At 34.4% G+C, this 60,972-nt stretch overlaps 1 protein-coding gene across 2 annotated transcripts; it reads right to left on the bottom strand.

Moving 5' to 3' along the window:
* Window positions 1–654: 654 nt before the first annotated feature.
* Window positions 655–29,475, bottom strand: ATP2A1 (ATPase sarcoplasmic/endoplasmic reticulum Ca2+ transporting 1). Of its 2 annotated transcripts, XM_053695028.1 has the most exons (23): window positions 29,116–29,475; window positions 25,110–25,127; window positions 24,711–24,793; window positions 19,582–19,686; window positions 18,524–18,662; window positions 16,528–16,608; window positions 16,340–16,425; window positions 15,192–15,489; window positions 14,348–14,514; window positions 13,322–13,410; window positions 12,613–12,715; window positions 10,506–10,637; window positions 8,302–8,427; window positions 7,966–8,184; window positions 7,330–7,665; window positions 6,359–6,579; window positions 5,761–5,963; window positions 5,557–5,642; window positions 5,196–5,329; window positions 4,881–4,998; window positions 4,504–4,621; window positions 3,081–3,121; window positions 655–1,175 (listed from the first exon to the last, which is right to left on the bottom strand). In XM_053695028.1, the coding sequence occupies exons 1-22, from the start codon at window positions 29,231–29,233 to the stop codon at window positions 3,117–3,119; spliced, it is 2,985 nt and encodes a 994-aa protein (XP_053551003.1). In that variant the 5' UTR covers window positions 29,234–29,475; the 3' UTR covers window positions 655–1,175; window positions 3,081–3,116. The 2 variants fall into 2 exon arrangements, with proteins under 2 accessions (XP_053551003.1, XP_053551002.1); XM_053695027.1 differs by lacking the exon at window positions 3,081–3,121.
* Window positions 29,476–60,972: the final 31,497 nt, after the last annotated feature.

Genomic DNA, 60,972 nt, shown 5'->3' with positions numbered 1-60,972 from the left:
TATCTACCCAAGCCTGTAAATACCTTGCAGGGGCTAAACACATAGAAAGTAGGGGTCTCATAATGACACGTTCTAACTAAGTACAGCATACCATTTTTACATTAGCTTCTAGACTGTATAGAACTTTTTTATGTTAATTATGTTCTGTAAATTGCAATTCTAAAACATAATTACAATTAAACAAATAGTGCTGTAATTTGAACCCAATGTTTGTCTTTAAAGGGACATGAAACACAAAATTGTTCTTTCATTATTTAGGTAGAACGTACAATTTTAAACAACTTTGCAATTTAACTTCTTTTATCAATTTTGCTTCATTCTCTTGGTATCCTTTATTGAAGGAGGAGTAATACACTACTGTATCTGCAAGCCAGTGATTAGAGGTACATATGTGCAGCCACCAATCAGCAGCTATTTCCCCGTTCCTGTGCATACCTAGGTATGATTTGTAACAAAGAATAACAAGAGAACTAAGCAAATTAGATCAAACAAATACATTGGAATGTTGCTTAAAATTGTATAATCTATCTGAGTCATGAAAGAAAATTTTGGGGTTTCATTTCACTTTATCATTTACTGATTTATTTATTTTTCCTTAACACGGGCTCAACCCAATGTACAATATCACTGCGCAGTAAATCAAACACATGAAGCTTTAGAGTTTAACTTAATGTTTAATTTTAATAAATAACTAGAACAGTTTTCATTTGGTTTTCTCGCTTCCGTATTTTTGCTACAAGCTGCAACTCCCTCTGAAGACTGACAGCAGGTTAATGTGACTCTGCATTTTACAAAACACAGACTATGTTTTTCCTCTTATGCAGGAGAGAGAGAGACTCGTCCATCGTTAGAATGCTCCAGGTTGAATGATGAATACTTGGCTTGTTAAAGGGAGGGGAGCGCTATAAAAAGAGACAATAATGGAAGCACGACTTAAAAAGGCATAGATAAACAGCCCAAAAAAATCCTGTAGCGCCTTTGCTGCAACTTTTGAACCCCAGGGCCTGAAGGCTTTGTTGAAAAAAAGTGGGTAGCTTTGGCACTGATAGTGATGAGGGTGGAAGGAGGAAGAAAAAATGAAACAAAAAAAAGGAAGAAATAGGAAAGGGGTTTTGGGCTGAGATCTTATCTTTTCAGTAAAAAGTTGAAATCCTTTTACTTTGCAATTTCTTTTTCTGTGGAAAGAGATCATAAAAAACATAATTATACAAAGGAAATTTTAAATGCAATTAAAGAATTTGTGATTTTTTTTGTACAAAAAGAGTCAGCTCCTCTGTTGTATTGTCTAAATTTAATTTAAATTCCAAATTGGCTGCCAGACACAAAACAATTCTTTGTATCTGGCACTAAGTTAAAAAAAAGTAGCACTGCTAACATTTTTAATTCATCTTCATTCACTCAAGTTGATAAATGGAATTACTCTTGGCAATCTATGTAATGTTATTAGTTTATTTATGTATTTAACTTTTATACTCAACTGCTCATTTTTTTGTTTTTAATAACGGCCCTTTTAATTTGACCCAGGAATTTGTTTCTTTATTTTTTCATTGTTTTCATAATGCCATATTTTATTTAAAAGGGGTGGTTAGTGATAAAAATAATAATTAAAGGAACATGAAAACCAAAAATTTTTTTTTACAATTCAGACAGGAAATACAATTTTAAACAGCATTCAAATTTGCTTCTATTATTTAATATGCTTAATTCTCATGTTATCCTTTGTTGAAGAAGCAGCAGCAGCAATGCATTGCTTGGAGCTAGTGAACACACTGGGTGAGCCAATAAGGTGAGGCATATATGTGCAGCCACCAATCAGCAGCTCCTGAGCCTCAGGAGCGTGCATGTTCCTGCAGCAATATATGGTAGCAATTTTCCAAGAATGTTATCCATATGCAAGAGTACTAGATGGCACTAGATGCCTACCTAGGTATCTCTTCAACACAGAATACTATGGGAATTTATCATAGAAGTAAATTGGAAACTTTTATTAAATTGTATGCTTTGTCTGAATCACAAAATAAAATGTTTGGGTTCCCTTTAAGGAGACAGATATTTTTAAATAATAAACAGTTATCATATATTTTGTTTCACATAGTTGCTATATATCCTTGCGTTATATGGTGATATAACATTTAAAAACAATAGATTTTGCTCTAATGGTTTATAACAATCTATCTCACCATATAAATAACTAAATCTTTCTGTTCTACGTCTAAAGCGTTCTAAGCAGGAGCTGGCTACGCAGACATACTAGGTTCAAAAAAGGAGGATAGAGGAACCTAAAGATACAACGCAATCTTGCTGTGGCTCTGATTAACTGATTAAACTGGAAACATTAATTGTTGTACGCAGACATACTGCACAAACAAAAACAAAGATAAACAGACCTCTTAACTGTGTCTATGGCAGACATTTAAATACACGTTCTTATATGACAACAGATACGTTCTTCTGAAGTTACCAAAAAACACTGACAGAACGGAAGTAAACCACAGTGAACAGTTATGGAAGTGAAGGGATGGACCATTTAGTCATTCAGTAAATTTCAGATTTGAGTATGGAGTTATATATATATATATATATATATATATATATATATATATATATATATATATATATATATATATATATATATATATATATATATATATATATATAAAAAACATATATTATAATGAGTAATATACTGTAACAGTGTAATCAAGTTGTAGTTGTGTATATAAAATCATCACGATGTTAGGGATATAAATATTGAAAGTACAATGGTGTAAATATAAGGAATTTTGATTTGAACGAATGTGCTAAAGTGAGTTTGACCCTATAGTTTAATAAAACAACATAGTGATGAATACATTGTTAGTTTTTAAGGATTTGATGCGCATAATGGAAATGTAAGAAATAAAAGGGATGGAAATGGTAAATAATTAGGGAATGCATGATGATGAAAACAGGAAAAGTTGGACTGATAATGTCTAAAATATTGGAAATATTTGAAGAATTATAGTGAGAACATTGGGCAAGAGGTTGTGAGGCACAAAGACAAATGGTGTACACGTCACATGCAATGAATTACGGGATACCTGTTAGACAGGAACGGGGAGGTGGAGAGGAAAGGATTATGCTATAGGAAAGGATAAAAAAATGAATTTATTATGGATTAATTAAAGTGATAAAATGATAATGATTTATTAATATAACTCATCCAGACCTTAAGGATAAAATCTTATGAGTTTTGAATCAAAATTTATAAATAATTTCTCAAATTTTAAGAATGTGAAAAAATATATTTAAAATTGCTATCATATTTTCCATTAAAGGGACATGAAACCCCCCAAAAAATATTTCATGATTCAGAAAGGGAATTCAATAAAAAAATAAAATAATCCAATTTACTTCTATTATCTAATTTGCTTCATTTTTAGGTATCCTTTGTTAAAGAAATAACAATGCACATGGGTGAGCCAATTGCATGAGGCAGTTATGTGAAGCCACCAATTAGCAGCTTCTGAGACTATTTCGATATGCTTTTCAAAAAGGATATCAAGAGAATGTAGCAAATGAGATAATATAAGTAAATTGGAAAGTTATTTAAAATTGCATGCTCTTTCTGAATTATAAATTGGGTTTCATGTCCCTTTAATTACAAAATGTACTACTGGTGATTTAACATTGAAAATTACTTTCTTAGAATGCTTCTTATGTTTCTAAATATATTGATACGTAATTAGAGGAGCACAATTTGTATTCAAGTGTTTTCATTGTTCTAAACACCAGGATGGTAATGGTATGTACTTCTCCATAGGATGTATTTAAAGGGACATGTTGGCATTTAAAATACTGTGGTTGCTTACAGAAGCCATTCTGTTATTCAATATAATACATCTGTGGTAGCTGGCATTGCTGTTTATTTAGTATTGTAACTAACACCTTTGAGGATGCAGATATAATTTCATTATGGAGATATAGTCAAGGCTCTACGTTCCATATCAGGGAGCGTAGATGGTTTCTGATCTAGAACAACCACAGCCATCTATCTCTATGTTATTCTATGCAACTGTTCACTAATGAATGAGTGGATCTCATTAGGTTTTTGTAGCTTATTAAATACCTAGCGTCCTAAATACTCAGGTCTCTTCTAAAGGAGGAATAATAAACTACCTTTTAGAAACAGTATGGCCTTTTCTATTAACACCATCAAATTTTTAATCATTGACTATCCTCTAAGATTTATATCATAAAGTTTGGATGAGTTGTTTTTTTTAAAAAAAAATAAATAAATAAATTGTTACAATGGAAATAAAGGAATACGAAGAGTAAGGGAGAGATGAGAGGAAAATTAGTTGATTAAGAATTTTGTTAACCAAAGAAATTAATCAAATTTCTTTTTAACAAAATCATATGGCTTGTGTTTTTTTTTTAATAAACACTGCTGTTTTCCATGTATAATTATGTAAAATAACTTGGAATAAAGAATTATTATAACAAAAAAGTGGGGGTACTTACGTTCCAAGTAGTTACGAGCGACGAATTTCAAAACTTCGTCCAATAGGATGACAGGGAAGGAAATTTTAAGGACAACGAGCCACTTAGAAACATCAAGTGGGGTCAACTTGAAGATCATCTGGTGGCGGAAAAAACAAATATATTAAATATATAACAAATACAATTACAAAGCCAAATATGTCCATAATAGATTCTAAAAAGCTGCAGACATGCTAATTATGGTATGTCCAATAGTTTGTATCAACATTCATACTGTTATTTCTTTAGTTTGGCCACATTTTAAGTTTATAATTAGTAAATTATTAGTCTAGTTATTAATCATAAGTCTGGTTAATTCATATTCTGAGTTGAGGTTGTATGTTGTGTGTTTTACTTACAGGGAGTGGGTCAACATAGAGGATAAGGAAGTGGAGGGACATGGAGAGGCAGATGGAGCCCAACAGCCAGATATTCACCCATGGGGGCATCCTGATCAGTGACTGGTTTTCTGACAGACTGCAAGAAAAGGACAGAGTGTGTGAGAATGCAAAGTGAGAGCAAAATGGTAGACTGTAGAGGGGTGGTTGAGTCTTTTGATTACAAAGAGATAAGAATACAAGTCTTGTAAAGCTAAAGATAGGATGAGTGGACCAAACAAAATAAATAAATAAATACAAGTAATAGAATTGCAAAGGATCAAAATATGTGCTCACCTGTTGAGAGCATTGCACATTTCAATGGTGACAAGTACTGACAAGGCCATTGTCATGGGCACTGGAGATTCAAAGACGTGACATTCCAGACCCTCAAAGTCAGGGTTATCTTCTGTGCACTGCATGAAGTGGCTCTAAAGAGTAAAGTGGAACATGTCGTTATTAGAAATATATATATACTGTATATTTATATATACATAACTATTTATATATAGAAAACAAGAGAGTAAAAAAGAGTGAGTAAGTGAGAGGAAGTAAATAAGAGAGAAAAAATAAGAATGCACATGAGAGTTAGAGAGAAATAGTGAGAGTGTAGGAAAGAGAGAGAGGTTAAATGAATAAGTAAATTAATTAGTCTCACCAGCTGGTAGAAGGATACTTCAGGTCCATCATCAGAATACATGAACCACCAAGCAGCTGCTCCCACTGTGGCAGCGCCCACATAACCTACGTAGGAGGGAAAGACCGTGAGTTACTCCTGGTTGATACAGCTCATTGAACAAGTTTGCGGAGTCAAAATAAGAGAAAAAGACTTGGTATTTATTAACACTAGGTTTATCCTTACCTCCAATGGCCATGTAACGGAAAAACAGCCATCCACTAATAAGGGGCTCTTTGGGGCTACGGGGTGGTCTGTCCATGATGTCAAGATCAGGGGGATTGAAGCCCAGGGCTGTGGCTGGCAGACCATCTGTAACCAGGTTTACCCAGAGCAGCTGTACAGGGATCAGAGCCTCAGGAAGTCCAAGAGCAGCAGTCAGGAAGATACTGTACGAGAAAGGCAGAAGATGATGAATACGTATTGGCAAATAGGACAGATGACAGACAAAAGCAAAGAAATGTGATGTTTGAACATGATGGAGTGGATAGAATGAGTGGACACACACATTTAAAAGATGGACTTAATGATGGAGAATTTACTGCATTTAAGGATGGGGAAATTACTGCATTTACAATTATACTAAAAAGTAATAAGAATGGAAAATATGAATCAGAAAAAGCAAAAATTAGTTGAAGTAAAAGAAAAATGATTGTAAAGAAAAAAATAGTTGGGAAATAAATGTAGGTTGAAATTCATCCATGGGATTTAGCTGTGCTAGATTATATGTAAAGCTATATTGAAGGGAGGGGACAGTAAGCATGGAAAGCAACACTGCACTCACCAGACAACCTCTCCTACGTTGGAGGAGATGAGGTAGCGGATAAATTGTTTCATGTTGTTGTAGATAGCACGACCCTCTTCTACTGCGGCCACAATGGTGGAGAAGTTATCATCAGCCAACACCATCTCAGAGGCTGTCTTAGCCACAGCAGTACCAGAGCCCATAGCAATACCAATCTCAGCCTTCTTCAGAGCAGGGGCATCATTGACACCATCACCAGTCTGCAGAAGCAAAGTGGCAAATAATGGTTCAGAAATGTGTGGAAACCTGAAACAGTGACTACACAAACCTCAGGCAAAGCAATGAAAATGGTCCCTAGACACGTTACTGATAAAGAATATTGGCACAATTAGCAGTTGCTTTTCGATGACTGTCTTGGCACATCCATTACTTGCATATTAAGCAATTTTGTGCTGGCACATTCATCAGTTGCTTATCAACTGGGATTATAGAGATTACCCTGGATTTTAGCTAAATAAAATGAATGGTCAAGATTAGCCTAATGGTTATCTTTCACCATTTCTATGTTTGTACAACATTTATTGCATTGAGCTTATCTATTAAAGTGTGGGGAGACAACAGCTAATTTTCCCATTAGGTCCCACAAATTATTGGTATTGTAACCTATAGAATAAAATATTTACCCTAGTAAACGGCTTTAGGGTTTTTGGTAAACAAAAAAGAATAGGCTATATATCCTAATGGATTTAGCTAAATAAAATTGATAAACTATATTGGCCTAATGTTTCTGTTCCATTTATGTGATTGCATGAAAGATATTGTTTACATCTTACACAATAAAGTGTGAGGCGATAGCGCAACATTTTAACAATAGGTCCTACAGAATTATAAAGGAACTGTAAGTCATGGGGTGCAACATATAAACTAGTAAAGGTTTCTTCAAATGAATAAGGTTATGTACATTGTTACAAAATACAATACTCATCATTATTGCCTTTTGAAAGACCTACCATAGCTGTGATTTCATCAAAGGACTGCAGGAACTCTACAATCTTGGATTTGTGTGTTGGCTCAACTCTGGCAAAGCAGGAAGCACGTTTGACAGCTTCTCTCTGTTCTGCAGGGGGCAGGTCATCAAACTCACGTCCAGTGTAGGCACGTCCAGACACATCGTCATTTTCACCAAAGATACCAATACGGCGGCAGATGGCAATAGCTGTGCCCTTGTTGTCACCAGTGATCATTATGACACGGATTCCAGCTTCACGGCACAGTTGGATTGAGCCCACAACTTCTTTACGAGGGGGGTCCAACATACCCACGCAGCCAACAAAGGTCAAATCAGCCTATGATCAGATAAAATAGTGTTATGTCTAAGTCTGCATATTTCAAGTTCAGACGTAATGCATAGTACAACAAATTCTGGAGTATATTCTTATCATTTAAAAAAATATAGCAAATAATTTATCTACAAAAGTGGGGAGTTTGGAGGAATAAGTCTTGATAACTTTTTCCAAATAATTCAAATATATCCTCTAGTTAGAAAAAGATTGAGGATGCCAAGCATAGCAATTCTCTGGTTTATTTCATTTCAAAAGAGTACTCTAGCCTTTTCTGTAGACCTTATTAAACAGGATCTAGCCTACCTCATATTCAGCGAATTTGGTGGAGTCTTCCAGCAACATATCTTCTCTCTTTGGTGGAGTGTCTCTTGTGGCTAGAGCCAGACAACGTAGGGTGTCTCTGCCTGTGCCCCACTCCTTGATCACAGAAAGGATCTTTTCCTTGATAGCAGGGGTGAAGGGAACGCGGGTTGTGCCAACACGAACATAGTTACACCTGTCAATCACACCCTCTGGGGCACCCTATAAGTAGATAAAATAATTTGTTAAAATTAGCAATATTACAGGGACAGAAGAACAAATTGTATAGCTGACTCCACCATTCCTTGCTTGTATCTTCTCAGTAATCTCTAAACATACCTTGACAAACATCTTATTTCCAACAGCAGCACGAGATGATTTGGCAGGGGAGCAGAAGACAGACATAGACTTTCTGTCTCGGGAGAATTCAAGGGTGAATTCTTTCTTCATCAGCTGTTTGATTACCTGTGAAAAAGGAAGCAAACATTTGTGGGTAATTAGGACATTTATTATACTTTTTTTGGTCCGGACAGATTAAATAGACAGATATATATATAGAGAGATAGATAGATAGACAGATATATATATATATAGATAGATAGATAGATAGATAGATAGACAGATAGATATATATATGATATATAGACAGACAGACAGAGAGACAGATAGATAGATAGATAGACCCAGTAGATATAGAGAGGTAGTCACATATTAAAATAACATGGAACCTTTATTGTTTGTTCAAACAATTAAATTATACATTATAAAGTAGCTTTAACATATACAGAAATGTTAAGTGCCATTAATAGTGTTGTACTTTAATACAGTGATTTCTGATCATGGCGTTTGGGCAAATCAGAGTGTTTTAAAATTGAGCTAAGGGTGTCATGATAATAAGAGTTAATGTTGAGGAAGAAAAGATTACACATTTCTCCTTGTATCTTTTTTGAGCACAGTCTATTAATCTTCTTTAGTGTCATACATTAATAGACATTATCAGATGTTGTCTATAGATCTCAACTGAGGGTAGTTTTTACATTTTATTACCCTGGGGTGTCATGGACATATATAAAATAAATTTTCCAGTTAAAAACTGGAAAGTATGACAGAGATTTCCAAAAGCTAAAAAAAGAATATACGCCATTGATTTTAAATATCTATTTCTGCATATCTTATCTATCTATCTATCTATCTATCTATCTATCTATCTATCTATCTATCTGTCTATCTAGTTATTTTTTTATATATGTCTGTCTCTAATGCATTTGGTTTTGATAATATATCTATATAGTTCAGGTCATATTTATCTATTCATTATCTATAAGTCTATTTATCTATTCTATCCTTTTAAAGATACTAATGTCTTGGACAATGAGCCATAGTTGTTCATAGCACCACTTAAATTATAGGCTACAGCATAGCTGTATATAATACAGTAACAGCAGGTGCTAAGGATAGTATGTTACATGTTGTGCTGAACTGGAGTTTGGTTTCTAGTATATGACAAACAGAAGGCAGGTGTCTGGTATAGGGCATTTCTTGACACATTGCAGGCAGTCAGTGGTGTGTTACATAATGAGTTATCTATGGAAGCAAGCACTTGGCATTTCTGGGTATTTCTGGGAATGTGAAGGTTATAAGCACTGACAATAATAAGCAAAGACATAAAAAGTGTGTCAATTGGTACTCTATACGATAAAGTAATATAATGATAGGTGTTTTAGCTATAAGGTTATTAAATTGCTGTATACAAAGGGTTTATGGGAAATTAAAAGGCATTCTGTTGGCGCTCTACAAATAACCAATAATAATAATACATTCAACATTTATTCTCCCTGCAAAATGTTTAATTAAAGTGACAGGAAACCTCAAAAATGTAATTCATGATTCGGATAGAATTTACAATTTTAAACAACTTTCAAATGCACTTTTATTACCAAATATGCTTCATTCTCTTGTTATCCTTTGCTGAAGGAACAGCATTGCACTAATGGCAGCTAGCTGAACACATATAGTTAGCCAAACACAAGAGACAAATGTGTGCAGGCACCAATCTCCAGCTAGCTCCCACCAATGTGTAGTGTAGGATATGTGCATATTCATTTTCAATAATGGATACCATGGGAACCAAGTACATTGGAAAATAGAAGTGATTGTAAAAGTGTCTTAAAACTGCATGCTCTTTCTGATTCTTGCAAGTTAAATTATCTATTTTGCCTGCTTTTGCTTTACAATTCCTCTGAAAAGTGTCTATCATGGTAAATTTCAACAGAACCCTCTAAAAAAGTGATCTGTTAGATTCAGAGTCCAAACTTCATTGCATTTGTCCCTAACTTACCACAGCAAAAGAGACCAAACACATGGATTCCACCAGGATTTTAAAGGGTGTATCCCTGAGCTGCTCTTTATTTGCAAAATGTAGTAATGAAAATATAAAATTATTTTACAGCATGTCTTTTGCAATGCAGTGCTAAATTGGTGATATATGTGAATAATGTAATGCCCCTTTAAATACTGGTTATTTAAGGGTTTCCAGTACTTACAGAGTTGCAAGCATTGGCACGCTCTACTTTAGTCAGACTTCTAACTTCGGTGTTAAACACGTTCATCTTCTCAACCAAAGTTGTCAGGGCAGTTTCTGTGGCTTCTCCGACCTTTTCAAATACTCCTTTGGACTATAAACAAAAAAGATATTAATAATACTCATTTCAGATAGTTTTACTTCTTTACTAAGCTTTTCATTGTCATTCTCTAAACTCAAGCCATACCAGAATCATTAGTGTTTTTCACAGGGATTTCACTAAAAAACATATTTGTAAATCAATTGTGGAAGTGTAGAAAATATTGTGTTAAAGGGACATTAAACACTTTGACTTGGTAATATAAAATGATACAGTATATATATATATATATATATATATATATATATATATATATATATATATATATATATATATTTGTAATATAAAAGAAATAACATCAAAGCTTTTTAGAAAACTTGATAGCGTTTTTAAACTATTGCTGTTTTTTGCAATTTATTGGGTAACCAGCAGAGGGCGAATATCAGTCAGTTAAAGGGACATGATACTTAAATGTTGAAGCACTTGAAAGTGATGCAGCATAGCTGTAAAAAGCTAACTAGAAAATATCACCTGAACATCTCTATGTAAAAAAAGGAAGATATTTTACCTAGAAATTCCCTTAGTAGCCACATCCCATTGAAAAGGGTTTTTTAAGTAGCCAATCAGGATGCTAGTCCCAGGACTTGTTAGGGAACATGCATCTAGTATGTGCAGCAGTCATGTTATTGTCCTACTCAGTGTAACTAAGTTTACTATCGTGAGATTTTAGTGAAATTTCATGAGATCACAGTAAAATGTGACCTGAGCACTGAAAAAGCTGATTGGCTCTTGATTTTGTTTTTTTCAAGATGCAGCTGACAGTAGCTTAAAGGGAGATGAACCCCACATTTTTTTCTTTCATGATTATACAATTTTAATTTTTTTCCAATTTATTGCATGGACACATTTCAATTTGAATTATAAGCATTTTTGCAATATACTTCCATGAGCAAAAATGCTTCTAGTAGAAATTATTACTGTTTTTCTGCAGCATACGCACATATCCTGTGAGGGCCGTGCACCAGCATTCAAACAAGACACCTTCTCAGACAGTCAGCAGTAGCTTGTATGACACAAATTTTGTTTTCAGAAGCAATACACACAACTGCCAGCTCTCTGAGGTGTCTTGTTTGAATGCTGGTTCACGGGCCCTCACAGGATATATGCGTATGCTGCAGAAAAAAGTAATAACCTTTTCCTTGAAGCATTTTTGCTAGTATATTACTCATTTCAATTTTGACCTTTCTATTCCTTTAATTCTCTTGGTCTCCTTTGTTGAAGGAGCAGAAATGCACTACTGGGAGCTATCTGATCTCATCCGTTGAGCCAATCACAAGAGACAAATGTGCATAACCACCAATCACAAGCTAGCTCTTACTAGTTTAGTATATGTGCATATTCTTTTTAAACTAAGAATACAGTTCATTTAAAAATGGAAGTGAATTTAAAAGTGTCTTAAAATGATCTGCTCTATCAGAATCATGCAAGTATAATTCTGTCTTCCCTATCCCTTTAAGGATAGCTATTCACAGAGCACTTACTGTTTAGAGCTGAAGAAAAATATTTTCCTTTTTTTATATAGAGATGTTTAGGGGATATTTCCTTGGCAGCTTTTTTCAGTTGTGCTGCATTACTTTCAAGTGATTTAACATATGGGTATTATGTCCCTTTAAAAAAAAAATGTATACCAATAATGAATAGTATAAAAATTAGTAAATAAAACACTTCTCAGTATGCTCTCCTTGATAGCAACAACAAAGGAGACCAATAGAAAGAGGGTTTTTTGGTAGTAGAATTAAATTTGATTATTTTTTAAAAAAAAAAAGTAAGATAGCTGGACCATTACAGTTTAATTTTGTTTTACATGTTCCTTTAAATCCAACATAATCTAAATTTAGCAACATTAATGTATGTAGTTTTGTATGAGATATTTAACTTGTTGACATTTCCAGTATATTTAGTGCATGCAGTCAGGCAAGGAGTTAGGTGAAAACTGTAAACTGGTAGAGGTGGATTTAGTTTTCTTTACCTCATTGAAGTCAAGAGAAGAGTCATTGCAAAGTGCACAGATTGTAGCCAACTCGACTAGACCATCATACTGGCCGGCCTTCACAGGCTTATCATTCTTCAAACTGACAGAGGCACCACGGAAATAGGTGAAAGATGGAAAAGGGGGGTGATGGAATGACAAAAAGAAAGATGGAAAAAAAAAAGAATTGAGGCATAAGGGAGAATATGGATGATGTAGAGGAAGCTGCCACATTTGTAAAAAGATTAAAAACATTATAGAAAAGCAAAAGCATTCACAAAAAGAAAGGTTAAATTAACAGAGTGAGGCAGACCACGTGGAAATGATGATTAGGTGAGAATATTGCAAGCAAGATTTAGATAAAATACTAAATGTGATGGGAAAAATAAATAGAGAGAAAATATGATTTGTTCAAAAATATCAAATGAGATTAGGAGATGGTGTTGCATTATTGGGGTGAATGAGGCAAAATGTCCCCAGCACACACAGACAGGGCTGGATTTATTGTTATGTACCATAGATAACCTCGTTCACTCAGATTATCTCCTGTCTGCCTTTAGAGTGATGCAAATTTAGAATCCATTAATTATTGCTACTACTATTAATTGTGCTGTAGTAGTGACTGAGTAATCTATCCCTATAGGTGCCTTGCATATGGGTCATGAGTAGAGTAACCAATCAAAATAATACAAAACCATTGACTACTCACACTTCTCCCTCTGGGGCATAGGTGGAACCAGTGATGGAAAATTCGTTCAGAGAGCAGGCATCTCCATCAACTTTATCGATAACGAACATCTGAGGAACACAAAAGGCACAAATATGAGACAAAGGATTTTTATTTGGGGTTTATAGAATCTTGCAGTGATTTTTGATTACATTGCAGCTGTAAAAATGCTATAATTTAGAGGATATTCTTTATAAATGATCAGTTATTTGGATATGCTTCTATCACTGAAGCGTATACTTTTACATTATTTGCTAAAGAGAAAATTATTATTTAAATTATTTTATTTTGCAGGATTGTTTCTATTTGGTACCAGCAAACTATACCATGAACAGATGTGGCAGAATGTATAACTCTCATATAAATAGACAGGAGATTATGTGTACAAAAATGTGATGTTGTTACTACATATCTTGATGCTTTCTAGACATAATAAATAAAGCATCAAAATTCACAGAGATGTTTATTATCAGAGCAAAATAAGACAATCCACCAGGCTAGGATTTTAATAGTTACCCCCCAAAAAAATCAAATTAGGATGGTATTTAATGGTACAGACTATTTGTCTTTATTTAAAATAATTAATTTGCTGTTTAAGATTTTTAGCTTAATACTTTTTAAATATTGATTTTGTGTAAGTCACTGGACGTTTATGCACAAACTACACAATATTTAATTTATTAAATTCTCCCGTTAACAAGTTCATCATCTATGAACCTCATAGCAGCACAGTGCTCAGATCTGGCTATAAAGCTATAACCTATATACACTCCATTAAGGATATTATGTTGAGTATTAAAACTATTTAGATATTATAATTATTCCAACAAATTAAAGTAAAATTAAGTAAAAGTTTTGGAAAATACAAAAGAAAAACCCAAAAGTTTTTTGTCCCTGCCATTTTTTACATGATTTTTGAAATGTCCAGATTCAATTTAATATAGTATTACTAAAAGAATGATAGAGTTTTTGATAGGTACCATAGAATGGATGTATGAGTAGACTTACCTTGCAGACGGACATCTGGTTGGTGGTCAGGGTGCCAGTCTTGTCGGAGCAGATGACAGAGGTACAACCCAGAGTTTCTACAGAGGGCAAGCTCCTTACAATGGCATTCTTTTTGGCCATACGTCTTGTACCCAGGGCCAGACAAGTTGTAATTACAGCGGGGAGACCTATAATTAAAGGGAGAACAATATGTAGTGCTTGATAATTCTGCAATCTAAGAATTTAAATGGACACTAAAGTGAAAATTAAACTTTCATGATTCAGAAATAGCATACGATTTAAAAAAACAAACAATAACTTTCCAATTTACTTCTTTTATCAAAATGTGCACAATCTTTTATATGCCCACTTTCTGAGCTGCCAGCTCCCACTGAGCATGTGCAAGAGTGCACAGTATATAAGTATATGTGTTTTGTGATTGGCTGATAGCTGTCACATGATACAGAGGAGATAAAACTTTACTTTTAAAAAATAAAATCTACTTATTTAAAGTAATACAAGTAAATCTTTTTATTATGCATTTGCATTGATTATGCAGTTCTACTGTATTTAATGGTCTTTTAAGGATTTCTTGTAAAACCTAGGATTATGGGGAATTTCAATGTTTAGAGGTTTGTTTTGTAAGAGCCGACCCCGAACTGCAATCACATCCATGTTAGTGAAGCATTGTTTGAAGATGCTTCATTGATAGTGATCTTAAGCCTTAGTGTAACTTTAGAAATCTCTGAGCTTGGGGTTATTGGGAAGATGATAAAAGTGTTGTGCAGTTCAGATATTTCATGACATTTAATATCTTATGTGGCTGTAATAAGAGGTGAGAAGGAAAACAATGATATAGACAAACCTTCGGGGATAGCAGCTACAGCCAGAGCCACTGCAATCTTGAAGTAGTAAACAGCGCCTTTGATCCAAGAGCCACCATGGATGGGGTCATTAAAGTGTCCAATATTAATCAGCCAGACAGCAACGCAAATGAGAGAGATAACCTTGGACAGCTGTTCTCCAAACTCATCCAGTTTCTGTTGAAGTGGGGTCTTGTCCTGTTCTGTGGCTGCCATCTCATCACGGATCTTACCAATTTCAGTGTTGGCTCCAGTGGCAATGACCACACCAATAGCCTTACCAGAACCTACGTTGGTACCCTGAACAATAAAATAAAGGTAATTAAACATAGACATAAAGAGAAGACAAGGAGATTGATATATGATGAAATAAATTACACTAAAAAGAACTGGAAAGAGTTGGAGAGATCTACACCAGGGGTTTTCAAACCTGTTCTCAGGCCTCCCTAACAGATCAGATATTCAGGATATCTGAACTGGAGCATAGGTGAAATAATCACCTGAATAGTAAATGTGGTTATTAACCTGCTCTCTCCCAAGGTAATCCTAAAAATCTGTCCTGTTAGGGTGGCCGGAGGGCAAGTTTGAAAACCCTTGAACTACACTAAAGAGAAGAACAAAAAGAGATAAATAAAAAGAGGCGATTGGATGAAAAAAGACTCCACCACCAATTTTTCTCTTCATGTTCCACTATCTAAAATTTCAATCCTTTAATAGCTTTGTGACCTATATGTTTTAGATATGTAAAAAAGAAAAGAGAATAACAGATAACAAAGTTAAACCGGCATGGAAGTCACAATTAAATTTTGTTGATGAAGCGTATAGTTTTACATTTTTTAATTTACTTCTGTTATTACCTTTACCCCTTTATCTTTGTAACCTTTATTGAAACTTAGCTTAGCTCATGAGAGCATACTGCAGTAGGCTCAGTAGAGTGAAAGTGTCTCTTGAGCACTATATGCAAAACATTGTTGCAAACAACACTAGTGCCGTACTGAAGTCAGGTGTATGCTGTAATGGAAACAAGCTAAGTTTCAGCAAAACATACCAAGATTAATAGGTAAAGTTGATAAATGTAAAAGTAAATTGGAAAGAGAGTTTAATTTTGACTTCCATGTGTCTTTAAGGTGGAGAGACAGATGTTACTTACAGAGAACAGCATGTTTTTCTTGTCCTGGTTGACAGCTCTGAGGTCTGGGACAGCATCTGTGTGCTTAATGACAGAGACTGACTCTCCTGTGAGGGACAAATGCTCAAAGTTAGATCTTCATGAAGGAATAAGAGGACTACTCCAGAAGTTGCACAAAACAGAAGGATCTGTTGACCTGGTTACCGTACCTGTCAAGATGGACTGATCAATACGGATGGTGGTTGACTTAATGCTGATGAGTCTGATGTCAGCAGGGACTTTGTCACCAACTACAGGATAGAGGGATCATTTGAAAAGGTTATTTTGAGAATAGGCGCATATTTCTTTTTTTTTATATTTCGGTCAAAATGGCACCTGAAGTTGGATAAAGTTTTTTCCCATACAAATCCTCAATAGAACCTTGTTTTTTAAAAAGGTGGGCTATGGGCACATTTTAGTTACATTATATAATATGTAGATTACTGATCAATAACAAAGCATATAATGAAATATAATATATATATATACACACACACAATTTCCCCCTAATGATCTGTTTTTTTCCCCGTTGTATTGCCAGTAAAATATATATCCCTGTATCCATTTATTTTATTGGCATAATAAAAAAATAATGCTTTTGTTTTATTTAAAATTATCTTTATAGTAATTAATTTAAAGGCATAAATAAATTTAAAGAGTAACAAATTGGAACACTTTGACATGTTTTACACTGGTCCTTGACATGTTTTACGCTGGTCATTGCGCACAGCACACAGCCCTAAATCTAAGGGTCTCTCTGCTTGATAGCAGGTGCAGTACATTGAAATATACTTATATTCAAAGACATTTGTGGCCCTTATGTACTCAAAGCCTGCTATATAACACATAGCCGAATGTAATAAAATATATATATCACAGATCATCATGACATCATGTTTATAAGCATAAAAGTTAAAGAGAATGATTCATATAAGGGAGCTAGTTACTTGGAGACATTAGGGGGGATTTTATACATGAATATAGAGAAAATCCAATAAATAAGGAGATGGTATACTGTGTAATAAGTTTATTTAATAATAATTTGACTTTATTTTATTGTTGGCTATTACAATAGTTCTCTTATATTTTTATGTACAATATTTCCGGAAAAAGAGAATAGATTTTAACAGAATGCCTTTATCTTACAGAAACAAACATATGGACTTGGCTTACAGGTCTATATAAATAATATATTTTTAAACTCAATAAAATTCAAAACAATATATAAAAAATAAAATAATTAGAAGGTAGGGAAATAACAATTATGTAATATAGTTTTAATTTTGTTTGGGTTTACGAAATAAGTTACCACTGTTCTGAAATACATTAATCAAAGCTAAGGGTGCATTAAAGGGACAGTCTAGTCCAAAATAAACTTTCATGATTCAGATAGGGCATGTAATTTTAAACAATTCTCCAATTTACTTGTATCACCAATTTTGCTTTGTTCTCTTTGTATTCTTAGTTGAAAGCTAAACCTAGGAGGTTCATATGCTAATTTATTAGACCTTGAAGGCCGCCTCTTCTCTCAGGGCATTTTGATAGTTTTTTTTTACCACTAGAGCGTGTTAGTTCATGTGTGTCATATAGATAACATTGAGCTCACGCACATGAAGTTCCAGGGAGCTAGCAATGATTGGCTAAAATGCATGTCTGTCAAAAGAATTGAAATAAGGGGGCAGTTTGCAGAGGCTTAGATACAAGATAATCACAGAGATAAAAAGTGTATTTATATAACTGTGTTGGTTATACAAAACTAGGGACTGGGTAATAAAGGTATTATCTATTTTTTAAAACAATAAAAATTCTGGTATAGACTGTTCCTTTAAGATTTTTTCTTTTTATAGTTTCAACCACATATGGGACAGAATTCTCGAACAGGTCATAGTCACTCCAGCCTCTCTAGCTTCTTGGGCCTCCTTTGTCCATTCTTTAGTGAATTGGCTGCTTAGAAACATTTAGGAACTGGAGAGGCTGGTGAGATCTCTTTGTGAGTGTTGCCCATGATAGCTATGTATAATTTAGGACTGATTAATAAGCTATTTAGAATGTTTTACACAAATTTTACAAAATATAGAAAAACTATGCAAGCAATAGCACAAGAGAGTACATAGGTTAAAGCATATTTGGATGATACAAAATACATGTGGAGATATTTCAACTCACCTGCCACTTCCACAATATCTCCAGGCACGATTTCTCTGGCCTTGATTCTCTGTACTGATTTCCTGTCGCTACGGTAAACTTTACCGATTTCAGGCTCATATTCTTTAAGGGCCTCAATAGCATCTTCAGCATTTCTTTCCTACAATCCAGAGATAGTCAAGAAAACATTATAATGCCAGTCCTAAACTGATGTTCTTCCACTTAATAAACTTGACAGCTGCTAATCATTCTGAAACTAAAGAGACTGAATGTCCATTTTATTTTTAATCTTTGTCTTAGCACTGATTTTTTGATGTTCACTAAGATTTATAAATGAAGGCATACAGAGCTTCTACAAACATCCATATGATAAACTTTTATCCAAAATCTTGTGCATGAGTGACAGTTTTTGCAATGGTCAATATAGTTGGCATTTGCAATTAAACAGGCTTTTCATTATTAATTTAATAATATTCTATTGATCCTGATTTTAACTATTTATATGGATCATTCATTAAAGTTTATTAGTTTGTTCACACTAAATATTTATATTAAGGATTATCACCAGCCTGCTTTATATTTTGTTACTTTTGGTATTCAAATTTAGGCATCCTGGAATGAAGATTCACTTTAATTTTCATCACCATCACTTTATGAAAATACTTGGCTGCTTACATAATACCACTTAATACATCTTTACTTATTTGACTATCTCATTACAGGTTACATCATCTTTAATTTTTAGCTGTACTAATATGTAATCCCACTTCTGCCACCAATCGTTTACAAGCTTTAATCTTTGAACACATAGGCACCATTAACTGACCACAAACAAATCTTTCAAGTCATGAAAAAGCATAGGCCCCAACATAGCCTGTGTAGTAGTGTGAGCAGTAGTGCAAAACACATATACAAGTTATGTTATATTACTTAAGTATTACGTAGGTTTTTTAGGAAACTATTCCCTGTAGTCCTTCTACCGCTGTCTGCCTTCATTGCATTTTGTTTATTGTACCCATGTATAGCTCTGCAGAATCTGTTGACACATTACAAATAAAGATAATATATAAATGTCGTACCTGCCAGACTCCAACAATCGCATTGGCAATGAGAATAAGGAGGATGACTAAGGGTTCTACGAAAGCTGTGATGGTCTCTTCACCTTCTTCAAACAAGGCGAGCACCTGTTAAAAAAGGATGAAATTATTTTTTTATCCGCAAGCATTTATATAATAAATACTGATATCTTAACCCCTGCCATGCTTACAAATCTATACGCTGCAGAGCAGCACTTTAAACAGAAACCTTTATATTATTTTTTTCACCTCAAAGGGACTTAAAGGATCACTCAATGCAGTAGAATTGTATAATTAACAAATATGTAATAAAAAGACAAGGCAATAACACCTAGGCCCATATTTATAAAGCTCCATACTGAGCTTGAAGGGTTGTGTTTCTGGCGAGTCTTCAGACTCGCCAGAAACACAAGTTATGAAGCAGCGGTCTAAAGACCGCAGCTCCATAACCCTGTCCGTCTGCTCTGAGCAGACGGACAGGAATCGCCGGAAATCAACCCGATCGAGTACGATCAGGTTGATTGACACCTCCCTGCTGGCGGCCGATTGGCCGCGAGTCAGCAGGGGGCGGCGTTGCACCAGCAGCTCTTGTGAGCTGCTGGTGCAATGTTAAATCATTTAGCGAGGTCTTGCGGACCTGATCCGCACTGTCGGATCAGGTCCGCAAGACCTTTGATAAATAGGGGCCCTAGTCTGAATTTAAATAAGCAATAGTTTTTTTCTGATAAATGTATTTTTTCTCCCATTTTCCAGCCCCCTGTATCATGTGATATACATCAGCCAATCATACACTTGTATATGTATACCCTGTGAGCTTGTGCACATGTTCAGTAGGATTTTGTGCCACAGAAAGTGAGCATATAACAAGATTGTGCAAAATTGGATAATGGATGTAAATAGGAAAGTGTCTTAACACTGCATGTTCTATTTGAATCATAAACATTTTTTTGACTTGAATGTCCCTTTAATAGTATTTAGTTATGTGCATAGTATATATCAGCATATAACTAAGCACTGAACTGCAAATGATAAATGAAAAAGATTTATAAAGTAAATGGTTTATTTAAATGAAAATTCTGTTAGCAAAGTTTTAATTGTTTTCTCTGAGCATTTCAGGGGCATAACCCTTAATAAAACCTCTTCAGTATAGTTATCTCTTTTTATGTGGTCAATAAATAAGCTCCTGAACTGATCACTGTTAACCATATTGCTGGGTCAATGTTCTAAATCCTGCAGGATACACTCCAACTTTTTGGGGGGCAGTGGAAAAACACATTCTTCAGAGTCAAATTACCCTAAAATTATGCAAAATAAATAAAGGTTATTTTATATTTGTTTCACTTATTCTGCCACTTTATTTCTTTTTTCATTTCTTTTTTTTCCTTTTGTTGCTAAATGATGCAATCTGTTTTAACTTATTTTTTTCTCCTGTTGCCTTCTGGGGTATCAGTCTCCTATTGGATAGTAGAGTGTCCTGATATCTCTATGCTCCCTGCAGGTCTCTGTCATTACACATCTCATTCCATATAAACAGCCTCTTGTGTTACACTGGAATAGATTTACAGGTATTTTATGGGTCGCTCTCATGCTTCATGCAGCTGTCGCTCTCTCAAAACACACACCATTCGGAGCTGTCACTCACTGCCAGCCAGGAACACCCTCTGTCAATCCTGACCTCCCCCCTCCTCTCCCTGTGTGTGTCTCTGTCATGTCCCAGCAGCTGTCTGACACTTGAGCTGGCCACTGGCCGGATAGAGTTATCTTCAAGACAAATTTAACCTGCAGAATGTGCAGCTCATTGGGAAAAATAAAGGTCAGGGTTAGCTTTAGGCTTAACCCTTTCATTGGTAAAGAGAGTCACACGCTAAGGCGTGATGGTATCAGATATGTGCGTGTCATCTTACACATGTGCAATCCAGTATACGGCCCTCACCTAAATAGTTTGCTAAATATGAAATAGCATGTTAGGCCTTGTGTGTTGGTGACTCTGTATAATTGTTAGTAGTAATAATTTATATTCCTAAATAATCTTTTTTATAATTGGATTGGATGTGTTATTGAGTTTTATAAAAGTGTGTTCAGCTTAGCCTCTGCACCATGTATCTGGGTATGTATTGCCTTTGTTACATGCACAAAAGTGTAAATCATGTGCAACTCTGTATACATATGGAATATATGTTGTGTATAAGACAATTAAATGTGCTTTCTTCTATAAGTCAAATTATGGATATATCAAAGGATATAAATGTTTCCACATATACTAGGTTTTAAATGTGTATATGAGTATGACTTATTGCATCTGTGTGTGCGTGCGCATGTGTGTGTGTAAATTGGGTGTATACATTTGCAAACATATCTTGTGCTATATCTGGCTCTTCTTTTGAGGTAACTATATACTATGAGTTGGTGTATATAGTATGTATCCATGTGTGTTAATATAGGTACAGAAGTGTCAATCCCCATCAGTATATTTACCTTATTGATTGTATGTTCCATTCCTTTGCTGGTTAATTTAGGTTGGTGACAGAGTACTGTATATTCTGATACAGACACTAATAGCTCAGACAGGAAACGTGTGAACAAAATGTGCAAGATTTTTTATATCAGCCTAATAACAAGATTAATTGATTCTTACTTATTTCCTGATCAGAAATAATGTATTTTAATGTATATACTTTAAATATTTTTTTTTTAATATGGGTTCTACAATGTTATTAATGGAATACTAAATAGGAAGGTTATTTCAAATGTCAGTCCTGATTTTATAAGGCATAAGGCAAATTAAATGTTCTGCTGTCGATCAGCCCAGCTAATGACAGTGAGTGGTCCTGTCCTGGGACATTCTCAGACAGGTCACAATGTGCCAGTGTGTAATGGCTTTATTTTTGTGTAATTGAAGCAGCTATTAAAGGGAGGGAAGGAGAAGGGGGTCACAGAGTATAAAAATTGCACTAAAGTCCTAAGCCACTACTGATGGGTAAAATGCCTGGTATGTGGAGGGCACAAACACAAGACATATGATAGATAGTCTGTATATGGCAAATAGATTCTAACAAAATGCAAGGCTGATGCATTTGTAAGAAAAGAGAGTGGCAAAAAACAATGCCAGTCTGTGAAACTGTTGTAAGTATACATTATAGCCTTCCAGCAGAGGTGGTACTCACCAGAGTTATAATAGAATTCAAGGATATGTGTACATCTACACCAAGCAAGTAATGTCTATGTTTTTATAGATAGATCAATGGGCAAACTTAGGGTGGAGGAATTGGTTATCACATTCCTGTGTCTGAACCTGAAGAGTTAAAGTCATCACTATCTAATTCTGAACCGGTTAGGAAGTTTAACAGTGTACTATATTGTAAGCCATGTGTGTGCATGTAACATAGTATAGTACTGATGGTGTGTGCATGTAACATAGTATACTACTGATTGTGTGTGCATGTAACATAGTATAGTACTGATGGTGTGTGCGTGTAACATAGTATAGTACTGATTGTGTGTGCATGTAACATAGTATAGTACTGATTGTGTGTGCATGTAACATAGTATAGTACTGATTGTGTGTGCATGTAACATAGTATACTACTGATTGTGTGTGCATGTAACATAGTATACTACTGATTGTGTGTGCATGTAACATAGTATAATACTGATTGTGTGTGCATGTAACATAGTATACTACTGATTGTGTGTGCATGTAACATAGTATACTACTGATTGTGTGTGCGTGTAACATAGTATAGTACTGATTGTGTGTGCATGTAACATAGTATAGTACTGATTGTGTGTGCATGTAACATAGTATAGTACTGATTGTGTGTGCATGTAACATGTAACATAGTATACTACTGATTGTGTGTGCATGTAACATAGTATACTACTGATTGTGTGTGCATGTAACATAGTATACTACTGATTGTGTGTGCATGTAACATAGTATACTACTGATTGTGTGTGCATGTAACATAGTATACTACTGATTGTGTGTGCATGTAACATAGTATACTACTGATTGTGTGTGCATGTAACATAGTATAGTACTGATTGTGTGCGCGTGCATACTGTGCATATTCCTTATTGTATAACAAGTGTGAATACATAAGCATTGTGTGTGTCCCTTTACCTACAGTGTATGAGTGCATATTTAATGGATTGTATATACAGTGTGTGTTTGTGCTCATCACAAGCTGTTCCAGTACAGTAAGCGTTGCAGGGTACCTTATATAGGAGATCGGTACACACTACATGTATATTGTGTTAACTGCAGGGTACCTTATATAGGAGATCGCTACACACTACATGTATATTGTGTTAACTGCAGGGTACCTTATATAGGAGATAGGTACACACTACATGTATATTATGTTATCTGCAGGCTACCTTATACAGGAGATAGGTACACACTACATGTATATTGTGTTATCTGCAGGTTACCATATATAGGAGATAGGTACACACTACATGTATATTGTGTGCTGTCCTTTTCTGCATATTGTGTTATCTGCAGTCTGTTGATGTCCACCCACTGTACTCAGCACACTGTTATGTCACGTGCCATGCTATGATGTGTTTTGTATGTGTCTCACTGGTGCTGTGTCCATTTCAACCCATGGTGGCTGCTTATTCCAGTCTTATTCGTCATTTGCTTCAATGTTATCCCCATTTTTTCCTCTGCACCCCTGATATGTTGCCCACCTGCAAATAGTATGTTCTGGAACCACCCCTGCTCTTAGTGCCCAGATTACTCTCTTCCATGTCCTGCTTGTGCCCAGACATGTATTTATAACATGTAGTTACACTACACACATATCTCTGCTAGGGAAAATAATGCATTCCAAGAGCAGCCTGCACATTCTCTTAGTTAACAACACACAGAGTGTAAAACTGTGGAACATGAGTAGAAATTTGGCATAATTTCACCATCCAAGGAGGCTTTTCACCGGCTGAGAGTGTCCTGAAGCAGGTACATACAGCAGGACTTGCACTGCGGTCTCATACATCTTCCTCACCTCTCTAGACCCATCACACAGATCTCTCCAATATCCTGACTACCATCAACTCTTCTCAGGTGTAGTGATAGAAAAAGTACACAGATTGTAGTTTCCACTTTTATAACCAATCCATATACTTACGAATGATATTATGGCAGCCAGAAGAAGAATTCGGACCAGCAGATCCTCAAACTGTTCTGCAACCAGTTCCCAAATGGACTTTCCTAAATGTATGAGGAGAGAAGGGAGTCTGAGATATTTCTAGGCATAAATCACTTCCTGATGTTAGTGATCACATGTCCTATAAATTCATAGCCTGTGTCACATGTTAGTGATCACATGACCTATAAATTCATAGCCTGTGTCACACGTAAGTGATCACATGGCCTATAAATTCATAGCCTGTGTCACATGTAAGTGATCAAATGGCCTATAAATCCATAGCTTGTGTCACATCTGTATCATACAGAATACATCTAGAAGTTTACTTTTACATGATATACAAAAACATAAATGCTAGTTATGAGGGTTGTAACTCACCTTCCTCTGCTGGGAGCTCTGGTTAAAGGAAGAAAAAAGAGAGAGAAAAAAATTAGTATGCATCCATTGGCATAGGGTTATAACCATCAAATTAAACATATCCCCTTGCTGTATGTACAACAGTCACTATATAATACAGAATGATCCACTTAAAGTACAGTATAAGGACGGGCCTGTAAGGAGACTTCATGAGTACAGGTCAACAGGACAGGTTCAGACAGTGCTGGGTATTTATCTAATGTTGGGTTACCTCCGGAATATGGATTATTAGAATAGGCAATAACAGTGTTTGTCTAAAGTAGGTGGCTTCCGGGTTCAGTGTTATCAAGGCACAGCTGTGCTTGTATATAATGTAGTTTAATATGGCTGCCGACTATCAGAACAGGTTTACACATTGCCAGGACAGACTTTTACTGTACTGCAGGTTTTAGCTAATCATGGATAAATCCTTGGCTATGCATTGTTATACCATGTCAAGATAAATTCTTAAAGGGACACTCAGGTTAAATTAAATTTTCATGATTCAGATACATCATGTAATTTTAAACAACTTTCCAATTTACTTCCATTAAAAAAAATGTGCACAGTCTTTTATATTTACACTTTTTGAGTCACCAGATCCTACTGAGCATGTGCAAGAATGCACAGACTATACGTATATGCATTTGTGATTGGCTGATTGCTATCACATGGTACAAGGGGAGTGGAAATATACATACCTTTGAAATTTGTTATAAAAAAATCTACTACTCATTTGAAGTTCAGACTAAGTGCTATTGCATTATCTTGTTATCTTGCATTTGTTGATTATGCAAATCTAATGTGTTGACTGGTCCTTTAAAGTTTTATCTAGTGTAGTACAAGGTCACATGGGCTTTGCACCTAGTTACAAACAAACTTGCATTGTTTAAAAGGCCTTTATTCCATTTATCATTTTAAAAAATCCTAGGGGGAAAAAAGTCCTATAAAATATAATCAATTGTTAATTCAATATGACCCATACTTCCTTAAAATGACTTGCTGGTGTCCAGTCATGGCATAACTAAATATTTGTGTAGAGAATATTAACTAGTAATTAGGTATATAAATTATCCTCTATAACTCTGCACAACACATGTTTTGTCAAATTGACCCTGTATTATACATATATTTTTTATAGCTTTAGCTCCAATTGCATATTTTTTAAGCTTCTACTGTTTCCTTTAAAAAAAAAAAAAAATCAAAACTATTTTTAGTAATGTTGCAATGTGCGAACAACAGCCAAGACTCAAGTCTGCTGTAGTAATGATAAGATTAGAAGACACTTTTACAAAAAGATTTTACAAAAGATTTCTACAAAAAGATCTCGTTAATTACAAATATTTTGGGTTACAATGATTAAGTAATATGACTATTTTTGTTTCCAATGTCTATATTTTTTTTTTACTTTTATGTTTTTATTTCTAAGCATTCATTAATATGACTATGTTTTTTTTTTAATTTTTCAAATTAATGTATTGCAATATTGTGAAAATCCATAAAATTGTTTTATTTTTTAGATGATTCATACATATATATTTTATATCATTAAGAGAGGACATTTGTTCTTTTACTTTAAAAATATAAAGCAGAAACTTTTCTCTGCAACTGATTAAGTTGATTAAATATTATAAACTGTTAGCAGATTAACCAATCCAAATATGTTAGTTTGTGATGGGGGGGGGGGATAGAAAAGTCATGTGCCAGTTAATGAGTTTAAATTCTAGAAATTAACATTTATTTCCTAAAGCAAAAAAAAAATAAAAAAAAATATTAGGAGATTTTTCTACAACATTCCTATAATTTGTCAGGTCTACCAGTTCTGTAAAAGCAATATATAGTTTTATAGTGAGTTAGAAAATGTGTTTGTATTATAAATGATGATTTTGCATAGCCCTGCAGGATTTGGGGATATACACATGTAATAAAATAATTCTGCTTGGGCCATAGGGATCGTGTTGAAGTTATGCTCAATGACCTGCTGTCAGCTGATGTCACTTAGCTACTATGTTTGATCCTAATGCTGCGGGAACAGAATGCTCCCAGCTCCAAATCTCTGTATCCATGGTTGGATATAAAGCTGTTGTGTGCTGACCAATGAGCATACTGGGCTGCAGAAGCGCTCCTTCCCTGCCAGATGAGTGACATGTTCCTAACTTATTTATACAACACAGCCGTTTAGTTCCCTTCGCAACAAGCCACAAGTCATTTGTAATGAAACATGTGCTAGTTCTTTTTATTATTATAATAATAAAATAAAAAAAGTTTAATATTTTTTTTTAAATACATGACCCTGTCAATTAATATTTTTAAAAAATAATTAATTAATAAATATATGCATTTACATTTTTAGCATAAACCTACTTGGTAACCTTTGCTTTAAAAATATGAATCATTCTTTGAGTGTTGTTCTTTATAAGAATTTATGTGGGTATTTTTTTATGTTAATTATTGTTTCTATTAATAAGTTTATTGTATTAGTTTTCAGAAGCTGCTTCTTGGTTATCATTACTTGACATTGAGACTGGGCTGGGTATATCCCAGGATAGAGAACCTCTCAGCAGTTTATAGCTTGGGGCTCTTTGAAGGACATAAGTGGAAATGTGTTAGTGGCTGCGAGGGAAGGTGACATCATACACTGGATCCTAAACTAATGGCCTGCAATATGAGGTGCCAGGGTTATAAGTATGTGTAGGGTATGTATATATCTATATACACAGTATACCTACATGTGCAAGGACAAGTACATCTATAGACTTTACTGAGAGTGCATAAGCCAAGGCTTGGGATGGCAGCTTTTCTTGCAGGAATGTGACATTTAGAGAGATTCTCTTATGTTCCCAAGAGGATAATAAAACACAATGATAGCAAGCTAGTAAAAAACAAAATTGGGAAGCTCAGTGTCTCATGGCGTTCCCCTGAGTATACATAGAGTTTGGTGTATGCAGCTGCATATTAATATAATAAATGTAATATAGAGAATGAGATACTGAGTTTATAAAAACACAATGCGTTTGTTACATTCAGACACTCTCCTGCTGCTCTGTAACTAGATGAGTCAGTGTCACATGTGCATATAGCGATCTGGGGAGGCAGATGTCCTTCCTTATAAGTAATAGGTAATCAAATTGCTAGAAACGTGTGCAGAGCCAGAAGTATACTTCTTGAGAAGTCTGCTCTGTTCTTATCACTGACAGCAAGGTGACAGTAGGCACAGAGCAGATTCCCCTGCCAGCCAGACATATCTTTTAATGGGAAGTGTAATACACTCAGAAAAACAACAGATTCCTCATATATATATATATATATATATATATATATATATATGTCAAAACAGTCAGTGATCAAGTCAATAAATATGCTCATTTATTTTCTCTCTTTATTTATTTATTAATTTATTTTATTTCCCTCTATTCCTGTTTCTCTTTTATCCTTTTATCTCTTTTTTTCCCCATACTATTTTACGTCTATTTTCTCTTATTCACTAACTTTTTTGCTTTGCTGATCTTTCCTTATTTCCCTTTCATGATCCCACAATAACACTGGATTATAACCTCTCCCGAGTTCCTTATACTGCTATAGTAACCTAACAATTAAATATGTTTTTGTGTCTGCAGGGGTTGCCCAGCACATCAGATCATTTTATTTTTAAAGAATATAACATCACATTTATATTTGATCAAACTTCAATTGCTTTCCCCTAAATTTCACAAACGAAATGCTTTCCATGTAGTAATGGTTTCTGTTATATTTATATGACAATTGCTAGGCTTCCCCATGATAAACACTACTGTAAAGTTACAGCATCAATATCTTTTCCCTTAAATATTAAAATGTTCTATGCAAAAACTTGTAAAGTGATATTGACACCAAATGTTTCCAGTGTTTCCAAATTAGCCATTGACCCCTTAGCTGCTGGTAGACCTACTTCAACTGACTTTAGAACTGTATTGAGATACAATGAAGATAAAGAATAATTTCAACTCACCATTGGGTCCAAACTTTTCAAAGTTCTTCTTGACCTGATCAGTAGACAGACCTGTATTCTCATTGACCCCAAAATAGGCCAAACATTCCTCTGTGGTTTTGGTGTGTGCGTTCTCCATCTTTACCTCTCAGCCCCCCGCCGCAAAGGGCTCACCTTGTCCGTAAAATTAAAAAAAGTTCTCCCCCCCACCTCTTGTTGTTGACAGAGAGCCTTGTTGGGCAGATCCCCCCGTTTCTGTAGCTGGGTTTCTACAGTTGAATCACCCTTAAGTCCCGTGGCTCAACAGCTCATCTCCTGCGCTCTGTCCTTAGCAGGAGACACCTTAAACCCCCAGACCCCACACAGAAGCTGTCAGAGAGAACCCTTGCTGGAGAGGTGCTTATAAGGGGACTTAGAACCTGGCACCTCAACCCTGTCCTCTGATTGGCTGATAGCAGAGATGATGTCAGCTTGCACATTAACACCCTGCCCAATCCTTTATAGAAAGGAGACCCTCTTTGGTTTTTTTTGTTTTTGCTGACTTGATATGAGCTTTGTAGGCGTGTTACACACACTCACACACTGAGCTGTCAATCAAAGCCCAGGACAAGCTTGTAAGAAGACCCTGTAGTGTCCCTCCCTCAGATCCCCCTACAGCAGCCTCCTCTCTACCCCCTCCTCTAAACTGATTCAAGTTATTTCTGTCACTGTCCATAATTGTTATATATAAATTGGAACATGGACTACTGTTGCACACTAGCTGCTTGTCAGTTACACAATTGTCCTTGCTTTTGAGTTGTTTATTACACAATCACATTTACGAATGCCTTTAACTCTTTCTATTTTTCTAAACTTTTTGTATTTCTATTACACTTTTATTATTGTATTTAGGTGCACACATTTGTGCACACTATTTTCACAAATATCTTAAACAATGTATTTTTGCTCATACTCCTGTCCTCAATATTTCTAAAATAGTGTGTGCTATTCTTATCAAATTAAAAATATGGGATTAGATCCTATCTCTAAGAGATTTACAGATTGTTTATGCTGCAAACTCAGTTTACAAGTGTGAAAGAGAATTTACGTATTAGTAAATTCCTACACTTCTATGTAGAAAAAGTCCTCTCTTTTAAAATACAGTATATGTAATAGATACATATATTTTGTTTATGAGTGTGTGGACCTGAGTGTATGGGAAAAATGAATGCTGAAATTAAAAAAAATGGTAAAAAAAAAGGACTGAAAGTCTGTGCTGCAGTATCACACTAAATTTTTAATTAAAAAGGTTTGCTTTAAAATGAATTATATAACCATGAGTTTAGCATGAGTCGACTAATTCAATCGGCACATAGCACATACCAAGTAAGTGATCACAGAAACAAAAACATTTTCTAACGTACATATAAAAATTTAAACTTTCATGATTCAGATAGGGCATGCAATTTAAAAAAAACTTTTCAATGTACTTTTATCATCAAATTTGCTCTGTTCCCATGGTATTCTTTATTGAAAGTTAAACCTAGGTAGGCTCATATGCTAATTTCTAAGCCCTTGAAGACTGCCTCTTATCTCAGTGCATTTTGACAGTTTTTGACAGCTAGACAGTGCTAGTTATAGATAACATTGTGCTCACTCCCTTGGAGTGAATCAGCACTGCTAAAATGCAAGTCTGTCAAAAGGACTGAAATAAGGGGGAAGTCTGCAGATGCTTAGATACAAGGTAATCACAGAGGTAAAACAAATATTAATTTAACAGTGTTGGTTATGCAAAACTGGGGAATAGGTAATAAAGGGATTATCTATCTTTTTATGCATTAAAAATTCTGGAGTAGACTGTCCCTTTAACCCATTTCATGCAAAAAAATATTATATATATATATATATATATATATATATATATATATATACAGTATATATTTAAACATTTTGAGATGCTAATATTAAAAGATAAATCATTAATTAATATATATATATATATATATATATAAATGCAATATGCTTTCATTATTTATTTTGCCCTCATTTCCTGTAATTCCATTTTGAAATTGTGAGCTTTTCAGTTCCTGTTAGAAATGGAAGTAGAGAACACTGTTATATTCCACACAGCCATTGGCTGTATACTCTAGTGACCTATTTATAACTGTCTCTAATTGGTCACGGTAGTGAAAAAAACCTAAGTTACAACATGGCAGCTCCCATTGTTTTATACACACTAAAAGTTTACACTTATTTTGTCAATATTTAAACAGCTAATTAAACGTTTTTAAATATATATATATATATATATATATATACATGTTATTCTTAGACTTAACTTTTCTTTGAATGCATAATTTTATCTAGTATTTATTTAGTGTTTAATGTCTCTTTAAATTGAAGTAGTTGACATTGATATTGGAACCTAAGAGGAAATGCATCTTTGTGTATAACTCATCATTAGTGATAGTTCAGTTGGTGAATAAGGACATGTCCCACAAATATAAAAAAACAACAATAAAAATACAACAGTATACTTAGTGATGTACATTGGGTAATTAGTAGTTATAGATCACTGTTTGGATACTCTCCAATTAAGTGATAGTTTAGTTTCTTAATTGCACCAGGGCACTTAGTAGTATTTTACCCTAACAACATTCCAATTAAAAAAAAATATGTTTGTAAAGTAACCATGAGAAAATAGCATCAGCAGAGGTTAACTATTAAGACAGTGTAGAAAATGTTTGTGAAAATATCTTCCAGTTTGTAATTTTAAGAAAAAGAACAATTATTCTAAAAGTGATGAACATATTGTTAAAAAAATGCATTTTGTTGATATATATTTATTTATTTATACAGGTACCCTCAAATTACAACGGGGTTCTGTTACTGATGGAACAGTTGTAAAAAAACATTTGGTGTAAAATGAACCCGGTTATATAATGTAAGTCTATGAGAAGTAGATGAGTTAGGCTCCAGGCCCCTCTCAGAATTGACATTAGTAATGTAATATTATATGTGTTATTATGTAATATTATATTATATTTGTTATTATGTAATATATTTATAATGTAATATTATATTATATTTGTTCTATAATATATTGTAAATATTATTATGTAATAATATATTATATTTGTTATTATGTAATATTATATTATATTTGTTATTATGTAATATTATATTTTATTTGTTATTATGTTATATTATTTTTGTTATTATATACTATATTATACTTGTTATTATGTCATATTATATTTGTTATTATGTAATATTGTATTATATTATATTTATCATGTAATATTATATTATATGTGTTAGTATGTAAAATTATATTATATTTGTTATTATGTAATATTGTATTATATAATATTATATGTATCATTTAATATTACATAATATTTGTTATATAATATATTATATGTTATTATGTAATATTATATTATATTTGTTATTATGTATTATATTATATTTTGTATTATGTTATATTATATTATATTAGTTTTGCTATTATATAATATATTATATGTGTTATTATGTAATATTATATTATATTTATCATGCAATATTATATTATATTTGTTATATAATATATTATATGTGTTATTATGTAATATTATATTATATTTGTTATTATGTAATATTATATTATTTTTGTTTTATATAATATATATGTATTATTCTGTAATATTATATTATATCTGTTATTATATAATATATTATATGTGTTATTATGTAATATTATATTATATCTGTTATGTAATATTATATTTATTATGTAATATTGTATTATATTATATTTGTTATTATGTAATATATTATTCTATATTTATTAAGTAATATTGGTTTATATTATATTTGTTGCTATATTATATTATTTGTTATTACGTAATATTATAATATATTATGTTTGTTATTATGTTATATTATATTATTTTGTTATTATATGTTATATATTATATTATATTTGTTATTATGTAATATTATATTATATTATATTTGTTATTATATATTATATGTGTTATTATGTAATATTATATTATATTTGTTATTTTGTAATATATTATGTGTTATGTAATATATTATATTTGTTATTTTGTAATATATTTGTTATTATGTAATATTGTATTATATTATATGTGTTATTATTTAATATCCTATATTATAAAAGACAAGTGTTTGTCTGAAGCCGTCATGCGCAGTACAGACAAACACTTGGCCTTAGACAGCTGATCACACGCGCACCCACCCGACCTCGCACGCGCACCCCTGCAGGTGAAAACAGCAGCGCGAGGACCGGGCAAGTGAAAGAGCACAGCTGATCGCACGCGCACCCCTGCAGATGAGAGAGAGAGAGAGAGAGAGAGAGAGAGAGATTATATTATATTTGTTATTTTGTAATATATTATGTGTTATGTAATATATTATATTTGTTATTTTGTAATATATTTGTTATTATGTAATATTGTATTATATTATATGTGTTATTATTTAATATTATATTATATTTATTATCTAATATTGTATTCTATTATATTTGTTGTTATATTATAACATTATAACAAATATATTTGTTATTATGTAATATTACAAATACAGTGCTGTACACAATTTTACAGTGCTTTACACAGTATTATATGTGCTTTACATGGTATTACAGTGCTGTACAAAGTATTACAGTGCTGTACACAGTATTACAGTGCTGGGCATAGTATTACAGTGCTGTACACAGTATTACAATGCTGCACACAGTATTACAGTGCTGTACACAGTATTACAGTGCTGTACACAGTACCACAGTGCTGTACACAGTATTACAGTGCTGTACAAAGTATTACAGTGCAGTACACAGTATTACAGTGCTTTACACAGTATTACAGTGCTGTACAAAGTATTACAGTGCTGTACACAGTATTACAGTGCTGCACATAGTATTACTTTGCTGTACACAGTATTACAGTGCTGTACACAGTACTACAGTGCTGTACACAGTATTACAGTGCTGGGCATAGTATTACAGTGCTGTACACAGTATTACAATGCTGCACATAGTATTACAGTGCTGTACACAGTACTACAGTGCTGTACATAGTATTACAGTGCTGTACAACGTATTACAGTGCAGTACACAGTATTACAGTGCTGTACACAGTATTACAATGCTGCACATAGTATTACAGTGCTGTACACAGTATTACAGTGCTGCACATAGTATTACTTTGCTGTACACAGTATTACAGTGCTGTACACAGTATTACAGTGCTGCACATAGTATTACAGCTCTGTACACAGTATTACAGTGCTGCACATAGTATTACAGTGCTGCACACAGTATTACAGTGCTGCACATAGTATTACAGAGCTGCACACAGTATTACAGTGCTGCACACAGTATTACAGTGCTGCACACAGTATTACAGTGCTGCACATAGTATTACAGTGCTTTACACAGTATTACAATGCTGCACATAGTATTACAGTGCTGTACACAGTACTACAGTGCTGTACATAGTATTACAGTGCTGTACAAAGTATTACAGTGCAGTACACAGTATTACAGTGCTGTACACAGTATTACAATGCTGCACACAGTATTACAGTGCTGTACACAGTATTACAGTGCTGTACACAGTACTACAGTGCTGTGCACAGTATTACAGTGCAGTACACAGTATTACAATGCTGCAGATAGTATTACAGTGCTGTACACAGTATTACAGTGCTGCACATAGTATTACAGTGCTGTACACAGTATTACAGTGCTGTACACAGTATTACAATGCTGTACACAGTATTACAGTGCTGTGCACAGTATTACAGTGCTGTACAAAGTATTACAGTGCAGTACACAGTATTACAGTGCTGTACACAGTATTACAATGCTGCACATAGTATTACAGTGCTGTACACAGTATTACAATGCTGTACATAGTATTACAATGCTGCACATAGTATTACAGTGCTGTACACAGTATTACAATGCTGCACATAGTATTACAGTGCTGTACACAGTATTACAATGCTGCACATAGTATTACAGTGCTGTACACAGTATTACAATGCTGCACATAGTATTACAGTGCTGTACATAGTATTACAGTGCAGTACACAGTATTACAGTGCTGCACATAGTATTACAGTGCTGTACACAGTATTACAGTGCTGTACACAGTATTACAATGCTGCACATAGTATTACAGTGCTGTACACAGTATTACAATGCTGCACATAGTATTACAGTGCTGTACACAGTATTACAATGCTGCACATAGTATTACAGTGCTGTACATAGTATTACAGTGCAGTACACAGTATTACAGTGCTGCACATAGTATTACAGTGCTGTACACAGTATTACAGTGCTGCACATAGTATTACAGTGCTGTACACAGTATTACAGTGCAGTACACAGTATTACAGTGCTGCACATAGTATTACAGTGCAGTACACAGTATTACAGTGCTGTACACAGTATTACAATGCTGCACATAGTATTACAGTGCTGTACACAGTATTACAGTGCTGTACACAGTATTACAGTGCTGCACATAGTATTACAGTGCTGTACACAGTATTACAGTGCTGCACATAGTATTACAGTGCTGTACATAGTATTACAGTGCTGTACTATAATTGCAGGTGTTTTTTTTTTTTTAATTAAGAAGCCTGTAGAATGAATTCCTCAATAGTGCTCATGTGATCATTAGAACAGGCGCTATTGTGAAATGGCACAAATGAACTAGCGCAAAACGAAGGCCATCTGTACTTATTTTATTTTATATTTAGTATAGAATTCCTATTCTCTCAGCCTTCCTTGTCTGTATTTATTGTACTCTCTGCATTACAAATAAATATAATAATATTTTTTTATTTCATTGTCAACATCCCCACACCTACTTGCACCTTACAGGGACATAACGCTGTTCCAGTTACTGAAGTAAGTAAACTGCCCAAATTAAAGGGATATTCTTGTGTATTTTCATTAGGGTGTTGTATTTTTAAACAGTTTTTTTTCTTCTACTATATGTGTTAAACAAAGTATTGTCCCCCTGTTACACCCCCATTCTTCTCCAGATGAGGATACAGCCAGTGATTGGAGCATACGCATGTATGTCTGCGTCTCATTTGTTCATAAACTGTATCCTCATCAGGAGTGTAAGAGGAGCACAACTTTTACTATGCATTTAACCTCTTTGCAGAGGTTAAACACATAGTAAAAGAAAGGAGTTTGTTTAAAAATAAAATGCTCTAAAAAAACATACTATGTATATTAATTAATTAATTAATTAATTAATGATGATTGTGTTGTATTTTTAAAACCTTCCTGACCCCTTCACAGACCCTGTCAGTCTAACACAGGGTAATTTAAAGGGGCATGGAATCCAAACATTTTCTTTCATGATCCAGATAGAGCATGTAGTTTTAAACAACTTTACATTTTTACTTCTATTATCAAATTTGTTTAATTCTCTTGGGGTCCTTTGTTGAAGCAGCAGCAGCAATACACTACTGGGGGTTAGCTGAACACATCAGGTGAGCCAATGACAAGGGGGCATATATGTACAGCCACCAATCAGCAGCTAGATCCCTCTAGAGCATTGCTCTTCCTGAGCCTACCTGGGTATGCTTTTTCAACAAATGGTACTAAGAGAATAAAGCAAGCTAGATAAAATAAGTAAATTGAAAATGTGTCTAAAATCACATGCTCTGTCTGAATCATGACATTTTGGGTTTCATATCACTTTAATTCTAGGCACAGGTGACATAATCAGCTTCTCGTTAATTGTGGTTATTAATTCTTTTCTCATCCAAGTTTAATACTGTAAATAATTCCTGTTAGTTTGTCCTTAGGACTGGAATTGGAAAACACTGTTTAGATCTAACTCATGAGTTACACCGGTGATGGCCTGAGAATGAATAGCGGAAATGATCACGCAGGTGCAGTCAGCGACAGCTTCAAACAGCTTTTCCATGCGGATAGGAATATGATTGGATAGCCCATTAGTTTAAAGGGACATGAAACCCAACATTTTTATTTCATGATTTAGGTAGAAACATACAATTTTAAACAACTTTCCAGTTTACTTCTATTGTCAAATTTGTTTCATTCTCTTGGTATCATTTGTTGAAGAAGCAGCAATGCACTACTGGTTTCTAACTGAACGCATGGGTGAGCCAATGAGAATCGGTATATATATGCAACCACCAATCAGCAGCTAGAACTTAGGTTCTTTGCTCCTCCTGAGCTTACCTAGATAAACCTTTCAGCAAAGGATAACAAGAAAAGGAAGAAAATTAAATAATAGAAGTAAATTGGCCAAGTTATTTAGAATTGTATGCTCTATCTAAACCATGAATGTCTAATTATTACTTTACTTCTTTTTAAGGGTGGTGTAGTAATAGTAATATGTAGTAAAACAACATATAAATAATACGATATGAATGTTTTCCACTAATAATTATTTTCTTCACTATTTTAAATGTATTTAAGGGACATAAAAGTGTAAAAAGAAAATAAATGTTGTAATATGTTAGATCATTTTATTATTGCACTAATGTTTACATATAATTATGTGTTTAACTCTTGAAAATGGTTTAAATGCATAGTTAAAGTTAGCTCCAGAGCAACACTGCGTTATTGTGAGCTAGCTGAACACATCTGGTTAACCAATGACAAGAGGTATATGTGCATATCCACCAGCTCATGAGTCTACCTAGGTATGCTTTTCCACAAAGAATACCAAGCGAACAAAGTAAATTTGATAACAGAGGTAAATTGAAAAGTATTTTATTACACAAGAGATATCTAGGGGCTTCACTGATATGGGTGCTTCTGATATTAATTTACAGCAGGGAATTTTCAACTCAATAATTGTATTGCAGGCCACCAGGGACACACCCCTTGAAAATCCTCTGTTTCTTGCTTCCTTTGGTGTAGCCAATTAGGTACAGCCATACACTCGCTCCTGCACATATCAGCCAATCGCTGTGCAGCATGTAAGATTATCAGTGTTCTGCATTCTGGGGGAGGGGAAACTGCATTTTTCGGTGTTAAATGACAGTGAAAGCACGCAAAACAAACAGTGAAAATGCATTGCAAAGTTTTTTCATGGAGAATTGCATGTTGAGTTCAATGTCTCTTTAATTTTTAATTTTGATTGTGAAACTAATAGGAAGCGGCCAGCGCATTAATGATCTGTAGGATAGGATTTCAATGGCTGATAAGGAACACTCCTATGGCTCTTTTATTGGACAGTGACACACCCTAAAGGAACATTAAATCCAAATGTTTTCTTTCATGATTCAGATAGAGAATACAATTTTAAACAACATTCCAATTTACTTCCATTATCTAATAAGCTTCATTTTTTTGGATATCCTTTGTTGAAAAAATAGCAATGCACATGAGTGGGCCAATCACACGAGGCATCTATGTGCAGCCACCAATCAGCAGCTACGGAGCCTATCTAGATATGATTTTCAGCAAAGGATACCAAGAGAATGAAGCAAATGAGATAACAGAAGTGAATTGGAAAGTTGTTTAAAATTGTATGTTCTATCTAAATCATTAAAAAAAAAAAATTTGGTTTAATGTCCCTTTAGTATATAACAAAATGTTTTATTTTTTAAACGAGAGAGAGAGAGGAGAGAGAAAAATGCAACATTTAATAGTCTGATAAACCCCTAGAACTTGATCAATAATTATTAGGTGAGAAGAGCCTACCAGGTGTTGCTAAACTAATATGAGACTATTTGCAGCACTAACATCAGCCATATGCTTAAAAGAAGACAAACAATTACTAGCAAGCAGTGCAGATCTATCATGTATGTTAATGCTGCTGATGTCACAGCTGCTACCAACCTTCATCAGCTCTGTCTAGTCTCTACCTACCCAGGAAGTTCTCACAGAAAATCACAGCTATTGTATTTGTTCTGATATGCAAAGAAAATATTGTAAAATAAATCAGTGAATGATTTATAAATAGCTGTTTATCTGTGTGCTCAAATACCCATAGCAAGTTGTATCTGGTATATTATCATATTTATTCCATATTAAAATGATCTATTTATTCAATACTCATTTATTTTTATTTTGTATGTTCACCTGTTCCCTTTTCCATCTCTCTCACTTGTGTTTTTCAATCAGTACAACGTTTCTTCCTGTCAAAGGGAGCTGAAGATATTAACCCCCACATAAGTAACACTTACTACGCTTGATATTTAAATATATCAGTGATCTTTACTATCGCCCCCAGTTATAAGGTATAGAACAACCTCTGCGCCTCTCTTGTATAACTTTATTTGGGGTAACAACCTAACAACATATTATAGCTAACAGGATTGTTGTAAATACTAATAAGCTGTTTGATAAAGTTTATTATATTAATGCATTTTTTCACATTATTAATCCCAAGAGTTTATTGTAGTATATGAGTTATATACTACAATATAATTAATTTTATTCTGATTTATGCCTAGTTCAATTTGTTAATTCATGACATTACACTAAAAAGGAAATATAACCTGATATATATATATATATATATATATATATATATATATATATATATATATATATATATATATATATATATTCAAGCTTTAGTAGATAGATATCAATTTAAGTGGTGAGCCAACGATAACAGGCATGCATGTGCAGCCACCAATCAGCAGCTATCTAGGTATGTTATTCAACAAATTATATATATATATATATATATATATATATATATATATATATATATATATATATATATATATATATATATATATATATATATAAAAAAATATATATATATATATAGACATATTTTGTTGTAAAAGTCCTGGGACTCTACAACTCATTGGCTGGTAGTGACAATTCACACAGAGAATGTTGGGGTTATTCAGCACAGGAACATCCATTACCAAGGCACTGTAATACATTTTTAAATATTCTATTTAAATGGTACAGAGACATTTTTGAGGATCCTGTCAATTTAAATCACTGGTTTTCAAACCTGTCCTCAGGCCTCCCCAACAGGCCAGGTTTTCAGGATTACCTTGGATGAGATCTGGTAAAATAATAATGTTTACTAATCAGCTGATTATTTCACCTGTGCTTAGTTCTTTAAATATATTCCCTGATAAATTTTAAACCAATACATGTGATTGTGATGGACATAAAACCTAGAGTTCCACATCAGCCATGTTTTCCGGGACAGTAATGAGTTACACATGGTGCAGGGAGGAATGAATACTGTACTCCAGCAGAACTATATGATTTCCAGAGACACAATACATGTTCCTCCTTGCACATCCTGCACCATGTGTAACTCATAACTATCCAGATTAACATGGCCAAGGTAGCAACCCTAATAAAACACAAATAAAAGCTGAGAATAACAATGAATTCAAAGGAAATATTAGCTTGAGAATAATATGCAGACTTTTTTTTAAATAATGAATAATTAAGTGTTAAGTGTAAATGTTCCATAAAATAATGAATGTTTCTATGTGGAACTATGTTTTTAGATTCCTTTATCTCCTTTGGTGGGGACAATCAGGAACATTTATAAATGGGTTACTAGAGTGAGCAGCCAATGGCTGTGCAGAATATTGCTAGGTGAGGCCATAAAAATGTGCCGCGTGCACTTCCTATTCTTGCATAAATTGGTAATACCTCAATTTTCAGAGATAAATTACAGAAAAAGGGGACAAAAACAATGAAACTGTATTGTAAAGGTTTTTTTTTTTCTGCGTCCTATAATGAAACAATTTATACTACTAATCTCAAAGTGTTTAAAAATGATCCCTTAGCAGTTTTAAAACGTTAAAGGGACAGTAAACACCTTGAGATTTTTTAAATTAAATGTTTAGTGATGCATAATGAAATAACTTTGCAATATATTTTCATTGTTTATTTTCTGCCTATTTATGTAAATTAGCTCAGAAAAAAAGAGCAATTTTTAATTCCCAGAACTTCAAGTGAACCTGTTGACTTCACAAGGCTAATCCTGCTACATATCTCTCAGTAATTTGCTTTAACTGCAAAACAGATTACTTTATACCAACTTTATGACTAGCGTTGTTGTTTGCAGACTAAAGCCCAGATTCTCTCCTTCAAATAAGTCAAATGGTAGGTGGAGTTAATTGCAGTAAAAAGGTGTCAATTTGTTTTAAAAACATTAAGAATTATTAAATGTGTCATTCTATAGCAACACAACAGAAATGACTTCTTATTACAAGCTGTTCCTTTAAAGGGACATGAAACCTTTATTTTTTCTTTCAGAATTCAGAAAGATCATTCCATTTTAAACACCTTTCCACTTTACTTTTGTTATATAATTTGCTTCATTCTCTTGGTATCCTTTGTTGAAGGAGCAGTAATGCACTACTGGGAGTTAGCTGAAAGCCAATGAGAAGAGGCATATATGTGCAGCCACCAATCAGCAGTTTCTGAGCCTACCTAGGTATACTTTTCAACAAAGGATAAAAAGAGAGCTAAACAAATTAGATACTAGCAATACATTGGACAGTTATTTAAAATTGATCGTAAGATGTAGCAGAAAATTAGTACATCTCCCCCCTGTTAACAAAGCTAGTTTTAAACTTAAAGGGTCATTAAAGTCAAAATTAAACTTTCATGGTATTGATAGAGCATACACTTTTAAATAACTTTCTAATTTCCTTCTGTTACCAAATTTACTTAATTCTGTTTGTAAAAAAGATAATTCCTTGGTAAACATATGAGCATGGATGTATCTTTAGAAGCATATGAGCATGTATGTATCTTTAGAAACATATGAGCATGTATGTATCTTTAGAAACATATGAGCATGTATGTATCTTTAGAAACATATGAGCATGTATGTATCTTTAGAAACATATGAGCATGGATGTATCTTTAGAAACATATGAGCATGTATGTATCTTTAGAAACATATGAGCATGTATGTATCTTTAGAAACATATGAGCATGTATGTATCTTTAGAAACATATGAGCATGTATGTATCTTTAGAAACATATGAGCATGTATGTATCTTTAGAAACATATGAGCATGTATGTATCTTTAGAAACATATGAGCATGGATGTATCTTTAGAAACATATGAGCACGTATGTATCTTTAGAAACATATGAGCATGTATGTATCTTTAGAAACATATGAGCATGTATGTATCTTTAGAAGCATATGAGCATGTATGTATCTTTAGAAGCACATGAGCATGTATGTATCTTTAGAAACATATGAGCATGTATGTATCTTTAGAAACATATGAGCATGTATGTATCTTTAGAAACATATGAGCATGTATGTATCTTTAGAAACATATGAGCATGGATGTATCTTTAGAAACATATGAGCATGTATGTATCTTTAGAAACATATGAGCATGTATGTATCTTTAGAAACATATGAGCATGTATGTATCTTTAGAAACATATGAGCACGTATGTATCTTTAGAAACATATGAGCATGTATGTATCTTTAGAAACATATGAGCACGTATGTATTTTTAGAAACATATGAGCATGTTTGTATCTTTAGAAACATATGAGCATGTATGTATCTTTAGAAACATATGAGCATGTATGTATCTTTAGAAACATATGAGCATGTATGTATCTTTAGAAACATATGAGCATGTATGTATCTTTAGAAACATATGAGCATGGATGTATCTTTAGAAACATATGAGCATGGATGTATCTTTAGAAACATATGAGTATGGATGTATCTTTAGAAACATATGAGCATGTATGTATCTTTAGAAACATATGAGCATGTATGTATCTTTAGAAACATATGAGCATGGATGTATCTTTAGAAACATATGAGCATGGATGTATCTTTAGAAGCATATGAGCATGTATGTATGTTTAGAAGCATATGAGCACGTATGTATCTTTAGAAACATATGAGCATGTATGTATCTTTAGAAGCATATGAGCATGTATGTATCTTTAGAAGCACATGAGCATGTATGTATCTTTAGAAGCACATGAGCATGTATGTATCTTTAGAAACATATGAGCATGTATGTATCTTTAGAAACATATGAGCATGTATGTATCTTTAGAAACATATGAGCATGTATGTATCTTTAGAAACATATGAGCATGTATGTATCTTTAGAAACATATGAGCATGTATGTATTTTTAGAAACATATGAGCATGTTTGTATCTTTAGAAACATATGAGCATTTATGTATCTTTAGAAACATATGAGCATGTATGTATCTTTAGAAACATATGAACATGGATGTATCTTTAGAAACATATGAGCATGGATGTATCTTAAGAAACATATGAGCATGTATGTATCTTTAGAAGCATATGAGCATGTATGTATCTTTAGAAACATATGAGCATGTATGTATCTTTAGAAACATATGAGCATGGATGTATCTTTAGAAACATATGAGCATGGATGTATCTTTAGAAACATATGAGCATGGATGTATCTTTAGAAACATATGAGCATGGATGTATCTTTAGAAACATATGAGCACGGATGTATCTTTAGAAACATATGAGCATGTATGTATCTTTAGAAACATATGAGCATGTATGTATCTTTAGAAACATATGAGCATGTATGTATCTTTAGAAACATATGAGCATGTATGTATCTTTAGAAACATATGAGCATGGATGTATCTTTAGAAACATATGAGCATGGATGTATCTTTAGAAACATATGAGCACGTATGTATCTTTAGAAACATATGAGCATGTATGTATGTTTAGAAGCATATGAGCACGTATGTATCTTTAGACACATATGAGCATGTATGTATCTTTAGAAACATATGAGCATGTATGTATCTTTAGAAACATATGCTAGCAGTGTTTGTAACATTTTTTGTAACATTGTTAAAAAGCATTGCTATAAACACTTCTGCCCTATAGAGCCCAGGACACAAAGTCAATTTGACAATAGAAATAAATGGAAATGTGTTTAAAATGATAGATAGGTCACATTTGAAATGTGCATGATTGCATTTCAAATTTAAATTGAAGCATTTTTGCAATATATTTCTGTTCCCAAAAAATCTTTCTAGTAAAAGATATTTTCAGTGGCATACGCACATATGCTGTGAGAGCCCATGTGACACTACCAGGAGGTTGTGTGTATTCATTATGTCTGTACATGTTCTACCTAACTTTTAGGTCCCTTTAAATTTCCAGTAACATTTTAACTGAAGTTTAAAATGTACACACATTATTTATTGTACCTGCTTTCTCCTGTAATTTAATTCTACATATTGGGGGGGGGGGGGTTCTTCTCTCCCTGAAGCAATTGGAGGGCACACTGCATTTTTTAATGTTGTGTATTTTGACTTACCCTGCAACATTCTATACAGTGATTGCTTATAGCAGTGAACAAAGGTAATTTTAATAAAGATGATTTTCAAAGGTGTATTTCTGAGCTGTTCTGGATTTGCAAAGCACTAAACAAAATGTGCTGCAGGCTAATGGTCTCACTGGCCTTGTGCTAAAAGTGAACAGTAACAGTACAGCGATTAAACCTGATTGCATTATCTTCAGGTTATCTGTAACGCACAAAACATCTGTATATATGAAGGCGCTCTAAGAGTGCACGACGACCCTCCATGTTAGAGAATTTCTTTACTGTGAATGTCACAGGTTCAAGGATCCCAGAATTGGCTTGTTCAGCTGGGAGACCCTGCAATGTTTTGCTTGCGTATTAACTTTGCAGCAGCTTTGGAACCTGTGGGGGGTTTCTATGTTTAGATCCCAGTGTGGTATTACTGCAAGTTTAGGCAACTCTTTCAAAGCTCTTGTGACTCAGACATTGAAATAAAATGTTCACCTATGGGAAACATATTTACAGTTATTTGTAGGTAAAAAAAAAGTGAATGCTTTTCTATTTAGCTTATTTCTGATAAAATGTAAATGTGCAGACACTTTCAAAAAAATGTGGGTTCAGTGTCCCTTTAAGGAATTTTACTATGAAATCTTATGAGAGTTCAGTAAAATCTCATGAGATCACAGTAAAGCAAAACATGACCTTAGCACTGCTGATGCTGATTGGCTGCTGTTGTGGGTTTTTTTTTAGCATGCAGCTGACAGTAGTTGAAGAATAACTGTTCACTGAGTACTTACTCTTGAGGTAAAAAAACCTGTCTTTTTTACATAGAGATGTTTAGGTGATATTTTCTTGTCAGCTTTTTTTACAGTTATGCTGCTTCAGTTTCAAGTAATTTATCATATGGGTATTACATCCCTTTAAATTCAGCTCCATAGCAGCAATGTACTACAAGGAGCTAGCTGAACACATCAGGTGAGCCTATGACTAGAGGCATATAACTCTGTAGCCACCAATCAGATGCTAGCTCCCAGTAGTAATTTTTTGCTCCTTGTTGCAACATTGCTACGTATGCTTTTCAATAAATAATACCAGAAAAATGAAGTCAATTTGCAAACAGAAATAATGACATGCCCTACATAAAAGACTTTTATGTCGATTTAATTATAAAATTACTGAAAATAATAACCTCACGCGTCATGAACTGATATTATTGAAAAAACTACAAATGCAAAATGTGTCTAATAGTTCATTGTTTTGTTTATTAGATTTTTAAATACTTTACAATAACGTTTTTGGACACTGTATTAAAACTGGAGCAGAAGCGCAATTTTTGTGATACCAGATTCAAACACACTAGTCAGTCCTCGTTTTCAGTTTTGATTCAATGTTTTAATATAGCTTTGAAGCAAAAAAATAAAATATTTGATAGAATAGAGCCTGTGCAAGAAAGTGAACAGTATTCCTGGCTCTGCATTTGTGGTAGAACAATCTATTTTCATATGTTAGTTTTTTTTATAATATTAGAGATGAGTGACATTTATTCAGGTGTAGTAATAGGCAGTTTACCAACAACAGGATTAAAGGTGGCACAAAAAAGAATGCTGGTTTGGAATATATATCAAATAATATGAAATTACAAACTCCTCTTAGTAAATCAATTTTAAATAAATATTTTGAAGGTAATCTATAAAATCACAGATGAAACATACAAAATGTATCAGGTTTAAATGTGTGTATCAAAAAATATATATAATAAAATAATAATCAATTTTAGTGATATATAAAAAAAACGTTAATAACAAAATTGTGTATAAAAATAATGTGGTATATAAAATCAATCTATTCTAATATTATGGGCAAATGAATCTTAAATAACAATATATTACAGCTGTATAAATATATAGTGAATTGATGCAAGTGTACAAACAAAAATAAAAAATATTGTGTGTATTAGAAACAGAGAAGGTGGAATATGTCTCCACAAAATAAATTCTGGGGCGATAATATTATTATCCATGTGGAGACATATTCCCCCTTATCTGTTTCCAATACACACAATATTTTTTATTTTTGTTTGTACACTTGCATCAATTCACTATATATTTATATAGCTATAATATATTGTTATTTAAGATTCATTTGCCCATAATATTAGAATAGATTGATTTTATGTAACACGTTATTTTTATACACAATTTTGTTATAAACGTTTTTTTATATATCACTAAAATTGATTATTATTTTATTACTATATATATTTTTTATACACAAATTTAAACCTGATACATTTTGTATGTTTCACTGGTGATTTTATATATTACCTTTTAAAATATTTATTTAAATTGATTTACTAAGAGGAGTTTGTAATTTCATATTATTTGATATATATTCCAAACCAGCATTCTTATTTGTGCCACCTTTAATCCTGGCACCCATCTCCAGCTGTATAGGGCAACACAAGTATAGCAGAAACACTTAGCAACCTGTTGCATCACCTGGGAGAGATGGAGCTGTCTGTGACCCCCAGCACAAATCCCCAGCATACAGTATTTCAATAGACAGTAAATATTTCTAAGAATGTAAAATAGAAGTATTCACTGTGTAGTAAAAACAAAAAAACAAACTTTGCAATATACTATCAATATTTATTTTCCTCCCTTCGAAGGGATTTAAAAATGAAGGGTTTTCTAATTCTGAGAGCAAGAATTGCTTCACTAGCTTAACCCTGCTATATAATTGGTTGAAACTCTTTCAAAATGTTTTCAAACTATCTTGATATATTCTAATCTTGTAATTATGAGCTATCTATTCTATCTACCTATCATTTATCTATCTATCTATCTATCTATCTATCTATCTATCTATCTATCTATCATCTATCTATCTATCTATCTATCTATCTATCTATATATCTATCTATCTATCTATCTATCTATCTATCTATCTATCTATCTATCTATCTATCTATCTATCTATCATAGATAGATAGATAGATTGATTGATATATGATAGATAGATAGATAGATTGATTGATATATCTATCTATCTATCTATCTATCTATCTATCTATCTATCTATCTATCATATATCAATCAATCTATCTATCATATATCTATCTATCTATCTATCTTTCTATCTATCTATCTATCTATCTATCTATCTATCTATCTATCTATCTTTCTATCTATCTATCTATATATCCATCTATCACTATATTTATCATTTTGTCTGTGAGCTTATATTACACATAGGCAGTATAATAAAGAGGGAGGCCCTGGATTCTGAGCCTATCTATATTGCTACCTGTAAACAAAATTAAAATGGAGTTTAGAATTCACAGCTTTATTTATTGACACTCGGAGCATGTGTGAGTGGTACCCACAGCCTTATATTCTATTTGTTGCACAAGAAAATTATCCATAAAAGTGTGATCATTTAAAAAAATATTGTGCTAAAAATATGCAATTTGCAAAAATACTTCCAAAAAGATATAAAATAATAATACGTGTGCTACTTCCGATTCACCCACGATAAACACCTTATCGTTTGTATGCAACAGTTAGCGCACAACTCATAATCTAGTCCTTTATGTGGTATGTGCACAGAAGCAGACAAGACCTTTTCCACTTCATTTTCCCCCCTGCATAATCTCCTCCTGTTGCTCTAAGGCACCACGGTGCTTCTGTTTCATATACTAGGATATAAAGAGGGGAGAGTTAGGCTGTATGAGTTGTTGCAGTTGTATATCTGGGTATGATGTGAGGAACCTGAATATGTAAATTAGGGACGGGCAGACAAACACAGGGTCATTGAAACCTTTATGATAACAGCCACTGGTTCTCATGCTTATCACTGGAGCTTTTCCCATAAATTGAGCTTGTCCAGTTCCTCAGTGTCACATTTGTCTCCATAAGATATTAGATACCTTTGGACAAATACACAGATCTCATAATTTTCAAGAACAGTATGTTCCTGCCCCCAGATTTTATCATCTTATTTACTTGTTGATTTAATGACTTGGCAGCTATGATGAAAAATAAGAGTTAGACTAGTAATCTCTGATTGTCACTCAGTGGTGTTAGCACATTTATGATTGAGACACTGTCTTTCTGTTGCCACTTTCAGTCCCTGAGCAAATAGTCATGTTCTGTCTGATAACACAAGTAGTGAGCTGTATTACTCCTCAGCCTGCTGGTTCCCTCACTAAACTATGTGCAGTTATCAGGTGTTAAACTTACTGTTCTTATAATGTAAACCAAGCAGCCTCATTTGTACTAGCAGATATATCTGTTTTTGTTGTTCAGAGTAAAGAACCAGAATTCCATTTATTTATTTAAAGATAGGGCTAGATTACAAGAAGAGTGCTAATTTATTGTGCGCCCGCAAATGGTCAAATTTGCCCATTTTCAGGCACTCAATAAATAGTCAGCCGTTACAAATGCAATTAGCGCTTATAAAATTAACCAGAAATCTGTTAATTTTATACAGAATCTCACAAAAGTGAGTACACCCCTCATATTTTTGTAAATATTTTATTATATCTTTTCATGTGACAACACTGAAGAAATGACACTTTGCTACAATGTAAAGTAGTGAGCCTACAGCCTGTATAACAGTGTAAATTTACTGTCCCCTCAAAATAACTCAACACACAGCCATTAATGTGTAAACCGTTGGCAACAAAAGTGAGTACACCCCTAAGTGGAAATGTCCAAATTGGACTCGTTAGTGTTACAAGGTCTCAGGTGTGAATGGGGAGCAGGTGTGTTAAATTTGGTGTTATTTCTCTCATACTCTCTCATACTGGTCACTGGAAGTTCAACATGGCACCTCATGGCAAAGAACTCTCTGAGAATCTGAAAAAAAGAATTGTTGCTCTACATAAAGATGGCCTAGGCTATAAGAAGATTGCCAAGACCCTGAAACTGAGCTGCGGCACGGTGGGCAAGACCATACAGCAGTTTCACAGGACAGGTTCCACTCAGAACAGGCCTCGCCATGGTCGATTAAAGAAGTTGAGTGCATGTGCTCAGCGTCATATCCAGAGGTTATCTTTGGCAAATAAATGCATGAGTGCTGCCAGCATTGCTGTAGAGGTTGAAGGGGTGGGGGGTCACTCTGTCAGTGCTCAGACCATATGCCGCCCACTGCATCAAATTGGTCTGCATGGCTGTCGTCCCAGAAGGAAGCCTCTTCTAAAGATGATGCACAAGAAAGCCTGCAAACAGTTTGCTGAAGACAAGCAGACTAAGGACATGGATTACTGGAACCATGTCCTGTGGTCCGATGAGACCAAGATAAACTTATTTAGTTCAGATGATGTCAAGTGTGTGTGGTGGCAACCAGGTGAGGAGTGCAAAGACAAGTGCTGGTGGTGGGAGGGTCATGGTCTTGGCCTGCATGAGTGCTGCTGGCACTGGGGAGCTACAGTTAATTGAGGGAACCGTGAATGCAAACATGTACTGGGACATACTGAAGCAGAGCATGATCCCCTCCCCTCGGAGACTGGGCCACAGGGCCGTATTCCAACATAATGACCCCAAACACATCTCCAAGATGACCGCTGCCTTGCTAAAGAAGCTTAGGGTAAAGGTGATGGACTGGCCAAGCATGTCTCCAGACCTAAACCCTATTGAGCATCTGTGAGGCATCCTCAAATGGAAGGTGGGGGAGTGCAAGGTCTCTAACATCCACCAGCTCTGTGATGTTGTCATGGAGGAGTGGAAGAGGACTCCAGTGGCAACCTGTGAAGCTCTGGTGAACTCCATGCCCAAGAGGATTAAGGCAGTGCTGGAAAATAATGGTGGCCACACAAAATATTGACACTTTTGGCCTAATTTTAGGTTTAGACATCAATGGCTGTGTGTTGAGTTATTTTGAGGGGACAGTAAATTTACACTGTTATACAGGCTGTACTCGCTACTTTACATTGTAGCAAAGGGTAATTTCTTCAGTGTTGTCACATGAAAAGATATAATAAAATATTTACAAAAATGTGAGGGGTGTACTCACTTTTGTGAGATACTGTATATATGATTATATATAGGTATAGATATATACAGATATATATAGGATATATATTTATAAATACATAGAATATATTTCCTAATGTGAAGAACATTGGTATGTGAACTATTTACACAGTTAAATACTTTATTTAATATGAATATTGCAGGTACATGGATGCAAAGGGCTCCAATGCACTTATATATACAGGCATACCTTGTTTTATTGCACTTTGCTTTATTGCGCTTCACAGATATTGCTCTTTATACTAATTGAAGGTTTGTGGCAACCCTGTGTCGAGCAAGTCTATCTGCAACATTTTTCCAACAACATATATAAACATATAAACACATAAATACACATGAATACACATATACACACCTATATAAATATACCACCAGCAAAAAGATTATAACTCACTGAAGGCTCAGATGGTGGTTACATAGTTTTTTTAAACATACTACTATTGCACACGTAATAGACTACACTATAGGGTAAATAAAACTTTTATATGCACTGGGAAACAAAATAAATTGTGTGACTCACTTTTTTTCTATATTCGCTTTATTGCGATGGTCTAGAAATGAAACCGTAATATCTCCAAGGTAGGCCTGTATATGTCTTTATATGTATACATATGCACAGTATTTATGTCTGTAAATACATATATACTCATATAAATATATAAATACATATGCACAGTATTTATGTGTATTTATGTCTGTAAATACATATATACTCATATAAATATATAAATACATATGTGCATACACACACAACTTTTGATTGCAATTTTTTTATACTTTTTATTAGATGGTGTTATTATGAGTGTAACTGTACTTTTTAATGTATTTTTGGTGTGTTGTGACACTTTTTATTTGAGCGTAACAGTTAACCAAAGCTCTGAGGTCACGCTAACCCAGTATGTGTTAAATTAAATTGCACTTGGGTGAACGCGTTTTCTTTCAACTTGCAATATTCTCGCTACCTCCGACATACACAAACACCCACGATAAACCTGATATCGTTTGCGCACAACAGTTAGCGCACCACTCATAATTTGGCTCATGGACGGTATTTTTAAGGTTCAAACCAAAGAAAGTTTAAATAAAGATGTTATCATAGTCAAACTTCTAAGTATATTTAAAAAATAATAATAATGTAACATAAGTCAGAGCAGCTTTAGTTCCTGATTTATGATGCATAATTATTTATGTAAATTTATGCTAATGACCATGGCTGTTATTTTCCCCAGAAAAGTTGACAACCCTAGCTGAGCTACCGTACAATTGGAATGAGACCTAGGTTAGTGTGTCACCTTTTGAACCAATCATTTTTATTTTGTTCATGTGCCAATAGAATATACCCAAGATGATCATATATTCCCACCTGCTTGAGATTGTACATAGAATTCACATAAAAAAGAATTAAAACAGTCTTTTCAAAACCATTTTTTTTAAATAACGTGCTGTGGAATCTATTGGCACTCTACAAATAAATGATAATAAAAACTATTTTATTTATTTTTTAAATTCAGACACTTATAGCTCACATTTGCCCTCTGTCAATTATATTTGTGCACTGAGAAGAAATGTTCTTAAAGTGAAAGTAAATCCTAGCGTTTTACAAACGCTAGGATTTACTATTGAAACAAATAAAGGGCATCGGCGATCGATCAAATCAAATAAAGGAGCTTTCTTCATGAAGGATCTTATATTTCATGAATGAGAGTGCCCTTTATTTGTTTCAATAGTAAATCCTAGCTTTGTAAAATGCTAGGATTTACTTTCACTTTAATAAATAAAAATGAAACAGCATTGCAACATATATTTATCATTTATTTGACAAGCTTTGGCTGCTAAATACATTGTTGTTGTTTTTTGTAGATGTGCTTTTGTCACATTTCCTAAAAAACAAATTCTGAAACCTAAGTATGGTGTAAAATGTTTCAAATTGCCTGAACCAGCTACCTACTACACAGTTGTTGCTTAGAGTAGTGAACCCACTCATTTACAGCTAGCCATAATTGGCCATAATTAAAGGGATAGTAAATCCAATTTTTTCTTTCATGATTCAGATAAAACATACCATTTAAATCAACTTTCTAATTTACTCCTATTATCAAATTTACTTTGTTCTCTTGGTATCTTTATTTGAAAAGCAGGAATGTTAAGCCTAAGAGCTGGCCCATTTTTGGTTCAGCCATGTTTGACCATGTTTGCTGCTTGCTGCTTCATTGCGTAATTATTTTTCATAATGGCACATTAAAATATGTTTTTTTTTGTTTTTATCTACCTTGGTTGCTGTTTTGTTTAGCAGAGTGCGGTTGTTGCTGGACTTGGTTCAGCACCTGGGTAGCGCTTGTTGATTGGTGTGTAAATGTAGCCAGCTACCCAGGATGCTGAACCAAAAATGGGCCACCTCCTAAGCTTAACATTCCTCCTTTTCAAATAAAGATATGAAGAGAAAGAAGACAAATTGATAATAGGAGTAAATTAGAAAGTTGCTTAAAATGGCATACTCTATATAAATCATGAAAGAAAAAAAAATGGATTTACTATCCCTTTAAAGGTTGATAAAATATATGTAGAGCTCTGCATGTTATAAACTTTTATATGCAGGTAATTTTGCAATTCTGTACTTAATTGCTGATCTATTTTATATATAAATATATATATACAATATATATATACAATATATATATATATATATATATATATATATATATATATATATATATATATATATATAAAAATCTGTCTCAGCTGAGTGCGCCTCCCTGTTTTCTTTCTGTATATATATATATGAATATTAATGCCCCTTTAATTAATAGTTATTAAGCCAACAAGATGTTATTCTATCAGTTTATCAAGGGTCTGACTGCCCCCCCCCCCTTCCCATCAGCTGCTGCTAAGTCATACAGAAGTGTCCCAATGTTCAGTTGGGGACAACATTCCACTATGTGCCAAGCCTGAGATAAATGGCTGAAATGAGAGTAAGATGAAGGAGAGAATATCTTGTAGGAATGAGCAAAGAAAGGAGGTTTTGTGACTCAGGTTATGGGGTCACATTGTACAGGAAGGGATGGCAGTGTTGTGTTAAAATACAAATGCTGAGTTGTCATACATCAGAATTCAGCACTTGCTGTCTGTTGAACTTGCTCTTCCATGTATGAGGGGGGAGTTGTATCTCAGACCTCTTTGCCTTTTATGGAGGGTGGGTTAAGTGAAGCCCCCTCCTCTTCTCCTTCCTATGCCCTCTCTGTGTGTCTCTGTTCTTTCATTCTCTTTGGTCCAGCTGTCCAGGCTTCTTTGATGGTGCTACACTCTCATATTCTCTGTGTCCAAACACTGTTCATTCTGCACATAACAAGGACATGGGCAAATGTAATATATGTAACTACTGTCTGCCAATATTTCCTCCTTATTACAGGAAAAGGAACATGGCCTCAGAATGGCCTCATCATATCTTTATGACCTATGTATTATCAGCATGTAAATAGTTAAAAGCAATTGTGTGTATATTTGTGTGTGCATGTATGTATGTGTTTTTATGAGTGTGTGCATTCTTGTATGTTTGTGTGCATGTATGTATATGTGTCTGTATATTTGTGTGTACGCATGTATAGGTGGTCTGTGTGTACGCATGGTTATGCGTGTGTGCGCATATGTAGGTTTGTCTGTGTGTGGGCATGGTTGTGTGTGTGTACATGCATGTATGTGTGTGTATGGGGCCTATTTATCAAATCGTCAACTATGTTGCATTCGCCGGTGTCAATACACTCGCCAAACATCGCCAGACATCGCTGCCGCAGACCTGAATACGATCTCCTTATTTATTAAAAAAGCCGTAAAAAACATGCGCGTCAAGTACAGTGTGAAGAGCATCTTACTGGTGTTAACTAACAGTCATTGATGTCGCGGTTATTCGGGTTTTTACCAACTTTATTTATACCATTTCATTACTGTCCATGAACAAGCGCATTTCTCTAAAGCTAATCTTTTATTTTTCAACTGTTAATGCCCAAGAAATAGATTGGTTTATACCTCAACATACTTTATATTGATTTGTTATATGATACTTTCACATAAATTAATGTGTATTTGTATTTCTAGAAGTCATATTTTTTTTTTTTTATTATTATTAATGCTAGAATTTTACATATATCCTTGTACATAATTTTATATGTGTGTGTGTTATGTCAGAAATCTTTTGCAAACATATTTAAATGTCCCTAAGTTCCTTTTTTTGTTCTAAACAATGTTCTTTTTCATAACTCTGTGTTTATTTATACCACCATGGGCGAGATTACATATACGGCACATGCTTCAGCGCAAGCACTGAAACCCGCGCCGCCCGTAATTTCACTTTGCATATCGGGATATTACATATAGGTCGGATAAACTAGTGATGTCCAGAAATGAGCGTAAATACAAATTCCTGGAGTCGCTAGTGACTTACGGCACTTTAGAAACTGCCGGCGCTTAAGAAAAATAAAAAAATTTATCAAATCTCCCGTAACAGTCTAACACGCCTCCCAAAAATAAGCCAGGCACGTAAAACCCCTATATCCGCCATCAAACCCACATTGGAGCTAATTAAAGTATTAACCCCTAAACCGACAACCCCCCTCAACGCAATATGCCTAATTAAACTATTAACCCCTATATCTGCAATCAAACTTACACCACAATAAACCTATTAAAGTATTAACCCCTAAACCGCCAAAGCCCACAACGCAAATAAATAATTAAATTATTAAGCCCCCTAACCTAACACTCCCTAAATGAACCCAAATTACCTAAATTACAAAATAATAAAGTTACTAACTATTAAAATAAAAAAAACTAACATTACTTTAAAAATACAAATAAACTAAGTATAAATTAAAGGGACAGTCTAGTCAAAATTAAAATTCTGGTGTAGACTGTCCCTTTAAGCTACAATTACAGAAAATAAAAAACAAAATTATCAAATTTAAAAAAATTATACCTAATCCCTATGAAAATACCCCCCCAACTCCCCCCCCCCCAATCTAAGAACAAACTACCAGTAGCCTTTAAAATAGCTTTTTGCAGGGCATTGCCCCAAGATAAACAGCTCTTTTGAAGAAGAAAAAAGTCTAAGTCCCCCTAAAAGTAAACACCCCCACCCACCAAACCCCCCAAAATAAAAGAACCTAACACTAAAAAACTTAAACTACACATTGCCCTGAAAAGGGCATTTAGCTCTTTTACGAAGTGCCCACCCTAATCTAAATAAAAAAAAACAAAAAAAAAAAACCCTAAGTCTAACCACCAGGTTGGTACTCACCGTTCCTGAAGTCTGGCGGAGAAGGTCCTGTCCCATGCGGTGAAGTCTTCTTCCAAGCGGCGACCTCTTCTTTCTTCTTCCAGAAACAATACGGCGCGGAGCAGAGGGCAGAGCTGAAGACCGATGACCGCGGAGCTGAAGACCGCCGACCCTGGAACTAAAGACCGGCGACCACGGAGCCATGGAGCGTGGAGGATCCTCTTCGTATGATCGATGCCGTACAGTGAATAGTGAATTCAAGGTACGTGATTAAAAATGGCGTCCCTTGAATTCCTATTGGCTGATTTGATACTTCAAATTCAAATCAGCCAATAGTATGAGAGCTACTCAAATCCTATTGGCGGTTCAAATCAGCCAATAGGATGAGAGCTACTGAAATTCTATTAGCTATTCAAATCAGCCAATAGAATTTCAGTAGCTCTCATCAAATAGTGTCGATTAAGAGGGCGAATGAACAGGATTCCGCTGGAACTCCACAGTTTTCAACTCACATCGATCTGTGTCGGATTGAGATCGCAGGATTGTATTTTACGTCACAAATTTCAACATTTGCCGACCCTAAAGCTTTGATTACTATGGTGAATCAATCTCGTGACAATTACGACGCGGAATTCCTGCGTATTTTCAATTGACACTTTGATAAATAGGCCCCCAGGTCTGTGCAGGTGAATGTGGTGTGTGTATCTTTGCACACATGTTTGTGTATATGTGTGTTTGTGTGCACATGCATGTATATGTCTGTGTAGCTGAGTGTGGTGTGTATATGTATGTGTGTACATGCATGTATATGTCTGTGTAGGTGAGTGTGCTGTGTATATGTATGTGTGTGTGTGTGCACATACATGTGTATGTCTGTGTAGGTGAGTGTTGTGTGTATATGTTTGTGTGTGTGTGCACATGCATGTATATGTCTGTGTAGGTGAGTGTGGTGTGCATATGTATGTGTGTGTGCACATGCATGTATATGTCTGTGTAGGTGAGTGTGGTGTGTATATGTTTGTGTGTGTGTATGTGCACATGCATGTATATGTCTGTGTAGGTGAGTGGAGTGTGTGTATATGTATGTGTGTGCACATGCATGTATATGTCTGTGTAGGTGAGTAGGGTGTGTATATGTATTTGTGTGTGTGTGTGCACATGCATGTATATGTCTGTGTAGGTGAGTGTGGTGTGTATATGTGTGTGTGTGCATATGCATGTATATTTCTGTGTAGGTGAGTGTGGTGTGTATATGTATGTGTGTGTGTGCACATGCATGTATATGTCTGTGTAGGTGAGTGTGGTGTGTATATGTATGTGTGTGTGCACATGCATGTATATGTCTGTGTAGGTGAGTGGGGTGTGTATATGTCTGTGTGTGTGTGTGCACATGCATGTATATGTCTGTGTAGGTGAGTGGGGTGTGTATATGTCTGTGTGTGTGTGTGTGCACATGCATGTATATGTCTGTGTAGGTGAGTGTGGTGTGTATATGTATGTGTGTGTGCACATGCATGTATATGTCTGTGTAGGTGAGTGGGGTGTGTATATGTCTGTGTGTGTGTGTGTGCACATGCATGTATATGTCTGTGTAGGTGAGTGGGGTCTGTATATGTCTGTGTGTGTGTGGATTGGGGGTAGATAGATAATATGGCTGGATAACAACAGGAATGTTTTGTTGTAAATGTAATTAAATGTGTAGTAAAGTAAACATGAGGCATAGAGGGCCACATAAGAATTCTCTGAGGGCATTTAGACTTTGTAAGCCGCACAAGGAGCATAACAAACCTCTCAGAGCTGTATGACAACTTATAAGACTACAAAGGCCAAATAAAAAAGGGCCACATGATAAGCACCTGGGAACATCATGATAAGCACCTGGGAACATCATGATAAGCACCTGGGAACATCATGATAAGCACCTGGGAACATTATGATAAGCCTCCTAGAGCTGAATAAGGGAGGTGCATACTAAGCTTCTGCGTGCCAAATGATTAGCTTGTAAGGGAAGCATAATAGTCCTCTGAGGGCCTTATATATAAAAAAAACAAAAAACAGAGGGCCCTACAATAAGCCTCTAATGATAATGTTCAGAGCATCACACGAGGTGCCATATTGTAAACATCTGCAGGCTACAGGATGATCCTCAGAGGGCCACATAATGATATGATGAGCTTCCTAGGGCCATATGATAAGCTCTGAGAGAGTGATGAGAAGCCTCCAAGGGCAGCGCCTGTAGCCTCTAAATGCTGTATGATTAATCTTTAGGCTTACATGATCAGTCTCCTAGTGCAGCATAAGACAGACTGAATAATAAGTGCCCACAATAAGCCTTCAAGAACATCATGAAGCGCCACTAGGGGGCGCGAAACGCGTCAGGATATTCTATTTGTCCATGTCTGTCTGGGTCTTATGTCTACAATAAATCTTTGAGTTATTTTGGACCTGTTGTGTGCAGCCGTTGTCTTTGTTCCTGTTGTACATCATGATACTTGTCTGAATACAATGTAAGCCTTATAGAGCAGAATGTGGCCCCTCAATTGCCAAGTACCCACCACTAACTTATAAGCATGCGTTTTTCAGTTACAATTTAAAAAGTGGCCTTCACTTGTGGGTACTGTCTCTTTATCCTGTTTTATTGACCAGGAGAGTGTTTCCCATTATTACCTCCATTACATTCCTCACATTTTACTTTGCCACCAGTTCTTGTTTTTTTCTGTCTGCCACTCATAAAGGGCTATATTACAAGCGGAGCGCTAATTTTATGTGCGCCTATAAAGCGGATGTGGGGTGTTAGAAAAAAAATAGCACTAAAAAGTACCTTTACATAGCAGTCTATGAGGACTGTGTTTTAAGCTGTAAATATATATGTATTTGCTTATATACATATATACTTATGTGTAAATATGTGTATATACACATATAAACACATAAATATTTATGTTTATATTCATATACATATATATTTTTAATTTGCTGCCCAACGCTGTGCTACTTTCCCCCTGCGCTGCGCTACGTTCTTTGTAATGTCTGACAGCATCAGAATGAGGCTCCTATTTTAGCCTAGGGAAGCGCGCTCTCGTAACTAGTAATGCCAGCGCACATTTGCGTGCACTGGTATTACTGAGTGAAGCGCAAATATCGTGCTCGCAAAAGCACAATTTTGCGCTACACTCTTAATTTAGGCCAAAGTATTTAGTAATTTAATTTAAAGCTCCTGCATACTGGCTGAAAGTACTGTGGGGCCCATTTTATGATTCAGGGGCCACTGAAGGTTTATTGGTTAGCTTAATATAGAAGGTATAGTTGCTAAAGGTACATTTAACTCAATAACAATACTTGATCTATGACAAATATCTTTTTTCATGAATAAAGTTTAGGCAAAACATTACGTTAAATCAGTTTAATTTGATACTGAACCTAACACAAAGGGCTCCATTTATGAAGCAGCGGATGCTACTTCGAAGGCCCATTGTTTCAGGATTCCCTGAAACGGAAGTTAAGAAGCAGCGGTCAGAAGACCGCTGCTCCTTAACCTGTTCACCACCTTTTAGGTGGCGAAGTGAAATCATCCCAATCTGACCTGGATGATTGACAGCCCCTGCTAGCAGCCGATTGGCCGCCAGTGAGCAGGGGTCTGCACTAGAAATGCTTGTGCAATGATAAATGCCGACAGCGTATGCAAATCATGTCTGCTCGACTTATAGTAAATCTACCCCAAGTGCATGTTTTGTGCAACTGCTCTGTGGGATAGAAGCTCCCCGGTCCCACTGAACCCAATTTTATTTCTTTTGTGATTCAGACAGAGCAGAAATTTTAAGCAACTTTCTAATTTATTCATATTATCAAATTTTCTTCATTCTCTTGGTATCTTTATTTGAAAAGCAAGAATGTAAGTTTAGATGCCGGCCCATTTTTGGTGAACAACCTGGGTTGTTCTTGCTGATTGATGGATACATTCACCCACCAATAAACAAGTGCTGTCCAGGGTACTGAACCAAAAATTAGCTTAGATGCCTTCTTTTTCAAATAAAGATAGCAAGAGAATGAAGAAAATTTGATAATAGGAGTAAATTAGAAAGTTGCTTAAAATTGCTTGCTCTATCTGACTCACGAACGATATAAAATTGGGTTCAGTGTCCCTTTAAGAAAACCTCCTACAGTTACATAGGGGGACAATGACACACCCCAAAAAACATAAAACAAAAAGTCTTAATTTTTTTAGCATAGGGACATCTTTAAAAAAAAAATTAAAAAAAATAGATTTATAAAAAGTGTTATTTTAGATGCAACAAAGAATAAATGATTTGATATTGCTTTAAATTCACTTTTTAAATCCTCTGTAAAACAAACCAAAACAAAAAGAATCCTAACAAAACTAAAGTAATAACATAAAGCTCTAACAATTTTTATTTTTTCCTTTATCTACACCAAATGCTAACCTTTTGCAAATTGTGATCAAGAATATTCAACACACATATTCACTGTCAGATATTTTTTTTCCCAAACTATGGAATTTAAGAAATACATAACTTTGAATAAATAAAGTTGACAAAAAGTTGTAGTCATTTTCAAATTGAAAATAAAATGCAATAGGTGTTTCTTTGGGGGTCTGTGGCTAGTCGGACAGCCTGTTCAGGATTAAGTGAGTTTGCCAGAAATAACTCGGGAACAAACGTATCCCTGAAGTGAATCCTTGGCATGGTAGGGGGTTGGGAACATTGCGTCAGCAAATGGTACAGAGACACAGATTATACATACAGTTCTGTAATACAAGACAGTATAGCAGGATACATTTGCATACTATATATTTATTTTTACATTTTTTTGACATTATTTCAAAATATATTGCACTGAAAGCATTTGTGTATGCATACCGTAACAAGATCTGCTGGCTGAATTCACTTTCTGCATTATTTTATTCAGTGGCAACATTACACACAAACCGGAGGCGTACTGAGGCTTTTGGCTTACTAGACCTGTGCCTAGGGCATCAGCATTTTGGGGCAGCTAATTTTGAGGTGCAGTTCTATGGGATGATTTCTGGGATGATGTCTTCCCATTCCTTTGTTCTCCAAATGTTTTATTTATTAATTTTATTACAAATGTCTTTTGGGGGTGCATGACCCCCGTTCATGATTCCCAGGCTTCTGAGGTGAGAAATATATGAAGCAAATAAAGGGTTGCCAGGTGTCCAGTATTAACCCCTTAAGTCATTTAGGCGTATCTACTACAACACAGGGTACTTTGCATAGCATACCCTGTTGACGTAGTAGC

Source organism: Bombina bombina, chromosome 11 (assembly GCF_027579735.1).
Source record: "Bombina bombina isolate aBomBom1 chromosome 11, aBomBom1.pri, whole genome shotgun sequence".
Lineage (NCBI taxonomy): Eukaryota > Metazoa > Chordata > Amphibia > Anura > Bombinatoridae > Bombina > Bombina bombina.
The sequence above is the reverse complement of the archived record's forward strand: the minus strand, read 5'-3'. Positions and strand labels throughout refer to the sequence as shown.

Bases quoted from the DNA above. Each gene is read 5' to 3' on its own strand.
- ATP2A1 (XM_053695027.1), bottom strand. From the start codon at position 29,233: ATGGAGAACGCACACACCAAAACCACAGAGGAATGTTTGGCCTATTTT. The intron at 8,428-10,505 runs GTAAGTACTGGA...CCTTTTTCACAG, and splicing joins GTGCCAATGCTTGCAACTCT to GTAATCAAACAGCTGATGAA. The intron at 8,185-8,301 runs GTATGTTTAGAG...ATCTACTTATAG, and splicing joins GAAATAAGATGTTTGTCAAG to GGTGCCCCAGAGGGTGTGAT.